This window comes from Pseudorca crassidens, chromosome 15, assembly GCF_039906515.1.
Source record: "Pseudorca crassidens isolate mPseCra1 chromosome 15, mPseCra1.hap1, whole genome shotgun sequence".
Lineage (NCBI taxonomy): Eukaryota > Metazoa > Chordata > Mammalia > Artiodactyla > Delphinidae > Pseudorca > Pseudorca crassidens.
The window spans coordinates 60,621,431-60,685,276 of record NC_090310.1 but is presented as its reverse complement, the minus strand read 5'-3'; the positions used below and the strand labels follow the sequence as shown (position 1 = coordinate 60,685,276).

At 44.0% G+C, this 63,846-nt stretch overlaps 1 long non-coding RNA gene across 2 annotated transcripts; it reads left to right on the top strand.

Annotated features, from left to right (window-relative positions):
- Positions 1-22,225: 22,225 nt before the first annotated feature.
- On the top strand, positions 22,226-62,759 carry LOC137207626 (uncharacterized). Of its 2 annotated transcripts, XR_010935186.1 has the most exons (4): positions 22,226-22,272; positions 26,410-26,498; positions 52,740-53,278; positions 53,930-62,759. It is a non-coding gene; the product is annotated as an uncharacterized lncRNA (long non-coding RNA). The 2 variants fall into 2 exon arrangements; XR_010935185.1 differs by lacking the exons at positions 52,740-53,278; positions 53,930-62,759 and adding an exon at positions 40,153-40,264.
- The last annotated feature ends 1,087 nt before the right edge of the window (positions 62,760-63,846 follow it).

Below are 63,846 nucleotides of genomic sequence, written 5' to 3'. Positions count from 1 at the left end.
ATATGTCAATCCCAATCTCCCAATTCATCACACCACCACACCCCCACCCAACCACTTTCCCCCTTTGGTGTCCATACGTTTGGTCTCTACATCTATGTCTATATTTCTGCCCTGCAAACCAGTTCATCTGTACCATTTTTCTAGGTTCCACATATATGCATTAATATATGATATTTGTTTTTCTCTTTCTGACTTAACTTACTTCGCTGTGTATGACAGTCTCTAGTTCCATCCACATCTCTACAAATGAACCAATTGTGTTCCCTTTTATGACTGATCAATATTCCATTGTATATATGTACCACATCTTCTTTATCCATTCGTTTGTGATGGGCATTTAGGTTGCTTCTATGACCTGACTATTGTAAATAGTGCTGCAATGAACATTGGGGTGCATGTGTCTTTTGGAATTACTGGGTATAGCCCAGTAGTGGGATTGCTGGGTCATATGGTAATTCTATTTTTAGTTTTTTAAGGAACCTCCATACTGTTCTCCATAGTGGCTGTATCAATTTACATTCCCACCAACAGTGCAAGAGGCTTCCCTTTTCTCCACACCCTCTCCAGCATTTGTTGTTTGTAGATTTTCTGATGATGCCCATTCTAACTGGTGTGAGGTGATACCTCATTGTAGATTTGATTTGCATTTCTCTAATACTTAGTGATGTTGAGCAGCTTTTCATGTGCCTCTTGGCCATCTGTATGTCTTCTTTGGAGAAAAGTCTATTTAGGTCTTCTGCCCATTTTTTGATTGGGTTGTTTGCTTTTATAATATTGAGCTGAATGAGCTGCTTATGTATTTTGGGGAATAATCCTTTGTCCGTTGCTGCATTTGCAAATATTTTCTCCCATTCTGAGGGTTGTCTTTTTGTCTTGTTTGTAGTTTCCTTTGCTTTGCAAAAGCTTTTACGTTTCATTAGGTCCCATTTGTTTATTTTTGTTTTTATTTCCATTACTCTAGGAGGTGGATCAAAAAGATCTTGCTGTGATTTATGTCAAAGAATGTTCTTCCTATGTTTTCCTCTAACAGTTTTATAGTGTTCAGTCTTAAATTTAGGTCTCTGATCCATTTTGAGCTTATTTTTGTGTATGGTGTTAGGGAGTGTTCTAATTTCATTCTTCTACATGTAGCTGTCCACTTTTCCCAGCACCACTTATTGAAGGGACTTTCTTTTCTCCATTGTATATCCTTGCCTCCTTTGGCAAGAATATACAACTAATTATAGTTGGATAGCAGAGCATAGGTGCGTGGGTTTATCTCTGAGCTTTCTATCCTGTTCCATTGATCTGTATGTCTGTTTTTGTCCCAGTACCATAATGTCTTGATTACTGTAGCTTCGTAGTATAGTCTGATGTCAGGGAGTCTGATTCCTCCAGCTCCATTTTATTCCCTCAAGACAGATTTGGCTATTTGGGGTCTTTTGTGTCTCCATACAAATTGTGAGAATTTTTGTTCTAGTTCTGTAAAAAAAAATGCCTTTGGTAATTAGATAGGGATTACATTGAATCTGTAGATTGCTTTTGGTAGTATAGTCATTTTCACAATATTGATTCTTCCAATCCAAGAACATGGTATATCTCTCCATCTGTTTTTATCATCTTTAATTTCTTTCATCAGTGTCTTATAGTTTTCTGTATACAGGTGTTTTGTCTCCCTAGGTAGGTTTATTCGTAGGTATTTTATTCTTTTTGTTACAATGGTGAATGGGATTGTTTCCTTAATTTCTATTTCTGATCTTTCCTTGTTAGTGTATAAGAATGCAAGAGATTTCTGTGCATTAATTTTGTATCCTGCAACTTTACCAAATTCATTGACTAACTCTAGTAGTTTTCTGGTAGCATATTTAGGATAATTTATGTATAGTATCATGTCATCTGCAAACAGTGACAATTTTACTTTTTCTTTTCCAATTTGTATTCCTTTTATTCTTTTTCTTCTCTGATTGCTGTGGCTAGGACTCCCAAAACTAAGTTGAATAATAGTGGTTAGAGTGGACATCCTTGTCTTGTTCCTGATCTTAGAGGAAATGCTTTCAGTTTTTCACCATTTAGAATGATGTTTGCTGTGGGTTTGTTGTATATGACCTTTATTATGTTGAGGGAGAGTTCCCCTATGATGACTTTCTGGAGAGTTTTTACCAGAAATCGGTGTTGAATTTTGTCAAAAGCTTTTTCTGCATCTATTGGATGATCATATGGTTATTATTCTTTAATTTGTTAATATGGTGTATCACATTGATTGATTTGCATATATTGAAGAATCCTTGCATCCCTGGGATAAATCCCAGTTGATCATGGTGTATTATCCTTTTAATGTTTTGCTGGATTCTGTTTGCTAGTATTTGGTTGAGGATTTTTTCATCTATATTCATCAGTGATACTGGTCTTTAATTTTCTTTTTTTGTAGCATCTTTGTCTGGTTTTGGTATCAGGGTGATGGTGGCCTCATAGAATGAGTTTGGGAGTGTTCCTCTCTCTGCAATTTTTTGGAAGAGTTTGAGAAGGATGGGTGTTAGCTCTTCTCTAAATGTTTGACAGAATTTACCTGTGAAGCATCTGGTCCTGGGCTTTTGTTTGTTGAAAGATTTTACATCACAATTTCACTTTCATTACTTGTGATTGGTCAGTTCATATTTTCTATTTCTTCCTGGTTCAGTCTTGGAAGGTTATACCTTTCTAAGAATTTACTCATTTCTTCCAGGTTGTTCATTTTATTGGCATAGAATTGCTTGTACTAGTCTCTTAGGATGCTTTGCATTTCTGCAGTGTCTGTTGTAACTTCTCCTTTTTGATTTCTAATTTTCTTGATCTGAGTCCTCTCCCTCTTTTTCTTGATGAGTCTGGCTAATGGTTTATCAACTTTGTTTATCTTCTCAAAGAACCAGTTTTTAGTTTTATTTATCTTTGTTATTGTTTTCTTTGTTTCTATTTCATTTATTTCTACTCTGATCTTTATGATTTCTTTCCTTCTACTAACTTCGGGTTTTGTTTGTTCTTTCTCCAGTTCCTTTTGGTGTAAGGTTAGATTGTTTATTTGAGATTTTTCTTGTTTCTTGAGGTAGGCTTGTATTGTTATAAACTTCCCTCTTAGAACTGCTTTTGCTGCAACCCATAAGTTTTGGATCGTTTTGTTTTCATTGTAGTTTGTCTCTAGGTATTTTTTGATTTCCTCTTGATTTCTTCAGTGATCTCTTGGTTATTTAGTAACGTATTGTTTAGCCTCCATGTGTTTGTATTTTTTACATTTTTTTCCCTGTAATTGATTTCTAATCTCATAGCTCTGTCGTCAGAAAAGATGCTTGATATGATTTCAATTTTCTTAAATTAACTGAGGCTTGATTTGTGACCCAAGATGTGATCTATCCTAGTGAATGTTCCATGTGCACTTGAAAAGAAAGTGTAATCTGCTGGTTTTGGATGGAATGTCCTGTGAATATCAATTAAATCTATCTGGTCTATTGTGTCATATAAAGCTTGTGTTTCCTTATTAATTTCCTGTTTGTATGATCTGTCCATTGGTGTAAGTGAGGTGTTAAAGTCCCCCACTATTATTTTGTTACTGTCGATTTCCTCTTTTATAGATGTTAGCAGTTGCCTTATGTATTGAGATGCTCCTATGTTGGGGGAATATATATTTATAATTGTTATATCTTCTTCTTGGTTTGATCTCTTGATCATTATGTAGTGTCCTTCCTTGTCTCTTGTAACATTCTTTATTTTAAAGTCTATTTTATCTGATATGAGTATTGCTACCTCAGCTTTCTTCTGATTTCCATTTGCATGAAATATATTTTCCCATTCCCTCACTTTCAGTCTGTATGTGTCCCAGGTTTGAAGTTGGTCTCTTGTAGACAGCATATATATGGGTCTTGTTTCTGTATCCATTCAGCAAGCCTGTGTCTTTTGGTTGGAACATTTAATCCATTCACATTTAAAGTAATTATCAATATGTATGTACTATTACCATTTTCCTAATTGTAATGTGTTTTTTTTTTTTATATAGTGCCTTTTCTTCTCTTGTGTTTCCCAGTTAGAGAAATTCCATTAGCATTTGTTGTAGAGCTGGTTTGGTGGTGCTGAATTCTCTTAGCTTTTACTTGTCTGTAAAGCTTTTGATTTCTCTGTCGAATCTGAATGAGATCCTTGCCACGTAGATTAATCTTGGTTGTATGTACTTCCCTTTCATCACTTTAAATATATCATGCTACTCCCTTCTGGTTTGCAGAGTTTCTGCTGAGAAATCAGCTCTTAACCTTATGGGAGTTCCCTTATATATTATTTGTCATCTTTTCCTTGTTGCTTTCAATAATTTTTCTTTGTCTTTAACTTTTGTCAATTTGATTACTATGTGTCTTGGCGTGTTTCTCCTTGGGTTTATCCTGCCTGGAACTCTCTGCGCTTCCTGGACTTGGGTGGCTGTTTCCTTTCACATGTTAGGGAAGTTTTCAACTATAATCTCTTCAAATATTTTCTCGAGTCCTTTCTCTCTTTCTTCTCTTTCTGGGATCCCTATAATGCAAACGTTTTTGCATTTTATGTTGTCCCAGAGGTCTCTTAGTCTGTCTTCATTTCTTTTCATTCTTTTATATTTATTCTGTTCTGTGGTAGTGAATTCCACCATTCTGTCTTCCAGGTCAATTATCCGTTCTTCTGCCTCAGTTATTCTGCTTGATTCCTTCTAGTGTAGTTTTCATATCAGTTATTGTATTGTTCTTCTCTGTTTGTTTGTTCTTTAATTCTTCTAGGTGGTGTTCTTTCATTCTTCTAGGTCATTTTTTTTTTTATGCGGTATGCAGGCCTCTCACTGTTGTGGCCTCTCCCTTTGTGGAGCACAGGCTCCGGACGCGCAGGCTCAGCAGCCATGGCTCATGGGCCCAGCTGCTCCGCAGCATGTGGGATCTTCCCGGGCCGGAGCACGAACCCATGTCCCCTCCAACGGCAGGTGGACTCTCAACCGCTGCACCACCAGGGAAGCCTATAGATCTGTTTAATTTTTATTTTATTTTATTGTTTTCTGGTTCTAGGTCTTTTCTAAACATGTCTTGCATCTTCTAGATCTTTGCCTCCATTCTTTTTCCAAGGTCCTGGATCATCTTCACTATCATTATTCTGAATTATTTTTTCTGGAAGGTTGCCCATCTCCACTTCATTTAGTTGTTTTTCTGGGGTTTTATCTTGTTCTGTCATCTGGTATATAGCCCTCTGCCTTTTCATCTTGTCTATCTTTCTGCGAATGTGGTTTTTGTTCCACAAGCTGCAGGATTGTAGCTCTTCTTGCTTCTGCTGTCTGCCCTCTGGTGGATGAGTCGATCTAGTATCTTGGTTTTTTTTGTTTTTGTTTTTTTTCTTTGCCGTACTTGGGCCTCTCACTCTTGTGGCCTCTCCCGTTGTGGAGCACAGGCTCCAGACGCGCAGACTCAGCGGCCATGGCTCACGGGCACAGCCGCTCCGCGGCATGTGGGATCTTCCCAGACCGGGGCACGAACCCGTGTCCCCTGCATCGGCAGGCGGACTCTCAACCACTGTGCCACTAGGGAAGCCCTTGTTTTTAAACAACACTTTTTTTTCCCTTCGATGATTTTGCTCAAAATCCAACAGCCAAATGAGGCAATTCCCAGAGAGCTTGGTTATCAAAATATTTAGCCACATAAAGTGCTTTCCACATTTTAAGAATTAGGAGCAAAAGTTTCACTTGAAGCAGCAAAATCCTCTTGGTAGATTTATCTACATATTTTTAATGATGATTGTATCCAATGTATTAAATAGTAAGATTAAGAGGAGTAGGCATGCACTTAGGGAAATTCACATTTTCCTTTGTAGTACACACCTTTAACTAATACTGGCATGGAGAATGCAACCAGCATACCTCATTAAGCTAGAAGTACTCAGAACTGATCTCTATCACCTATGTGAATTCCCAGATAGCTAAGTTTTACACATTACTGATGAAATCCATCTAAAATATATTATGTTTTCTTATCTTCTGAGACAACACCAAGCATATTTAGACTTTAAAAAAAATCATAACTGTTGCAAAGAATACCCATTTATGAAAGGAGCTATATAATGTGGAGAAGGCATATAGCTGTTGAGAGCTACTGGCCTATTCTCTCAGCAGCCCAACATTTTCATGCTCTTTTGTCCGGTTTTAAGAATGTCTCTTCCTTTGTTAGGCTCCCAGCCTTCACTCTAACTTCTGCCTGTGTGCCCTAACCTAGTCCTTTACTTCTTTAAGTATGGTCTCCTTTAGTTCTTTGAGCATATTTATTATAGCTGCTTTGAAGTCTTTGTCTGGACCCTCTCAAAGGCAATTTCTGTTTCCTGTTTCTCTTCTTGATTGGCCATACTTTTTGCTTCTTTGCATTTGTCATAATTCTTTTGAAAACTGGGCATTTTAGATAATATATTGCAGCAACTCTAGATATATTTCCCTCCCCTCTCCCAGAGTTGTTATCTTGTTTAATGACTTTGCTGGAATATTTCAATAAAATTTCAGCCAGTCTTATTTATCTTGGCTGCTAGGATGTCTTATAATGTAGGGGTTAGACAAGGTTTGAATTATGTTTCTGTCATTGTGCCTAACAACCTTGAATGTATGGTTTAACTTTTTGTGCTGCAGTTTTTCATCTGTTCAATGGGGACAATAATAATAACTTAAATTATAAATGCATATTGTGAGGTAGACACTGTTCTAAGCTGTTTATATGTTTTAGCTAATTTAATCCTCACAACAACCCTGTGAAGTAAGTACTTAATATTATCCCCATCTTACATATAACAAAACTGAGGCAGAGAGACTGAGTAATTTTCCCAAGCATATACAGGTAATGACTGGTAATTCTGGGATTTGAACCTAAGCGTCCAGCTCCACAGTTTTACCCACCACTTATTTTATATATATAACATTCTGAGTTCAATATATGTATTCAAATGGATTGCCAAAGAGATATTTTTTAAAATAAAAATCTGATTATGCCACCCATCTACCCACTCTGACCCAGTTTAAAACGCATCGGTGGTCCTACATCACTCTTAGCATCAAGGCAAAATCCTTAATCATGACCTCTAAGCCCCCACCCACCTCCCAGGCACTCTCAGGTCACCCTCTTCATCATTCTCTCTGCTCCAGTTACCCTGGCCTCCTCCTGTTCCCTCACACTCACCAGGCTCCCTCTCCTGCCACAGGACCTTTGCCCATGCTGCTCCCACTGTCTGGAATGTTCTCCCCCATCATCTTTCCTCCTCTCTACCTCCTAACTCCTGCTCATCCTACACTTCCTCAGGGAAACTCTCCCCATCAACCCAGATTAGATCAGGTCCTTCCATTAGAGAGATTTGGGGCACCAGGTACCTCTCCTTGGTGCACATTTATATTTCGTTTGTGTGATTATTTTGTAGTATTTGGACTGTAAGCTCTAGGGTGTCAAGGGCACTGCTTGCGTTTCGTAATCAGTATCGCTTGCACCTACTTTAGAGCCTTGTACTTAGTAGGGGTTTACTCAATATACATTTAGGAATATTAACAAACGAATGAATGATCAGTAGGTGTCTCTGACCTAGACTGTAGCCCCAGGCCTCATCCTTGGCTCAAGGCAAGAATCCCAAAGTTGTGTCTCTGCTGCCCAATGCAGCTGTTCACCTTGGCCAAGGATGTCACAAAGACCTCATACATTTTTCATTCAACAAAGATGTATTTAGTCCTTATGTACTTGGTATTGTTCTAGCAGCTAGGGTTTTTAGTGGTAAACAAAAATGTCTTTGCTTTCATGGAACTAACATCCTGGATGAGGTGGGTGTATATAATAAACAAATATGTCGAGTACTGTCCAGTGGAATAAAACCAAATAGGGTAAGTAGAATGGGGTGGGGATGGGTGACCACTTTTGCTTGAGTGGCCAAGGAGGCTCCTCTGATGAGGGGGCATTGGAACAGAGACTTGTAGAAAGTGATAGAGCCTGGAAAAAAACACTCTAGGCAGAGGGAAGGGCAGAGACCACGATTCTGAGTAAGAAGCAGCCTCCCCTCATCTGCAAACAGGCAGGAGGCCCACATGGCTGGAGCAGTAAGTTGGGGGACCAGGCAAAGAATGGAGCAGAGTGCTGGGGGTTACACTCCAGCTCTTAAGGGTGAGGAGGTTGACAGCTACGAACATTTGTCGCTGTACTTAACCTGTTTGAGGTATTGCCAGAAGCCCCCACTCGGAAACAGTGGAGCTGGAAATGAGTCTGCTTAAGAGACCACTTGTGCCCACTCTCCAGCACCCTTGGGTGGGTCAAGCAGGCCCCTGCTTCCATGCTCACTTAGGATGTCTCGCTGCGGAAGTGCTTCTGTCCTGGGAATCATTGTTTTCAAAACGGAAGCACTTTTTGAATCCAGCCTTCCTCCCCCTCCACTCCCCTGTGCCAACCTAGTGATTATGTGTGTGGAGTGACCTGGAGAAGTCAACCAGGAGACTAAGAAAAACCCCCAGAAACTGAGGCCACGAGGAAGACCTGTCTCGAGATGCTCTAGCTCAGAGGACCTCACACTCCAGCAAGCATCGGCATCACCCGGAGCACATGTTGAAGCGCAGGTGGCCGGGCCCAACCCCCAGACTTTGGGATCAGTAGGCTCCCCTCCAGCACCACCTGTGGCCACTCCCTTCTCCACAATCTCACACACGTCTTCACACTCCATGGACGGCAACCTCTGCCTGCCCAGGCCTCTGCCAGTTTTATTATCTCCGTCTGCAGTGCCCTCTCCTGACTTCTCCGTGGGCCAACTTCTGCACTTGGGAGTCCTAGCTCGTGTGTCTTCCCAGAGCTCTCCCTGACTGCCCTCTCCACAGCCAGCATCCCAGGAAGCACTGGTCACTCTCTCCTGGGCTCCTTTAGCACATGTTTCAAGAGGATGTTTAGCATGGAAATTCAGAGGCCTGGTCCCTAACCCTGTCCATCAAAAGTTCTGTGGCACTGACCTCAATTTCCTCATCTATAATATGTCAGAGAGGTCCTCCCCAACCTCAATTTCTATTGCTCCCTTTCCTCATTTACAATAGAATAAATATTATTTATTTATACTTATTTGTTATATTATTATAATATAATGTAATATAAGGTGGAGATAGAGATGGCTCCCTCTTCATGGGTTTGCTAGGGGCATTCGGTGAGTTAATCTGCCTTCAGAGCAGTGCCGGGTACTTAGTAAATATTGAGTTAATCTTAGCTCTAGTTATTCTGGGGCCATTCTGGTGAACGTTCCAACTGTTAAACCCTCCTTATTTGTACCCAAGGTGCACTGGACAGCTCTTAACAGAATCACCTGAATACTTGTTAAAGGAGGATTTCTTCTCTAGCCCGTAACTCTTGGATCATAATCTGAGGGGATGAGTGAGGCTCTGGATTCTGCATTTTTTACCAACATCTCTGGGTGACTTTTCTTTCCCCTGGGTAATTCTGATGCAGAGTATGGCTTGAGAACAAGAGCTTGAGTTGGCTAAGCCTGGGTTTGAATCCACTTGAGGCAACTGTTATGGAGTGGCCTTGAACAAGGCACTTCCCTGGGACCACGGGAGCCTCGTGTATTAAAGTGGTACAAAAGGTGCAGCCCCCAGGCTGTCGTGACCAGCACATGGAGCCCTCAGCCTGGGCCCGGCGTGGCAGGAGTGTTCCACGACTTGCTGGGGGCGGGGTCCTGGCTGCTTTAACTCCTCCAGAAGCCTGACCTCTGACCTAGCCGGCACCAGGCCAGGCCCCTTGTCAGCGCAGTCAGAACTGGGCTTGAACTGGGCTTGCTCCTCCCTGGGTTCCCATCTGTCAATGTGGCCCTGTTCTTTCTCTTCCTTCCTCAGCCCAGGGTCCCCACCTGGGTCCTCACACACAGGATGGGCGGGGACAGAGCTGATTTCATAGAGGAAACAGAACTACACAGAAATTTTACACCATGCAATCTACTTATTCTTTTTAAGTTGTTTGAGATTGTAAACCATTAATGCTGAGTGCTGGGTGTAAGAGAAATGACATGAATGAATGAAGTCATGGGTGACGACCTGATGGATGGATGGATGGATGGAAGTCCTCCACCTGAGACAGAAGGCAGTCTCGCAGAGAGTGGGTGGCAGCACTGCTGTGCACAGAAGCCACACTTGGAATTGGGGTGGAGAAGCGCTCTTCCTTCCGCCCTCAGGGACCCTTCATCTACATAACCGTCCACCAGCTCACAGGACTTTAAAAGGTGATACCCGAAATCTGCCTTTGGTAAACTCTCTTTTTTCTATGCTTTTGGAGGGTGTATGTTTCTGTAGTTTCCTAGCTGATGTTTTATTTGAAAAATTTCAACTTGGTCTCAGGCTGCTCTAAGAAAAGGAACCTTCCCCACATTTCAGTAAAGCAGTAATTCTCACTTAATATTGACGTATTCTCCCATGGTGCTTTAGAGAGTGCAAAACTGAGGCAGGAGATAGACGGTCCCTGGCTGAGCAGCTGGACAGACACTCCAAGATGAAGACAATAGCAGGAGGGAGGAGGAGCTGAGCTCTGCCCAGAGAAGAGATAAAGAGACCACATATTTCTCATTCTCAAGGTCAAGGAGACCTCCCCGACTACACATACGCAGAAAGGCTCCTCAGGGGCCAACAAGAGATGGGGCACCACCCCATAGTAGGTGATGTCCACCTCCCCGTAGACCTCTTCACTGGAGCCCATCTTGGCTAAGAGATGCACGCACACTGGGGAGGATCCTGAGATAAACCAAGTACGGATCAGAGCCAGGCAAAGCAAGATGATTAGCCAGCGGAAACGCAGAAGAAATGCCCCATATAAGTGATTCAAACTACCACAAGGGCACGACTCTCTCTCTCTGAGCCCACCTTTGTGAGTCTATTCATGCATAATCTTTTTCCTCCTAATAAAGACTTTACTTGCTTCACTACTTTCCTTCTCTTTGTGGAAATTCATTTCTACAAAGCCGACAGGCCTGGGCCTTGTCACTGGCCACTGGCCCTCATGGTCTAGTGGCTAGGATTCAGCGCTCTCACTGCCAGGGCCTGGCTTCAATCTCTGTCAGGGGAACTGAGATCCTGCTTCAAGCCACTGCAGGCTGAGGCCACCTGAGATCAAAACCTGCCTCTACTAACCCTACCACCCCCCCACCCATGCCCAGGTGTAAGACGCTGTGCTCCCCCAGGGCCCGGCACCAGTACTGACTCGCAGCCTGAGCTCCAGCAGTGGTACTGAATGGTCCGATTTGAGCCTGTAATGATGAGTCATCCTAGTTTTATCATTGGAAACTGAGGCTCAGAGGAATGAAATGGCCTGTCCATCCTGCCCAGCCAGACATTGGCACAGCCTAGACCAGAACTTAGGTATAGAAGTCACATCTCTGATGATCCAGCATGGTGAAGGGCCCGGGGGAGGGACCTGGCACTGGGAACACCAAGAGTGGGAATTTGCAGAGAATAAGAGGTTTTCACTTCAAGGGACTTGCTGAGTCCAGACTCTGGCTCCTGGCTAAGACTTGTGACCTCCAAGCCGCAGTTTCCATCGGTAAAATGGGAGGAGGGGGGTTATAACTGCTTAGCAAGGTCGCTGGGATTAGATAGGACCCCGTGTATAAAGCACTCAGTCCGCAGCAGGGACTAGGAAATGTTAGTGTCCCCTTGTCCCCTACCCCGAAATCAAGGATGGCCTCCTTCCTCGCCCTCCTCCATCTCTGCCCTCCACAGTCTCACTTGGGCTTTGGCAGCAAGATGAACACTCTCCTGTATTGAAGACTGACATGAATAAAAGGGCCCAGAACAGCTTTTTTGTTCCCAAAATTTTGCAAGAAAAAGACCTCTTAAGTTCTCAGTTACCGTCTCTCTGGCACATCCTGACTGGCTTCCTGAAGAATGAATGACAAAGCTGGTTGCTACTTCACAGAGAGGAGGCAGAAAAGGAAAACAGGACGCACATTTTAAGGCTTTTCATGTCAGTGACTTAGCAGGGGGAGCTGTGAGCTAGAATTCTGCTTCCCGAGCTTCTGGGCCTTCATTTTGCTCGTTTACTTTCTGCATTTCAGCCCACTCTGCCCCTATTGATTGGCTTCAGTCTGACTTTTCTAATCTGAGTAGCTCTAACTGGCCCAGGAGGACAACTGCATGGCAGATACTCTCCAGGGTTGGCACACTTTGGGGACTTTAACCAAGGATGGCACAGAAAGACCACAGCTTTGGAGACAGACAGGCAGGGGTCCTTCTCTGGATGACCTTGGGCAATACAGGGATACTCTGAGCTTCGGCTTCCCTGCCTATAAGTTGCAGAGGATGTCTGTGACTTCCTAAGATCATTGCAGGGGTAAACAAGATCAGATGTCATGGCACAAGGAAGCAGAGATTTTTGACAATAATCCACTCCATTCTCACAAAAATTTTATTACACCTAAGAAAATATATAAGCGCAGAAATACCAGGTAGCAACAATGGCTCTGTGAGCAACATGGCACAGGTGACATCTGTTGTCAAATTTCAGACACTTACTACTCTCTCCAGGTCATTACAAATCCAGCAATTGTTCCTGTGGCCTGTGGTCTAAACTGAGAAATAAAATATGAACACGATGTCTGGAAAATGACTTTGAATTTCGGCACTTAGATTAGAAGTCAGGTTCAATTCTCTGGCTTTAAATGTTGGTGTTTCTATCAGTTATAACAGGTAAATATGTGGAGGCAAGACTGATCTACTGTTTCATTGCTTTTAAGAAACGACGAGATGAACAACTTCCCTAAATCAATGTGTCACTGCATTTAATTTGATGATGTTGTTTAGAAACTCTATGTACTGTTTTCCAGTCCAAAAAATATGAACCATTCATGAGAAGAAAGACAAACGACCAATTCCCAGTAAAGAGGGAAATTACGGTGGTGGTTGATTGTAAGCACAGTCTCCGTTCCCAGGGGAAGGGCCGGGGCTCTTTCAGGATTAGAAAACAATACAAAGAAAGGCCGGTCATGCACAGGGGCTGAGCCTGGAACCAGAGACCTGGGACTGGAAACACCGTGCTGCCCAGGTTCCAAGGCCAGGGGCAGTTCACTCTCCTGCCTGCGGGGTCTACAGTCCCTCCTAGTCCCCTTACTCTTGGGTGGCCTGAGGCTCCACTGAGGGACGCCTGCCAGAATTGTCACTTTATTCCTCAGATGTCATTTAATCTTCACAAACCCCGTGAGGCCTGTGACCTGCCCAAGTTCTCAGAGCTAAGAAGAGAGGCCGGGATTAGAATGCTAGTCCACTTGCTGTCACTATGAACTGTAAGAAAACACAACAAGCGCTATTGTACATATCATGGCTGTCAGGAGGTTGCAGCCAATATAGAAAGACACTCATTCATTCATTAACAGATATTTATTGTATAGTATGAGCCAGACACGTTTCCAGGCATCAATATTATGGTGGCTTGTGGGCACAGCCAGGGAGATGGACAATAAGCAAGAAAATAAATTAATTTTGGATGGTGCTAATTGCTATGAAGACAGTAGAACATGGATTTTCAGTGATGGGAGGTGAAGGGTAGCAAATTTAAGCTGAGGTCGGGGAAGACATCTCTGAGGAAGTGACTTCTGAGCAGACATTATGGGGAGTGGGTCGTGGAGAGCTATCGGGAAGCCCAGGCATAGAGATCAGGAAGAGCAAAAGCCCAGGGAGGGACTGTCTTGGCCTGTTGGGGTTCAAGAGGACGCGGAGTGGTTAGAACTCGGTAAGGAAGTGCTGGAAGACGAGAGCAGAGATGGGGCAGGTCCTGTTATGAGGCTTTGCAGAGAGGGGTGAGGAGACTAGATTTTCTTTTCCTTTTTTTTAAATTTTATTTTATTAGGGTAGAGTTGCTTTACACTGCTGGGTCAGTTTCTGCTGTACAGCAAAGTGAATCAGCCATAAGTATACATATATCCACTCTTTTTCAGATTTCCTTCCCATTTAGGTCACCCCAGAGCATCGAGTAGAGTTCCCTGCGCCATACAGCAGGTTCTCATTAGTCGTCCATTTTATACACAGTAGTATGTATATGTCAATCCCAATCTCCCAATTCATCCCACCCTCCCTTCCCGCCTTGGTTTCCATACGTTTGTTCTCTACGTCAACGGAGACTAGATTTTCTAAGTGAGCTAATTATTTAATTCATGTAAACTTTTTAATTGATCTATTGTTGGACAGGTAATATGGTCATTCGATTCAAAATGCAGAATTACCAAAAGATAAGCTATCTCCTCCCAACCTGCCCAGATCATCTCCCTGGAAGCCATTTAGGAACTGGTTTCCTGTGTTTGTTTAATATCTCTGTAAGCTATCACACGCACGTACAACCAGACATGTGGGCGAGCACACACACACTGCCCCCCCTCCCAAATGGTGGCTTAATAGTCACACTTTGCTCTTTTCTCTTCACGTCCTGGAGATCATTTGTATCTGATAGTACTGACAGAGTGTTCTCGTTATCATTTTTGGGTAGGTCTGCACGTATTCCTTTCCACAGGTGTACCAGCATTTATTTAACAGTTTTCCTAGCGATAGTCATTAGGATATTTCACTTGAGTGCTTTAAGAGGAAGGAACATTCAGATTTATATTTTAAAGTTACTTTTTTAAAAAAATTTATTTATTTAATTAATTTATTTTTGGCTGCGTTGGGTCTTTGTTGCTGCACGCGGGCTTTCTCTAGCTGCGGCAAGCGGGGGCTACTCTTCGTTGCGGTGCGCGGGCTTCTCATTGAGGTGGCTTCTCTTGTTGTGGAGCACGGGCTCTAGGCGTGTGGGCCTCAGTAGTTGTGGCACGTGGGCTCAGTAGTTGTGGCACACGGGCTTAGTTGCTCCACAGCATGTGGGATCTTCCCGGACCAGGGTTCAAACCTGTGTCCCCTGCAATGGCAGGCAGATTCTTAACCACTGCACCACCAGGGAAGCACCCAGATTTATATTTTAGACAGAGCCCTGCTGCATGGAGGATGACTCATGGGAGAGAGACGGCGGAAGCTGCAGTCTAACTGCCCAGTTAGGGAGGGCTGCCACTGTTCAGGAAAGAGAATAGGGTGGTGGCAGTTAGGGCATGAGAAATGGGTGGATACGGGATGTTTAGAAAACAGAGCCATCAGTGCTAGCTGATGGCTTAAATATGAGAGGTAAATAAAATGGGATCAAAGACAACTTTGAGCTCTAGGAATTGTGGGGGGGATGGTGACTCCCTTATTCTCTCAATAGCATTTCATGTCTGACTTCTGCAAATGGGGCAGAAGGTAAAGGCGGGAGAACTGGCAGTAAAGGATGGATTCTCTGCATAACACTTAGCCTTTTCTTTATGTGGCCGAAAACAAACAAGAAAAAAGCACATATTATATACACTGAATGTTACATAACCCTTATTTGGAACTTTCCACCTTCCATGTCTGAATGGAATCCATCCCAAGGAGTTTCCTCTGGTCTCACCAGCTGCTCTTTCTCAGGCTCCTTTGCAGGTTTCCCTCTACCTGCTGCCTGAACATCCACTGGCGCTCCTCAGGGAGCAGCCCTGAGCCCCTCTCCTTCCCTGCCTACAGTTCTCTGTCTCCCTGGAGGATCTCATTCTGACCTGTGGTTTTTAATGCATCTCTATCCTGAGTCACAGATTCCTATCTTCGGCTCTTAGATACCCAACTGCTCACTTGACATTGTCACCTGGATGTTTAACAGACGCCTCATGCTTAACATGTTCTATACGGAACACTCCACTTATAAGCCCGTCTTCCCAGGTCTGCCACAGATCAGTAAATGGCCACCCCATCTACCACATGCACTAATTACAATCCTAGGAATCCTATTTGATCTCCTATCTTCTCTTCGGCAAACCTCATCAGTGCTAACTAGAAGCATCATCACTTCCCTTCATCTCACCATCCCCACCTCTCACCTCCATCATCTCTCACTGGATAATGCTACCCCATAGCCACTTATCTACTCTCTCTTTCTCCTTCTTCATCTTCCTGGAGCTATTCTCCACACACCAGGTAAGTCAGCTCATGCCAGTCCCCTGTTGAAAATTTCAGTGTGTTTTCATCACAGCTGAAATAATGTTAAAATTCTTTCCCATGGCTCCCGACCACCTCCCAACTCCACTGACACCTCTCTCCCTTCTCCTTCCTGAACCTGGGACCAGGGTGTTTGCACTCACTGTCACTCTGCCTGGAAGACTCTTCTCTTGGTTCCCCCCGTGGCTGGCTCCTTCACCTTCAGTAGTCCTAGCTTGAAAGTTCCCTTCCCAATTTGATCTAAAGCCCCCTAACCCCTACTTCATGCAGCCTGCATCAGTGGGAGTGGGACCACTTAACAGCTTACCGACTCTGAAATAATCCTGTGTGAAATTCATAAGTAACTGACACCATGTTTCCCATCTGTCCCCTTGATTTTTTTTAGATGAAATTTACATATTTATTATTATTATTTTTTTAATTTTATTTATGTTTAGCTGCATTGGGTCTTCATTGCTACAGGCGGGCTTTCTCTAGTTGCGGTGAGCAGGGGCTACTCTTTGTTGCGGTATGCGGGTTTCTCATTGCAGTGGCTTCTCTTGTGGAGCATGGGCTCTAGGCATATGGGCCTCAGTAGTTGTGGCTCACAGGCTCTAGAGTGCAGGCTAGCAGTTGTGGTGCATGGGCTTAGTTGCTCCGTAGCATGTGGGATCTTCCCGGACCAGGGCTCGAACCAATGTCCCCTGCATTGGCAGGCGGATTCTTAACCACTGCGCCACCAGGGAAGTCCTCCCCTTGATGTTTTAGTGCTGCTTATGGATTAGTGCTTTGGGCAGCTGTGCAGGTAACTCACCCTTTGATCTGGCTCAGCCTGCTACATAGTACAATAAATGTCATGATAAATGTCAGCCAGCATTACAGTGCTTCCTTCACCGACCCTAGCACAGAAGATTTCAAATAAAGATTGTTCTGTTGATTCATTAACTTTCCCTAGTTCACTGCCATTTTGATCATTTGTACACTTTTTGCTTAAAAGTTCTGTGAACTTCACTTTGGTAAACTAAATAGTTTCTCAAAAATCCACACAATGACTTTGGCCATGTGCAACCTTCATTTCTCCACTTGGTAACAGCACTTAGCATTTAGCTTAAGCTTCTTTCTGGAACCTCCGCCTCCAGCAGAAGTAGTTAAAAGTAGTTAAAAGTCAATATTTTGTTGTATTACAAGAGAATAGTTACTAAATTCTTTTATTAAATTCAAGTTTTATAAAACAGATCATCTTCATGAAGGAAGAACTACACATAATCACACTAAATGACTTTAAGTACCTTTATTTCAAGACTGCCACATCACTCAGTTGAATGGTCACCCTGGACACAATTTCCTTCAAGGAATTGTACTTCCTTCTGGTACAGCCACCTCAACTGCTTAATCAACGGCTTAGAGAAGGCCAGGAGTGTCGGAAAGCCTGAGAGATCGTCAAAGTCCATCTTCTTTCTTAATGAAGGAAATAAATACCCGGTAGTGTTGCTGCCTGCTTTCTGAGATCAGTTATGTTCACTGAATCATACACAGTGGATGTTTTATACACAAAATTGTGTTCTAATTGCATCGTCATGCTGTTCTAATGAATCACCATCCACTCCATTTGTAGAGTGCCCTATAGGTATAGTTAGAAAAACACTGGTCTTCTCTTAAGCAGGGTACATGGGCTGCACAGGGTGATCCAGTGGGGTGGGAAAAGAGAATATTAGGATTTGTATTTGTGTTTATTTTAAAATGAGGTGGACATTAAGCTTCGTTAGTATTTACTATGCGGTTTGACCCCAGAGGCCACCCTCAGTCATGTGTCATGGACAGTAAGCATGGGAATTCTAGCATGGGAGCCTGGGGCTCTCAGTCAGTTACCGGCCTTCAGCATGTTACCATGGACCGCAGTTTCCCTGCTACAGGAAATCACCACCAGCGTTCATCTGACAGAACTCAGATCTTTAAATGGTAGAATTTTTACAATACTTTAAAAGTTGGCTGCATAGGCTTCCAGATTTTTTCCCTAAGCATTCGCTAACAAACGGTTCTATTAAAAAACACAAAATAGGTTCATAATCTACATACATTTTCCACATCTTTTCATGTCAGTATAGCTTCAGCTGATTTTCTCCTACCCTATTCTTTTTTTTTTATATATACATTTATTTATTTTTGGCTGCGTTGTGTCTTTGTTGCTGTGCGTGGGCTTTTCTCTAGTTGTGGTGAGCGGGGGCTACTCTTCATTGCAGTGCACGGGCTTCTCATCGCCGTGGCTTCTCTTGTGGCGGAGCACGGGCTCTAGGCGCGCGGGCTTCAGTAGTTGTGGCGCACAGGCTTAGCTCCTCCGCGGCATGTGGGATCTTCCCGCACCAGGACTTGAACCCGTGTCCCCTGCATTGGCAGGTGGATTCTTAATTACTGCTCCACCAGGGAAGTCCCCCTACCTTATCCTTTTTAATATTTGCATAGAATAGTCCTCCCTCTCATTACAAGACTAATTGCTCCTAAAAAAGTTCAATAAATTTATTTAATTTGGTTAGGATGCCATTGCCCCCACCTCCCACAGAACCCTGGGTTTTCTTTGCAGCAGTTATCAGTCATTATAATCAAGAGTGTGATTGTTTAAAATGCATCTCTATCACTGAACTGAGAGCTCTGGGAGGGCAGGGACCCCATGGAACTCTTCATCTCTGCATCCCCAATGCCCAGCCCAGGTCCTGGCATAGAGTAGGCACTCAATAAATAGTTACTGAATGAATAAACACCTTGTATTTGGCTGTTCCCTCCACCTGGAAGGCCTTTTTTATTCTCATCCAACTGGCAAATTGAGGCCAGCCAGATCCTCTATCTCTCTGATTAGACTGTGAATTCCTTCACAGCAAGGTCCATGTTCCCAGTGCCCAGTAAGGGCATGGTGACACATGGTAAACCTGCCAATTGAAGCAAAACATGTTTACTTCTCTGCGTGTCCAAGTCCTACATCTTAGTCCTACTGATAGTTCTTGAGTCAAGAAGTAGATACCAGTTATCAATCTTCTGTCCAATTCACAATGACAATTACTGGTAGAAACAAATAATACAGAATAAAACTGGCAATGATTAAGATGCACCTGCTGCAATCATTTTTTTTTCCTTTCTTTTTTCTGCGGTACGCGGGCCTCTCACTGTTGTGGCCCTTCCCGTTGCAGAGCACAGGCTCCGGACGCGCAGGCTAAGCGGCCATGGCTCATGGGCGCAGCCACTCCGCAGCATGTGGGATCCTCCTGGACCAGGGGACGAACCCGTGTCCCCTGCATCGGCAGGCGGACTTGCAACCACTGCACCACCAGGGAAGCCCTGCAATCATTATTTTTAAAATACTCAGAGATGGATGGACAAAGAAGATGTGGTACATATATACAATGGAATATTACTCAGCCATAAAAAGGAATGAAATTGGGTCATTTGTAGAGATGTGGATGGACCTAGAGTCTGTCATACAGAGTGAAGTAAGTCAGAAACAAATATTGTATGTTAATGCATATATGTGGAATCTAGAAAAATGGTACAGATGAACCTATTTGCAGGGCAGGAATAGAGACACAGACGTAGAGAACGGACATGTGGACATGGCGGGGTGAAGGCGAGGGTGGGATGAATTGGGAGATTAGGTTTGACATAAATACACTACCATGTGTAAAATAGATAGCTAGTAGGAACCAGCTGTATAGCACAGGGAGCTCAGCTCAGTGCTCTGTAATGACCTAGATGGGGGAGATGGGGGTGGGGAGGGAGGGCCAAGACAGAGGGAATATATGTATACATATAGCTGATTCACTTCATTGTACAGCAGAAACTAACACAACATTGTAAAGCAATTATACTCCAATTAAAAAAAAAAACTCAGAAGATTCATATCCTGAGGGTAACATTGAAAATCGCAAAAGCTGGGAAAAATCAGATCTGGTTGAAATAATCAACCTAACTAAAATAGTCAGTCCATGTGAAATTTGTTCCTTATTAAACATTTATGGAGGACTGCCATTGACAAATTTTAGACCTGAAAAATTCTACCATAGAAAATTGAACTTGCTAGTGGCAATGCCTTCTAGCCAAAGACCCCCAGGAATGCAGCTGTAATTGACCAAGCTGGGTTTATTACTTGTTGCAGCCAGTGAGAACACACACCACAGGGGAACTACGGAGTATCTCAGAAAAAGGGTTAGAAAGAAACTATTATAGGATTTGAGCTCTGGTTGGTTGATTTGGGGAGGGTCTATGAAAGTGGGGTTTGCTTTACATTGGATGCTTTAAGAAAGCAGGTGCAATTCTGTGACTGGGTAACTTAATAAATCTAATCTCTAGGGAAGGTGAACTACAAGGAGGATAAAACTCTAATTGTTTTTTCCTTTAATTTTTATTGGGGTATAGTTGATTTACAATGTTGTGTTAGTTTCAGGTGTACAGCAAAGTCAATCTGTTATACATATATCCACGCTTTTTAGATTCTTTCCCCATATAGGCCATTACAGAGTATTGAGTAGAGTTCCCTATGCTATACAGTAGGTCCTTATTAGTTATCTATTTTATATACAGTTGTGTGTATATGTCAATCCCAATCTTCCAATTTATCCCTCCCCCACTTACCCCCAGTAATCATAAGTTTATTTTCTATATCTGTAACTCTATTTCTGTTTTGTAGATAAGTTCATTTGTACCCTTTTCTTAGCTTCCACCCATAAGCGATATCATACGATATTTGTCTTTCTCTGTCTGACTTACTTCACTCAGTAAAAACTATAATTGATAAAGAAGTCACAGTCACTCATTTTAGCCAAGAGAGGGGGATGTTTGGTATTTTGTGGGTGAGATAGTGACAATGTTTATGTCTGTGCTTAGACAAAATTTTGTGGTAGCCTAGCTCTGTCTCATTAAAGGATGCTACCAGAGTAAGCTTGTCTGAGATTGGTATTCTGTGATATTGTTTACGTTCAGTAGGAGAATAACATGGCCACACTACGTCAAGCCAGCTTCTGAATGTCAAAGGCTGGTTTTTCATTTTTGTTTTCAGTAAAATGATGCTGACGTAAGAAACTTCACGAGAGAAACTAAAGTAAAATTCTATATACAAATTACTAAATAAGTATAATGTTTATTGTGAAGTCTACATGTAGAAGAATCACTCAGAGAAGATAATTTCCATAAAATAAAATGGGATTGGATACTGTTTGGCTACATTGCATTAAAAATAACTGATCAAAGAATTAAGTTGGCTTAATGGCATTGGCTCTGGAAAAATTCTTTCGCAGTAGTTTATCACTATTGATATAATCCCAATTAAAAATTATTGGATTCCAGTTTTGTTGGGGGTGTTAATTTGCGTCTTTGGAGAGCAATTTGGCCGTATCCATGAAAATTGCATTTGGCTTTTGACACAGCAATTTTACTTTTGGAAATTTATTCTACAGAGAAAACTGCACATGTACACAGAGGTATAGTCAAAGGTATTACTACAGCATTGTTTGCAGTAATAAAAGATTGGAATAAAAATGTCTTCCAGTAGGGGACTGGTTAATACTTTCATGGCACATTCATGCCACTGAAAACTAGGCGGTCTCTAAAAGGTCAGGCTGTCCCGCAGCGACAGGCATCATCAGTTCACCCTCTTGCACCCTCACCCCGCGATGAGAAGCCAAGAGGCCCCGAGAAGGGTGTCCATTCCCCAAAGTAGCTCTCCACCTCACAGCCCTGAGAGTCTTGCTGCGCCTGTGGTCGCTGTCTACTACCCATAGCAGGGAAGTGGGGGAAGCGGGGAGCGGACCTCGAGTCACTTGTGACCCGAAGCGCCTTTGCTGCCCGCATCACCATGGCAACCGGGGGCTACCCAGAACTGATGGAGGGAAAAGCAGGACCGGAGCTGAGAGGCTTCTTCCCAACCACCCCTGCAATCCGGAGAGCCAGGGAGTCTCTGCGTCCCTCAGCTCCCACTCTTCTTGCAGAGCAGTGACTGCAGCCCGGCGGCGGGAGCCACAAGGAGCTCCCCCGACTACCGGGAGACGAGAGCTCCTATACCGGGGTGGAGGAATCCGGACCTCCGCCGCCAGATCCCGGGTGCTCGCAGGCCCCCATCGAACCCAGCCCCTTGCGACTCGTCTCCCTGGCTCCGCATCACCATGGCAACCCGGGGGCGCTCGGCCAACTTTCGGGTCCTGGGCGCGCGCCTACGGCCCTGGGACCCCGCCTCTTCCGGCTCTTCTTGGCTGCGCCGCACCACCGTGGCAACTCGGGGTAGAACGCTGCGGGCTTGCGCGGAGTCCAGTGTAGGCAGCTGGGCAGTGGCCTGGCGTCCCAGGGAAAGGGACGGAGAGTGGCAGAGAGGAGATGTGGGAAGGGAAGTGAGGGCGAAGAGAAGAGTGCAGAAACTTCAGGGAAGTCGAGGTCCTTTTTCTCTGGGTATGGGGAGCGGCGGGGGGCGGGAATGGCAATCCGGGTGTGGTGGTCCCGGCTGCAAGGGGGACGGGACCGGGGTCGGGCAGCGGTGTGCTCTCTGCTTCAGGCCGGGTTCTCCTGGAAGGACCTAGATGGGCGGGGCCTGGGCTTCGGGTCGGGCTGGCGGCAGGGGGCAATAGCGGCTCTCAGTGCGCCGAACATCCCGGCGCAGAAATCTCCGGGTTGAGGCGCGGAGATTTGGAGAGGCCGAGGGTCCTCCTCACACTCAGATCTGACCCCGGCGCGGACCAGGTTGAAGATTCCATAGTGACGCTCCGTGTCCTGGAGCGAACAGGTCTCCGCCCAGCGCTCGGTGCCCCTCGCGCCCAGGCTGTATCAGCTCTCCCGCTCTGCACGCTGCGGCTTACCTACGTGGTTAAAAGCACGCGCTCTGAGCTGAGACTGCTAGGACTGGTTACCGTCCCCAGCCCCACGATCTTCATCTGCAAGTGGTGGTAATGATAGTAATTATCTTAGGATTGCTTTGAGTGTTAAACGAGATAATGGGACTTGTACAATTTCTGGACTCGGTTTCTGGCACACGGCAAGTGCTCGGTAAATGCTACTTATTCGGTGACCTTGGGTAAGTTACTCTCCGTACTTAACCTTACCTCGTTGAAAAAATGCAGACAGTAATAGTACCCACCTAACACAGTTGTGAGGATTATAAGAGTGAATATTTGTCAAGTCCCTAGAATAGTTCCAGGCGCATAGTACGTGCCATATAAATACTCTCCGTTATTACCATGATTATAGTATTGTTATCACTATAATCATCTGTTCACCCGTGGTTGCTTATAAATAGGAATCTGTCCTGCTACCAAAATGATTTTTAGCTTCTGGCTAGATTACAGATATATTTGCCCACATGTCTCCTTTTTCCCTCTCAAAGTTTTTCAGCCTTTCCCATGGTGAAAAGAGGCAGTGTGATGTCCTTAAAAGATCACTGGGCTGTGAACCAGCTGGATTTTGGTGTTTGTTATGCTGCTGTTTCTTTGTGCGACCTTGGGCAGATCATTGACAGTTTCCACATCTATCTTTGGGGCTGTTTCAACACGGGCACCTGGTATTATACATGTTTAGCCTTTCCTAGTAATATATTCAGTAAAAATTAATTAGCACTGTGTGTCAGCGAGTCTCTAGAACAGTAGAATAGAAAGTAGCAAGTGCTGTGAGGAAGTTACAGATGAGATACTGTGGCCATTGCGAGGGAGGGGAGTAAATTTCTATCCCTCCACCCAATAAAAAGTCTAGGGCATGAGACCCCCATCCCCCATCTCTGTTGGGAGCTGTGCAGCTAAATGCTTCCTGCCCACCACTCTAATCTGGCCACTGCTACGGATTCCCAGCCTTGGACTCCTGGGCTGACCTCCTCTGCCAGCTGCAGCAGGAGCATCTGGTAATAGTATTTTTCTTCTTTTGTTTTCAGAAATCCTCCCTTAACTCACCTTAAATGTTAACCCACTAGGTCAAATGGTAAATAAGCAATGTTTCATGGAGGTCACAGAGAATTGGCTTTGAAAGTCAGAGGGGATTTGAGCCCCATGTGACCTTGGATAAGTCTCTGAGCCTCAATTTCCTCATCTTTGAAACAAGGATAGTGATACCCATATGAGATACTGCACTTAAAGGGTCCAGCAGTACCTGGTACAGAGCAAATCCTCAAAACATGTTAGCTGCTCTTTTCATCACCGCCATCATTGTTATTATATTGTTAGCTTACAAAAGGCAGGACAATCTTTTATAGCCTTTTTTCCTCTCCTTATTGCCTAGCACGTCGTAGGGGCCTAGCAAATGTTTGTGGAATGAATGAGCGAATCCACGCAGGAAACTTTAGTAACAGTCGGTTTCACATTGCTCTGACTACTAGCAATTAACATTTGTTGAACATGTGTTCCAGGAACTGTATTACGTCCCATTACCTCGTTTAATAGTCAAGTTCAATGACCTTGTCTAGCCTTCTAGTTTGATTCCTGAAGCGTTGGTGTCATTGATTCACAGTCCAGAAGCTGACAGTGACATCTGCTGCAGATTTCTGTATTATTTTCATAATGAGGTTGACAAGAGCATTATTTCTGTGACGTAGGCTCTGCTAAGAGTCTGGTGTCATGCTGACGTCAGGCCCTGTGTTCTCATCTCCCCAAGGGTGAGCTGGCTTCCTTGATGCAATTTCCTCATCCCTTAGTGGATTGCTTGACATTACACTCCTGAGACAGCGGGGCTCAATGAGAGTTTATCGCCGCAGCCCTTCAGCTGCACGGGCCCCCGTTCACCAGGACAACCTCACACAGCATCAGGTTCCTCCCTCTACCTCTGTGGCCGCTTTCAGAGCAGGGCAGCAGCCCCAGGGAAGGTCTTTCTGCTCCTGATCCTCTCACGGTATTTGACTTTTGGGTTAGAGAATCCTTTAGGAATCACCTAATCTAGTGCTTTTAATACTGCTCTGTGGGGGTTTTGGGGTTCAAAGGGCCCCTTCCCCCCACCAGGAGCTGCTATTTTGGGGAGAAGAGCTACCCAAACAGGCAGCGTTTGGAGCATCCTACCTCTGATTCAACCCGAGTGAGCTCTGTGACATCTTTGGAATATTGAGGAACAAGTCTCTTTTCATCTTGCAGTAGAACCTTTAGTAGCAAGTCAGCCCAGTCATCAGACAGAGGCTTTGAGCAAGATATTTATTCATTTAGCTCTTCATTCACCTCATTCCCAGACTCTCTATGAGGGTGTTGGGGACCCAGCAGTGAACAGAAGAAGCTCCCGCCATCAAGTAGCTTATATTCTAGTGGGAGGAGACAGACAATAAATTTATGTGCCATGGAGAGCCTCTCCGAGGAGAGGAATTGTGAGCAGAGACCTGAAGGAAGTGAAGACTGATAAATGGTGAAAGACTGTTCTGAGCAGAGGGGTAGCTGTGCGAAGTCGCTGAGGTGGGAGACCAGAGTGGCTGGCGAGGAGGAAATGATGGAGCCAGTGGAGGGAGCAGGGAGGGGTGGGGTCTGCTCTAGGACCCTAGAGAGAGTGGAAAGGACTTCAGATTTTCATTCTAAGGGAGACAGGAAGACATTGAAGGAGTGAGAGCAGTGGGGTGACATCGCCTGACGGATAGGAACATTCCGGTGACTGGGGAGTGAATAGATTTTCGGGAGGAGACCAGTTAGGAGGCTTTTCCAAGAGCCCAGGTGTGAGGTGACGATAGCTTGGACTGGGGCGGTGGAGAGAAAATGTGAGAGGTACTAGATTTGGGAAGGTAGAGCTTCAAAGTTCTGCTAATAGTTCCATGTCTGGTGGGAGAGAACGAGGAATCCCGAATGACTCCAGGGCTTGGGCCTGAGCACCTGGGTGAAAGGTGCCATTTACTGAAGAGGAGAGGCAACAACAGACATGGGTCACAGTTTGCCTGTGCAGCTGCTCTCATGGTGGCAGAGGAGTGATGTTAGAATGTCTGAGACCTGAAGTGGGTGCTAACTGAGGTTTTTTCCCGTAATCGTGATTTTCCTGAGGGCACACAAGCTGGATCTAGAAGCTGGGTCAACTGATCCCCAGTGCTGAGGCCTCCTGGTGGCTGTTGAGTGTCGACACACTGTCACTTCTGTTGGCTGCACTTCAGGTCCAGCGGCTGGACCAGAGGCAGCAGGCCACCTGCGGTGCATTCTGATGCTCGGATGGCTGGTGCTGTGAAGAGCTCAGGTGTACAGATTAGCACGTGGGCTTTTCTTTTCTCCCAGTGGCATACTTGAAGGAGAATCAGGCAAACCACAGTACTTTCAGGAGAGGATGTTCAGAACGGCCAGGGCACTGAACACCGCACCCTGACCGGGGACAGCCCAGAGAACCGGGATGTTTGCCTGGAGACGAGTCAGTGGGGCTTGAGTGTTTCCTCTGAGAGTGTGCTTCCTGCTACTGTGTTTGCTGGTTCCAAATATATGTAGTTTATGGTTTTCATTATTTAAAGTATTATTCATTAATTACAGGATAATCCTTCTGCTCTTGTTGGTTTGACCGCTGAAGGGTTTGACAGGGGTAGGGCAGCGCTGCCAAATGAAACTTGAACTCGAGCCAGGTATGTAATTTTAAATGATCCAGTAGCACACTACTGGATCATTAAGCACCAGCTGAAATTGTATCCTAAAATCAGCATTGTGTTGGTCAGCTCTTAAATATCTTTGCTAATCTTCTGTCTAGTAGTTCTGTTAGTTGCCGAGAAGGGGTGTTAAAGTTCTCAACCGTAACTGTGGATTTTTCTGTTTCTTCTTTCAGCTCTCTCAGTTTTTGCTTCTTGTATCTTGATGCCCTGTTGCTTGGTGCATAGACATTTAGGGTTGTTATGTCTTGGTGGATTCATTCTTTTATCAGTATGTAATGTCTCTCTTTTTCTCTAGTGATGTTCTTTGCTCAAAAGTCTATCTTATCAGATATTAATATAGGAACTCCTGCTTTTTTTTTTTTTTTTGTGGTATGCAGGCCTCTCACTGCTGTGGCCTCTACTGTTGTGGAGCACACGCTCCGGACGCACAGGCTCAGCGGCCATGGCTCACGGGCCTAGCCACTCCGCGGCATGTGGGATCCTCCCGGACCGGGGCACGAACCCGTGTCCCCTGCATCGGCAGGCAGACTCTCAACCACTGCGCCACCAGGGAAGCCCATTTTTATCATTTTTTTTAAAAAATCCGTTGTGCTGACTTCTGTCTTTTGATTGATGTGTTTAGACCATTTATGTGTAAGATAATTATCGGTATGTTAGAGCTTTGGTCTGCCAAAGCTTTTATTATTCATTTTCTGTTTGATTCCTCTGATTATCATTTCTCTGTTTCTCTTTTCTTGACTTCCTGTGAGTTTCTTGAACATTTTTTAGAATTCCATCTTGATTTATTTATAATGTTTTTGAGTGTATCTCTTGGTATAGTTTTCTTAGTGCTTGCTGTCGGTGTTACATTATGCATATGTGACTTTACCACTTCAAGTAAAGTGTGGAAACCTTACTTTCATTTAGGTCCCTTTACTTTCTCTGTTTTTAAATACTGTGTACATGGGTATCAGATAGTGTCTTATATTTGTTTCAATCATCAAATATCCTTATAAACGTCATGAAGAGCATATTCTATTGTATGTAACCATATATCTGTTTTATCCACTCTTCCTTCTTCTTTCCTGATGCTCCAAGATTCCTTCTTTTATCATTTCATTTCTACTTGAAGAGCATTCTATAGCAGTCTTTAAGGGTAGGTCTGCCAGTGTCAAATTCTTTTAGCTTTTCTTTGACTGAGGATGACTTTATTTCCCCTTTATTCATGAAGGAAAATTTTGCTGGACATAGAATTCACTGTTGACAACTTCTGTTTCAGCACTTGAAAAAATGTGGTGCAATTTTCAGCTGGCGTCCGTGGATTCCGATGAGAAATTTGTCGTTCAAATTGGTGTTCCCCTATAGGTACTGTGTTGTTCCTCCCTGGCTGCATTCAAAATTTTGTGTTTGTCTTTAGTTCTTAAAAGTTTAATTATCATGTGTCTTAGCGTAGATTTCTTTAGATTTATCCTCTGGATTCACTCAGCTTCTTGAATCTGTAGGTTGTGTCTATAAAATTTGGAGAATTTTTGTTTTCAGCTATTATTTTTTTGGATACTCTTTTAACTCCTCTCTTTCTGGGACTCCAGTGATTAATGTTGGCTTTTTTGTTATTATCCAACCAGAGCCTGAGGCTCTGTTAATTTTTTTTTCCTGTTTTTTCTCTGTTCAACTGCTTAAATTCTTTTGGTCTGTCCTCAAGTTCACTGATTCTATCTTATCTTGTCATCTCCTCTCTAATATTGAGGCTAGCCAGCAAGATTTTTATTTTTGTTATAGCATTTTTCAGTTGGTTTTTGCATTTTCATTGGTTCTTTTTTTTTTTTTTTTTTTTTTTTTTGCGGTACGCAGGCCTCTCACTGTTGTGGCCTCTCCCGTTGCGGAGCACAGGCTCCGGACGCGCAGGTTCAGCGGCCATGGCTCACAGGCCTAGCTGCTCCGTGGCATGTGGGTTCTTCCCGGACCGGGGCACGAACCCGTGTCCTCTGCATCAGCAGGCGGACTCTCAACCACTGCGCCACCAGGGAAGCCCAATTGGTTCTTTTTCATGATTTCTCTTTTTGCTGAGAATTTCTATTTTTTCATTTGTTTCAAGAGGATTTGTAATTAGTTGTTGAAGGATTTTTATGACAACTGCTTTAAAATCCTTGTCAGGTAATTCCAACATTAATTTATCTTGATTGGTATCAGTTGATTTCTCATGCAAGTTGTGATTTTCTTGGTCCTTGGTGTAATGGATTTTTAAAACATTGTTTCCTGGACATATTGTCTATTATGTTAGGATACTTGAGTAGCATACTTGAGGTCCTATTTAAATTTTTTTATTTTAGCAGGCATTCACTGTGCTTAGGTTTAGCACACAGGTCCTGGTCTACTTTGGTGGGCTGTGGTTTCAATGGCAGTTTAATTTTCAGAGCCTTTGCAGTGTTATCTGGGTCTGCTTGGTTTATCTGATGCTGTTCCCATAGGCCTCTGCTGGAGCTGCCTATGGGGGAGGAAGGGGTTTCCCCAGACTGGGGCCACTGAGTGTCTCTCAGTTGGAGAGGGGACAAGGTCCATGGGGACAAAGAGGCTTCTTAGGCCAGGCACTTGCTATGGCAGAATCCCTCATGTCAATATCACCTGGCTACCCCCATCTTTGGGTGGGAGAATGGAGTTTCAAGCCCATGGGGACAAAGATGCTTCCTGGGCCAGGCTGCCTGTGGTGTTAGAGTCCCTCCTGCCAGTACCACCCACCACCACAGTATCCCCTTGATGGGCTTGGAAGGAGTCTGAGGCCCAGTGGAGAAGTGGAGCATTTCCTCCAGCTGCACTTTTTGTTCAGCAGGGCTCCCAATCTGTTACACTTGCTAGTACTGCTGGGCTCCCCTAGTGCTGATGGAGAGATTCTTGCTAGATCGGAGGAAGGAGTGAGCTTACCTGGGCTGCCTTCTGTGGCTCAGTTGGGGGTTAGAAATGCTGTGCCTAGGGCACCTTCCATTTGGTGGGGGGACATAAAACAAGGACTCTTCAGTTACTTCTTGTACGAGCACCCTGGCCTCCTCCCCGCTTTCCTTCTTCCCTTGCTCCTTGTGCACTAACTGCTTGTGGAGTGACCCTCACAGGTGACCTGGTATTGTGCCTGGCACTCTACCTGGCTCGGAAGTGCTCTGAAATTGTACCCTTGTATGATGACTTTGAGAGTAAAGCCCCACTAGCCTTTTCGGAACACATGGCTAATGGTTGTATCATGTTCAATTACAAGCCTGTGTTTGATGGCTGGACAGGTCCCTTTTAGCAGGTGCCGAGAAGGGGGTGGGGGGGAAGGAATGGAAAGTTCTTCCTCATTGTTCCATAGGTTCACAAAGGTTCTGGGCTGCCCTCTAAGTAGAATTTCTTTTTCCTCCCTAATGTGACTATTTCATAAGAGCCAGGAGGTTTAACATACTTTGAGATCTTATGGACACAATTATATCAGACATCTTGCAAATTTCCTGCCATCATTTTTGGCATATTTTTTATCTCCAATAAAAGGTCTAGTTGTCCATTATTAACACAGAGCTTCCTTCCTTTAAAATATTTATTCGCAAGATTTATTTACTTCGTATTTTGGGTTTGATTTTGTTAAAGGGCTGTGACAGAATAGGTGTCCTCCACCCAGCGTGGCCTTATCTGCTGGTGTGAATCCTACCTTCCTTCACGCCCAGCTTGCTGATTACTCCACCTGTGAAGCCTTCCTCACTCTCCTGCCCAGTGTCCTTACCTTCCTCACCGCGACATCTGAACCGGGAAGTTATATACTGTTTTGCTCTCTCTCCTGCAAGGGCATTTTACTCTCGCTTAGTATTTTGTTTAAACCCATTTAGAATAAAATCCAAAATCTTTTCATGCTCTAAAGGGCCTACAGGATGCCGCTACCCTGTAATCCCCTCCCCCCCACCCCCCCACCCCCCCACCCCCGCTCCTTCCTCCTCCCTCCTTCCCTCTGCCTCAGCCACGCTGCCCTTCCTGATCCTCGAGATGTCAACACACACACTGTTGAATCCCAGCTTCTAGAAGCATGCCTGGTGCAAGAGGCACTCAGTGAGGATCTACTGAGTGCATTAATTAATGGATTTAAATAAAGTTTACTATTTTGCCATCAGAAATGTAGTGTGTTTATTTTAGAACTTTAGGAAATACAGAATAGTGGGAAAACCCTTACCTAATTTCACATTTGAGAGGAAAAACATAATTTACACTCTTTTTTAAGAATATTTCTTCCCAGTTCTTTTACTGTTTATAGTATTCTGGTTGGTTTGTTTTATATGGTTATATTCATAATATATTTTGTGTAGAACTTGATCTTTTTATGTGTGTATGCCTTGCTTTTTCTGTTATATTTATTTATACTGCTTCTCATTTCAAAAATGATTTGAGGCCCTATGAGGTATGTAAGTACAGTATTTCGTTCTATTGCCCTCAGCTTGCAAGCCTGTGCTTTACCCCTGCTATGTGCTTGGGAAACTCGCTTTCCAGTGGAGAGCAGATGCACACTGTATCTGACTCCAGGAAGCAGCCAGGACCTCCCAGCTGTGCCGTCCACATAGTGCCTTTGAAAATGAGTTTGTCTCTGGTCCTTTGTATCCATCTGAATTTGTCTCTCCTTTCTGGAGAAGGAGTGGCCTCCCTCTAGACCAGATTAGACTCATTCCCTCCTGCAGATGTGTATCCCCAAAGGTGCTGTTTGCATGTGAAGCATGCTAAGCCCCAGCCCAGCAACTGGAAGTATCTGGGCCTCCTTCCCTCCCAAGCCCTAGAGGCAAACACTCCAGACCCGGACAAAACTGCCATCACCCTGCACCCTACCAAGCGCCAGCATTCTGTGGCTGGGAGATTGCAAACAGGACGACATGTGTAGGTTTCCCAGAAGCCAGGGCCCTAAAATAGTGCTTATAGTTACTGGTGTAAGTGTTTACACCACACTCCCTCTGCCACAGGATGATTACACAGGTTGTTCTCTGCACACACACACACACACACACACACACACACACACACACACACACACACACACACACACACACACACCCCTACCTGCCCCAACCTACTCCCCCGTCAGATCTCAGCTTTGATGTGATTTCCTCAGGGTAGCCTTCCCCGCACCCTGGGTTCATCATGTGACCTATTCAATGGCCTCCTAGCAAAACACTGTATATCCGTCTTTCTTGCACTCATTATACTTTATAGTTAGGCATGCTTTTGTATGTCTTTGTCCCCCCACTAGACTGAAAGCTCAATGAGGGTAGGAACCATGTTTACTCTTGTTCGCTGTCTCCAGTGCTTAGCACGGTAGTGCTCAATAAAGATTTCCCAATGAACGAATGAGTGAATGAGTCATGAACGTTTGCGTTGAGGCAGTGAAGAGTACTGCTTAAGAGAGTGAGCTTTGGAGCCAGATATCTAAGTCAAACCAGCTATGTGACCACATTTCGGTGCCACCGTTTCCCAGTCTGTAAAATGGAACTGATAACAGCACTTCTCTGGTGGGGTGCAGTGCAGGTCAGATGAGGGCCTCAGTGTAAAGACTTCAAGCAAAGCCAGACTCACAGTGAGTCCTCAATATCTATTACCTATTATGACTACTATTTACTACTCTTTTGGCCAATACAAGCATTGCTGTAATGAATATTCTTTAACATATGTCTTGATATACTTTTTTTTTTTGCGGTACACGGGCCTCTCACTGTTGTGGCCTCTCCCGTTGTGGAGCACAGTCTCTGGACTCGCAGGCTCAGCGGCCATGGCTCACGGGCCCAGCCGCTCCGCGGCATGTGGGATCTTCCCGGACCGGGGCACGAACCCATGTCCCCTGCATTGGCAGGTGGACTCTCAACCACTGCCCCACCGGGGAAGCCCGTCTTGATATACTTTTTATGAGCACTGCAATAGTTGAGATTCCTAGAAGTTGAATTGTTGCATCAGAAGGTTAATTTATTTGAATTAATTTTGGTGAACAGATTAAGGGAGAGATCAATTTTGCACTTTTCCAAGTGGAGACTTGTGAGAGGCCAAGGCCCCCGTTAGTTGCTGGGTCCGCGGAAATTAGACATTCAGACGTGGAGTCAGTGAGGGCAAGCGATTACTTAACTCAGGTGAAGGGTACCTTGATGGAAAGCTTTCACAGTTCCTCACGACCCACCTTCTCTCTCTGAGGCTCACATAGGGTGGCAGAGGTTAGGATTAGGGGAATCTTTTGTATCTCCTCTGCTCGAGTTTTTATTCCCAATATAGTAGGAAGTCATGTTATTAATACAATAGCTCCCAACCCTACAGCAGTGTAACTACTCTGTACCTGCCAATCTAGACTCCAATTCTAGATGTCCTGATGTCTGGGTTCTTGTTCTCACATTAGCTGTGTCACAGACCTAGGACTTTTCAGTTTGACACGAGGGCTTTCCCTGCAGCGGAGAAGCTTTCCGGCCTAGAGCCGCCCAAGCAGCAGGCCAGCCGTGGCCTCTCACACTGGCCAGCTGTCCCAACATCATTTACAAATTTCTTATAAATATAAGGGTCTATTTCTGAACTCTCTTCTGCTCCTCTAATTCTATAGATGTTGCTTTACTCCACCCTCATTGTTCCTATTTTTAAAAAACTCTTGGCTATAGTCTCATCCAAGAAAACCTGAGAATCAAGTTGTCCAAATTGTGCCCCTACCCCCTGCAAAAGTACTTGTTTACACGCACTACACACATGCCCACTAACGCATACACGTACACATTCTCACACACACTTGCTTCCACTAGAAATTTCACTGGAATTTTATTGAACCTATGGAATAATTTGAAGGGGATTGATTTCTTTTCAATACCAAGTCTTCCCATCCTGGTACATGGAATATTGTTCCTTTTATTCATGTCTTTTTTGTTCTTCAGTAGAATTTTATAGTTCCTGTATATTGATATCACACATTTTGTGTTCCTTGTTGCCATTGTCAGCAGGGCCTTATTTATTATATTTATATTATATTATGAAATGAATATATTTATTTTTATATCTTATATAATTACTATACTTTAGGTTATTACTGGATATAGGAACAACATCTTTTACGTTTGCTACTCATGGTAAGAGGTGAGCTGAGACTCTGAGGCAGATGGCAAAGCTGACTTGGTTGGCATGTAACAGGCAGAGCGCTAAATCAGACATGGCAAACAACTCCCAGGCAGGGCCTAGAATAACCTGGGAGTTGTTCGATGGCGTGGAGTACACAATGGCCAATAACATCTTTACTTGGTTTGGTTGCCACGTAGAATTGCATATAGGTTTAGCTTTTACCTCATAATTACTATCCTGAGCAATCTGGATATAATTTAAAGTAGCCAAGGGAAGGTGACATTAAAGTATCTTTTTAGATGATCCACTTTTATCTGGTTTTGAAGGTTTGGTTTTCCTTACAGCATGTAGCACCCATTTTGCACTGATGATTAGGTTCGCCTAGGGGATTATAGTTACTCAGACTATCTTTTGACCTTCAGTCTTTAGTCTTTGTTATCAAGATTCTGTCCTGCTTGTTTATTTATTTATCTATCTATTTATAGTATAACCATTTTATTGGGATGTAATTGACATACCATACAGTATACCCAGTTAAAGTGTACAGTTCAGTGTTTTTTCAGCATTTCACCAAGTTGAGCAACCATCACCACAATCAATTTTAGAACATTTTCATCACGCTCTAGGGAAATCCTGTACTATGAGCAGTCACTCCCATTTCCCTCCAACCTTCCTCAGCCCTAGGCAACTACTAATCTACTTTCTGGCGCTATAGATTTGCCTATTCTGCACATTTCATTAAAATGAATCATACAATATGTGATCTTTGATGACTGGCTTCTTTCACGTAGCGTATCATTTTCAAGGTTCATTTTTGTGTGGACATATGTTTTCATTTCTCTTGGATATATAACTAGGAGTGAAATTGCTGGATCATATATATGATAAATCTATGTTTAACCTTTTAAGAAACTGCCAAACTGCTTTCCACAGCAACTCCACCATGTTATGTTCCCACCAGCAGTGTTTGAGGCTTCCAAATTCTCCACCCTTGTCAACACTTGTTACTATCTGTCTTTTATTTTTTTGTGTGTGTGTCAAGATTTTATTTTATGTTACTTTTTTTAACATCTTTATTGGAGTATAATTGCTTTACACTGATGTGTTAGTTTCTGCTTTATAACAAACTGAATGAGTTATACATATACATATGTTCCCATATCTCTTCCCTCTTGCGTCTCCCTCCCTCCCACCCTCCCTATCCCACCCCTCTAGGTGGTCACAAAGCACCGAGCTGATCTCCCTGTGCTATGCGGCTGCTTCCCACTAGCTATCTATTTTACGTTTGGTACTCTATATATGTGCATGCCACTCTCTCACTTTGTCACAGCTTACCCTTCCCCCTCCCCATATCCTCAAGTCCATTCTCTAGTAGGTCTGTGTCTTTATTCCCGTCTTACCCCTAGGTTCTTCATGACATTTTTTTTTTAGATTCCATATATATGTGGTAGCATATGGTGTTTGTCTTTCTCTTTCTTACTTACTTCACTCTGTATGACAGACTCTAGGTCCATCCACATCACTACAAATAACTCAATTTCATTTCTTCGTATGGCTGAGTAGTATTCCATTGTATATATGTGCCACATCTTCTTTATCCATTCATCCGATGATGGACACGTAAGTTGCTTCCATCTCCTGGCTATTGTAAATAGAGCTGCAATGAACATTTTGGTACATGACTCTTTTTGAATTATGGTTTTCTCAGGGTATATGCCCAGTAGTGGGATTGCTGGGTCGTATGGTAGTTCTATTTGTAGTTTTTTAAGGAAACCCCATACTGTTCTCCATAGTGGCTGTATCAATTTACATTCCCACCAGCAGTGCAAGAATGTTCCCTTTTCTCCACACCCTCTCCAGCATTTATTGTTTCTAGACTTTTTGATGATGGCCATTCTGTCTGGTGTGAGATGATATCTCATTGTAGTTTTGATTTGCATTTCTCTAATGATCAATGATGTTGAGCATTCATTCTTTCTTGTTTGTTGGCAATCTGTATATCTTCTTTGGAGAAATGTCTGTTTAGGTCTTCTGCCCATTTTTGGATTGGGCTTTTTTTGTTCTTGTTGTTATTGAGCTGCCTGAGCTGCTTGTAAATTTTGGAGATTAATCCTTTGTCAGTTGCTTCATTTGCAAATACTTTCTCCCATTTTGAAGGTTGTCTTTTGGTCTTGTTTATGGTTTCCTTTGCTGTGCAAAAGCTTTGAAGTTTCATTAGGTCCCATTTGTTTATTTTTGTTTTTATTTCCATTTCTCTAGGAGGTGGATCAAAAAGGATCTTGCTGTGATTTATGTCATAGAGTGTTCTGCCTATATTTTCCTCCAAGAGTTTGAAAGTTTCTGGTGTTACAATTAGGTCTTTAATCCATTTTGAGCTTATTTTTGTGTATGGTGTTAGGGAGTGTTGTAATCTCATACTTTTACATGTACCTGTCCAGTTTTCCCAGCACCACTTATTGAAGAGGCTGTCTTTTCTCCACTGTATATTCTTGCCTCCTTTATCAAAGATAAGGTGACCAAATGTGCGTGGGTTTACCTCTGGGCTTTCTATCCTGTTCCACTGATCTATATTTCTGTTTTTGTGCCGGTACCTTACTTTTTTTTTTTTTTTTTTTTTTTTTGGCGGTACACAGGCCTCTCACTCTTGTGGCCTCTCCTGTTGCACAGCACAGTCTCCCGACGTGCAGGCTCAGCAGCCATGGCTCACGTGCCCAGCTGCTCCTAGGCATGTGGGATCTTCCCAGACTGGGGCACAAGCCTGTGTCCCCTGCATCGGCAGGCAGACGCTCAACCACTCCGCCACCAGGGAAGCCCGCTCTTGTGTTTCTTGCCTAGAGAAGTTCCTTTTGCATTTGTTGTAAAGCTGGTTTGGTGGTGCTGAACTCTCTCAGCTTTTGCTTGTCTGTAAAGGTTTTAATTTCTCCACCAAATCTGAATGAGATCCTTGCTGGGTAGAGTAATCTTGGTTGTAGGTTTTTCTCCTTCATCACTTTAAATATGTCCTGCCAGTCCCTTCTGGCTTGCAGGGTTTCTTCTGAAAGATCAGCTGTTAACGTTATGGGGATTCCCTTGTGTGTTATTTGTTGTTTTTCCCTTGCTGCTTTTAATATGTTTCCTTTGTATTTAATTTTTGATAGTTTGATTAATATGTGTCTTGGCGTGTTTCTCCTTGGATTTATTCTGTATGGGACTCTCTGTGCTTCCTGGACTTGATTAACTATGCCCTTTTCCATATTAGGGAAGTTTTCAACTCTAATCTCTTCAAATATTTTCTCAGTCCCTTTCTTTTTCTCTTCTACTTCTGGGACCCCTATAATTCGAATGTTCGTGCATTTAATGTTGTCCCAGAGGTCTCTGAGACTGTCTTCAGTTCTTTTCATTCTTTTTTCTTTATTCTGCTCTGAAGTAGTTACTTCCACTATTTTATCTTCCAGGTCACGTATCCGTTCTTCTGCCTCAGTTATTCTGCTATTGATCCCACCTAGAGTATTTTTAATTTCACTTATTGTGTTGTTCATTGTTGCTTGTTTCCTCTTTAGTTCTTCTAGGTCCTTGTTAAATGTTTCTTGCATTTTCTCTATTCTATTTCCAAGATTTTGGATCATCTTTACTATCATTATTCTGAATTCTTTTTCAGGTAGACTGCCTATTTCCTCTTCATTTGTTTGGTCTGGTGGGTTTTTATCTTGCCCCTTCATCTGCTGTGTGTTTTTCTGTCTTATTTTGCTTATCTTACTGTGTTTGGGGTCTCCTTTTTGCAGGCTGCAGGTTCGTTGTTCCCGTTGTTTTTGGTGTCTGTCCCCAGTGGCTAAGGCTGGTTCAGTGGGTTGTGTAGGCTTCCTGGTGGAGGGGACTAGTGCCTGTGTTGTGGTGGATGAGGCTGGATCTTGTCTTTCTGGTGGGCAGGTCCACGTCTGGTGGTGTGTTTTGGGGTGTCTGTGGCCTTATTATGATTTTGGGCAGCCTCTCTGCTAATGGGTGGGGTTGTGTTCCTGTCTTGCTAGTTGTTTGGCCTAGGGTGTCCATCACTGTAGCTTGCTGGTCGTTGAGTGAAGCTGGGTCTTGGCATTGAGATGGAGATCTCTGGGAGATTTTCGCCGTTTCATATTACGTGGAGCTGGGAGGCCTCTTGTGAACAAGTGTCCTGAACTTGGCTCTCCCACCTCAGAGGCACAGCACTGACTCCTGGCTGGAGCACCAAGAGCCTTTCATCCACACGGCTCAGAATAAAAGGGAGAAAAAGTAGAAGGAAAGAAAGAAATAGGATAAAATAAAATAAGATAAAAAATAAAGTTTTTAAAATAAAGAATAATTATTAAGAAAAAAAAATTTTTAAAGTAAAAAAAAAAATGGATGGACAGAACCCGAGGACAAATGGTGAAAGCAAAGCTATACAGACAAAATCTCACATAGAAGCATACACATACACACTCACAAAACGAGGAAAATGGGAAAAAATAATATATCTTGTTCTCAAAGTCCATCTCCTCAATTTGGGATGATTCGTTGTCTATTCAGGTATTCCACAGATGCAGGGTACATCAAGTTGATTGTGGAGCTTTAATCCGCTGCTCCTGAGGCTGCTGGGAGAGATTTCCCTTCCTCTTCTTTGTTCTCACAGCTCCTGGGGTTCAGCTTTGGATTTGGCCCTGCCTCTGCGTGTAGGTCGCCTGAGGGCGTCTGTTCTTCGCTCAGACAGGACGGGGTTAAAGGAGCCGCTGATTCGGGGGCTCTGGCTCACTCAGGCTTGGGGGGAGGGAGGGGCATGGACTGTGGGATGAGCCTGCGGTGGCAGAGGCCAGCGGGACGTTGTACCAGCCTGAGGCGCACCATGCGTTCTCCTGGGGAAGTTGTCCCTGGATCCCGGGACCCTGGCAGTGGCGGGCTGCGCAGGCTCCCAGGAGGGGAGTTGTGGAGAGTGACCTGTACTCGCACACAGGCTTCTTGGTGGCGGCAGCAGCAGCCTTAGAGTCCCATGCCCGTCTCCGGGGTCCGCGCTTTTAGCCGCGGCTCGCGCCCGTCTCTGGAGCTCCTTTAAGCAGCGCTCTTAATCCCCTCTCCTCAGGCACCAGGAAACAAAGAGGGAAGAAAAAGTCTCTTGCCTCTTCGGCAGGTCCAGACTTTTCCCCGGACTCCCTCCCGGCTAGCCGTGGCGCACTAACCCCCTGCAGGCTGTGTTCATGCTGCCAACCCCAGTCCTCTCCCTGCGCTCCGACCGAAGCCCGAGCCTCAGCTCCCAGCCCCGCCCGCCCTGTCGGGTGAGCAGACAAGCCTCTCGGGCTGGTGAGTGCCGGTCGGCACCGATCCTCTGTGTGGGAATCTCCCCGCTTTGCCCTCCTCACCCCTGTTGCTATGCTCTCCTCCGCGGTCCGAAGCTCCCCCCTCCGCCACCCGCAGTCTCCGCCCGCAAAGGGGCTTCCTAGTGTGTGGAAACCTTTCCCCCTTCACAGCTCCCTCCCACTGGTGCAGGCCCCGTCCCTATTCTTTTGTCTCTGTTTATTCTTTTTTCTTTTACCCTACCCAGGTATGTGGGGAGTTTCTTGCCTTTTGGGAGGTCTGAGGTCTTCTGTCAGCCTTCAGTAGGTGTTCTGTAGGAGTTGTTCCAGGTGTAGATGTATTTCTGATGTATCTGTGGGGAGGAAGGTGATCTCTGCATCTTACTCTTCCGCCATCTTCCTCCTCCCCCCATGTGATCTATCTGTCTTTTAGATTATAGCCATCCTACAATGGTAGGTGTGATGGTATCTCATTATGGTTTTGATTGGCATTTCCCTGATGTCTAAACCTATACTGTGTCTTGAATCTGATATTTAAATGCCCTCTTTTGCCTCTCCTTGGAGCTACTCTGGCTGGATAAATGATGGGATTTCATACTTACTCCCCCCCACCCCCGCCGATCCCAGAAACCCACACAACTGGACAATGTGCTGTATGGCCATTGTTATTCCAGCAGAAAGGGTGGGACTTTATTAGACCCTCAGGAGGAAAGAAGCATCTAGAATGCATGTGGCTCATAAAAGAAGAAAAGTGGTTATTTAGCTATCTCAATCAACCATAAAATCTTTGTTACAGGTAATACAAAACTCAGAGCTAAATCAGGAAACTTTTTTCTAGTAGCTCTTATTCATTATTAACTCTTAGTGTCTCAACTGAAGAAAAAATTAATGTGTCCTATCTGCTGTGTCCTATCTGCCTGTAGCCTGGAAAGTGCTCTATAAACACCTGCTAATTGACTAAGAGAGTCGTGAGGAGGAAGCACCAAGAGTGGATTTGAGATAAAGATTGCTGAACCGGGGGTCAGAGGGCGCCCGGGACTCAGATGTCAGAGAATAATCCGTAAGGGAAAAGAAGAGAGAAGACAAATAGGGAGTTAATAAAAGATGAGGGAGAAATGGAAAAAAAGTCCATACTTTTGTCTGCATGGGGGCCTCTAAAACCTGAGTTTAAGGAGACTTGGAGAAAGTCTTTGCTGTGGCAAGTGATATAATAACAGCCACCTTTTATTCCAGGTTTGCTATGTGAAGGGCACACAGCTAAACCTGTCACATGGGTTATTATATTTGCTCCTGTTTTACAGGTGAGAAAAACGAGGCCCAGCGAGATTATGGAACCTGTCCAAAGTCCACTGGTGGCATTTGAAACCAAGCCCTTTTAGATCTTAACTCAGAACTCTGGTTGTTTCTGCAAGGTAATGGACCACAAAAGGAATAGTCTAGTTTGGGGGTAATAGAATTTGGGTGAAACTAAGAAGAAAATAGAGATTTCTTAGTAAACTGCCAAAAGGAAAACCCAGATTAGGCAAGGCTAGCCCCAGGTGACTATATCAAAGAATGAAGACTTAAGGATTCTCTAAAAAAAAAGACTACATCTTACAAAGACTCAGATGGTCTTCACGGTTGTATAGGAAAATCAGGTACCTACCTCCACATACAGGTATGGAATTGTGTGAGCAGCACTCTGTACCCTTTGCAACCCCATAAACTCTCCCATCTGTAGTTGAATACGTTGTTACTTTCAATACTGTAGATATTCTGTTTTCCTGGGAGGAGTGAGGAGTATGTCTGGAAAGAATGAAAAGAAAAAGTCTATACTGCCAACGTTAGAGCTCTAGGAAGAAAGGCAGTCCCCTGGATGATGGGGAATTGACAGTGAAGGGCTTGCCCGGCCTCATATTTTTTACCCCAGCTCATATCTTATAAGGTGTGGCAGCAACAAAAATTATGACTTGTAGCACAAAAAGGCCATCAACCCTCCCCCACCCAGCTCTCCACCCCCAGCTCCCCACCCCCATTTCTCAGAGAACCCTGGCTTAGTACTTGGGGACCATGGCAGTTTGCAGAGCGGAGCCAGTGTGAGGAACCAGTGTTTGGTCTGACAGCTCCTCCCTCAGACACACCTTTATGACTGAGACCCCTGGAGCCAGGGCCTGGCTGGGAGAACGTGCAAATTCCTGAACTTGGGGACAGTGAAGATCAGAGGTCCGGGGTGCATCACCCTTCACTCATCACATGTTAATTGGGGCTACTTTGGATTCTGGCATGGCATGGAAGATTCGCCCTGCACCTCCTTTTACAAGCTTCGTGACCATCAGCCTTTGTTTCCTCCTTTGGGAATTGTCTCAGGAGAATCCCAGACCATTCCAGTATGGAGCAATCACAGAGTCACAGGCTGCTGGAGTGAATAGGCACCCAGAAAGCACGCGGTCGGCCCACATATGTTGCTAAGGCTCCTGGCGACAAGCAGCTGGGCCTGGGTGTTACCTGCCTGGTGCTCCGGATGCAGTCATGGGATAGGTGGGGCTGGAGGAGCACACCTGACCTGCACCCCACATTTTCCTGAGAAGCTCTAGGCTTATTTTAGATAAACATCTGATGTTCTATCTTCCTTTGGAACTGAGGCAGAGAGAGATGGGAGGATGGCCAGGAGCATAGGGAGGCCATGCAGGTTTAGATGCTGACTATACTTCCCAGCCCACATCCACCTGAGGGGAGACATGTCAGGGGTCCCCGCGACCACCCCTAGATTTGGTAATTTGCTAGGAGGACTCACGCGACTCAGCATATAGTTGTACTTGTGGCTGAGGTTTATTTCAGGGAAAGGATACAAAGCAGAATCAGCAAAGAGAAAAGCTGCATGGGGTGAAGGCCAGAGGAAACAAGGCCTAAGCTCTCAAGAGTCCTCTCCCACTGGAGTCATGCAGGATGTGCTTAATTCCTCAGCAGCACACAGTAACAACACATGTCAAATACTGTCAACAGGGGAAACTCATTAGAGAACTAGCCCCCAAGGTTGCTTCCAGGGGCTGGTCACATAGACACCCTCTGCCTAGCATTTACCAAAATTCCAGACTTCCAGGAGAAAAATGGTATTCAGCATAAACCATATTGTTTGCACAAACAGTCTAGGCACCTAGCTATGTGATCTTGGGCAAGTTGCTTAACCTCTCTGGGCTTCACTGACCTCATTTGTAGAATACAGGTACTAAAGGTACCTGATAAGATTGTTGTGAGGTTTAAGTGGGTTAATATATGTAAAGTGCTTACAATAGTACTTGGCAATGTGGCGAGCACTATATAAAGGTATTGTTATTAATGTTATTATTATTTTTATTATTCAAGGTCCAGTTTCCGTGATTCTCCCAGGTCTTTCTTCCTAGGTACTTGCACATTATTCTGTCCTTACTATCTCTTCCCTTTAGGCAGTGCTCTTATGGAGAAAGGGCTACCTTATTTCTCTTTATATCCCCTGTATTTAACACCAAATAGATAATCTGCTGATGTTGAGTAGATGTTCACTGAAGGATGAGACAATAATTGTAGTAATAATTCTGAATTCTTATATCTGTCCTCATTTCCTTGTCCTGTCCATTTGTTTATGCAGCAACCGATGATTTTTTTGTCCTGGGGGTCTTTTCACATGCTCAGTAGGATTTGTAAGTGAAAACTGCATTGTAGAAACCATTCACATTAAACCAGCGTTTCTCCAACCATGGTCATGCTCATAGGTATTCTCCAAAAACAGGTTGCATGGATAAATAAGTTTGAGAAATTCTAGGTTACACAGGATTTATTTGTTGTTGTCTTTTTTATGTTTTTTTGACAGCGCCACATGGCTTGCAGGATCTTAGTTCCCCTACCAGGGATCAAACCCCGGGCCCCCTGCAGTAGGAGTGCAGATTCCTAACTGCTGGACCACCAGGGAAGTCCGCAGGTTACACAAGATTAACCAAATATCTTTCCTATAGGACTTCTCAGGCCTTTACTAGGGTAATTAATGCCCAGGGAGTTGGGTAGGATGCCAGGTAAAGTTAGCACATTTCTTAACTTTTTTTGACCAGAGGACCTTTTTCTCAGAACGTTATCAGCGTCTAGTGGGACTGGTTCTATGGAGTGTAGTTGGTGAAAAACTGCACTAAGCCTCATTCTCTCCTAGAGCCGACTGGCCTAGGGCTTGGGTGTGCAGATGGGTGCCATTTAATTGCCATCTGTGGTCCCAGGCCTGTAGAGTGTCTGTACCTCTCCTAAAGCCTTTACCAAAGAATTACTGTGCAGCTCATGTATCCACTCAGTAAAGATTTATTGAGTTTCTGCTATGTGCACTGACTGTGGAGAAAACAGGATTCTTGCCAATCAAGGAACTGAGGACTCAGAACAGGGCCTGGTGAGTTGGATGTGGAGAGAGCAGGGCCCTCTGCTGGCTGCCCTGGGAGCTTGAAGGGTGAAGCTTTTGATTTTCCATCCAGACCTCTCAGTGTATAGGTGGGTATATGGGGAGATTGAAGTCAAGGAAGTGATAATTTTTAAAATTTAAAAATTTTCAAAAATTAAAAGAAGTTTTTAGTCCAAACATCTATTTGGAGGCAGACTGGAAGCAGTACTTCTCCACTGTATCACACTGACTCTGAGCCTAAGTGTCTGAATCAGAGAAACACATAGACAAGTCCAACCCGGGAAGAATTTATTCTGTGTTGCTGCCTGGTGGTCTTGAGCCTGTTCAGGACCATCATAGGTTGGATATCTTTCCCACTTCCATTTTCCCGTCAGTGACCCCAGATCAGGTTTATTTTTGCATATGTCTGTCTTCTCATTGCTTCCCTCTTTGAGCATCCTTGGTGAGGATGCCTGTGGCCTGACATGGACTGCAGTCAGAGAAGGGCACACTTTAGGAGCCAGAGGGCTCTGGCTGTGCTTTGCCAGCCAGGCAAGCGCTGGTGGGAAGAAAGTGATGAGAGTAATGCCTTCAGATGGGAGGGCGTTTGTGGTACTGCGGTTCCTGAGGTTCTGTGTACACACTAAGCAAACAGGAATGTAATGTGTGTGCTACAGATTAGAAGGAAACAGGCCACCCACTCTTGCTCCAGCCTGCTCACCGAGGCACCTGGTGTCTGATGCCAAGGAACTAACATCAGCTCCCCAAGGAAGTGCTGCTCCCTTCTCAGCAATCCCTCTCTGCTTTCTGAACGAAGTCCACAGGCTTCCAGGTTCTGTCCCCGGCACCAGACTGCATCTCTCAACTTCTCCTCTGATCTCCCTCTGTACTCGTTCCTGCTTCCTGAGAATGTGCCCCATACATTCCCCATCCTGGAGTGCTTGCTTTTACACCCTCCTTGCCCTCCACCTCTGCTTGTTTGAAATCCCATGACTTTTCCAAGGCCTGTGAAGCAGCCAGTTTGGATTCAGCTGCATATAAGAGAAGTTCTGCTGCAGGGGCCGAACCAATAGGGATCAATGTATCTCATGTAACAGGAAGCCCAGGAGCAGGCAGTCTAGGGCTGGTGTGGCAGCTTCATCCTGAATTCCTTCCAGAACCAGACTCTTTCTATCTACAGACAGCTGCTGTACTCTAAGCATAACCCAAGTTCCTGGAAGAACGAGGCAGAAGTGGTAGAAGCTGTCCTAGAAGGAACCTGCTTATGTCTCATTGGCCAGAAAGGAGTCTCCTCACCACCCCAACTGCAAGGGAGTCAGGGATGGTCTCTGGCTTTCTAGCCTCTAAGGGCCAGCTAGAAGGGAGCTGAATGGGTGGTGAATGATTTAACCTGTTTGAATTATTGCCTCTTCCCCGAAGCCTTTATCAAAGCATCTTAAACTTCCTTCATTCTTATCTAACAAGGGTAAACCTTTTTAGAGCCCTTATATATTGCCGTGGGTTATGTACTTGTCTTGCTTTTTCTTCTTCTTCTTTTAATAGATCTTTACTGGAGTATAATTACTTCCCAATACTGTGTTAGTTTCTGTTGCACAGCAAAGCCAATCAGCCACATGCATACACATGCCCCATATCCCCTCCCTCTTGAGCCTCCCTCCCATCCTCCCTATCCCACCCCTGTAGGTCATTGTAAAGCACTGAGAAGATCACCCTGTGCTATTGCCTTTTCTTCTTGATCATAAGCCTCTTAAAGATGATGAATACATCCTTGTCCCCCTCACAGCTTCTTTTGGATCGATTTGTGATTTCTGCTCCTTTCTCATATGTCCTTCCTCCTCAAAGTTTTCTTCCAGCTGTAAGACCTCAAGGACTCTTCTGACTGGGATTGATTAGCTGCCCTGGGACACTGCAAGGAGGTAAACCCCATCCAGGCCCAGAGAGAGTCAATGAAAGAGGGAGTGGAGACATCCAGGACCTCTCACTCACTGCACAGTGCAAGGGCCAGGCTGAGCCCAGAGGGACAGGAAGGTGAGAGCAGAAGGTAAAGAGAGACTGAGCCAGAATGGCATGGATAAAAGCGGGGGGTAAGACACTAGTTCTGGTGGCAGCAGGCAAGAGAAATCTGGGGAGGTCATGTTTCAGGAAGTGAGAACTCTCTGATCCCCAAATCTTGAAGCCCTTCTGAACCTCACCTTCTGATGACAAGAGGAGGGCTCTCACGAAGACCTCCTTTAGTTTTGGGGCAGGTAGAGGCCCATGTCTGGTATTATACATCAATTGGAACCAGTGCGTCTATCAATTTTATCAATTTATCCTCATGTGGGTTAGGGAAGCAAGACTTATGGGTTGAAGACTCAGGTCTGCCCTTGAGTTTTTCTGAACAAGTTAATTGCCCTCTCTGGGCTTTAGATTCCTAACTATAAAAGATAGGCCTGGCGTATATCACTAATTTTTAGATCTCTACCACTGGAACAAAAACAGATTAAAAGCTTGAAAAGATTCCTCAAGCAGCAACACATCTTCTTGGCAAGAGACACTTAACGATTTGTAGTATCTGGAGCACCTCTGAAGACTCCTGTGGCTGCAGGGAATACCATTAGGTGATCTTGTAGCTCCGTCCCTGCTCGCTGACCTTGGCCTTTTCTGATTATGGTTACAGCTTTTTTTTCCCCTCATATTTTCTGTCTACTGCAGTTTTTGCATTTTTAAAGAGATAACTAAGGTACCATCATGACGTGATTTCAAGTTGGCATGTCTCAACTCTGTACATTGCTTGTTTCTGGTCATTCCTCAGTTTCTTCATTGGAGTTTTTAATTGCCCTTCCCCACCCTAAGAGTTTCCTTTGTCCTTGCCCAGACACCCATTCATGAGATGCGAAGACAAAGTCAGCCATTCCACATTGAGTGAGTCACAGGCAGTCAGTGAGGCTGATGCTGAAAAGAAGCCTCACACCTGGATGAGATGCTTGGTTCTACTTGGTGCCTCATCCAGGGGTGGAAGCTGCTGACTTTAACATTTTACTCATGTGGTCTCTTAGGTGCAGACCTTTTGTGGTTGGTTTCACAAGTGACCTGCTAGACCAGTTTCACTAGGTTCTGCAAGCCAAAAAGGTGATCTTCTTCCTCCTGTTTCAACTTATTAACAGCAAAAAAAAAAAATAACAGTGATACTCAACTAGCATTGATAGAGAGCCTGTTAGGTGCCAGGCCTAATCTCATTTCATCCTCCGACAGCCCTTCAGCTGACAACAGATCAATGACTTGTTGATTCAACACCTACTGTGTGCCAGGTTATTCTTGGATCTGGGTGGAACACAGAGATGATAGATTGCGTGTTAGGTGCCAGGCCTAATCTCATGTCATCTTCCAACAGCCCTTCAGGTGACAACAATGAATTGTTGATTCAACACCTACTGCGTGCCAGGTTATTCTTGGATCTGGGTGGGACACAGAAATGACTAAAATAAGGATTACATGAGATTTTTATTTTGTTTTAGTTTCATTATTTTCCCACAATGAATTTATCATGCGAAAAGATTATCCTCTCCCCCATCCCAAAAAAAGATAAGAAAAAAAAGTCAGAGCAGGCCCCATGAAGGAAATCACAGTCTAGTAGAAGAGACAGAAATGCACGGTGAACCAGCACATGTGGTAGGTCATGGTGAGTTTTATCAAAGTGGTACAAACAGCTGGGACAATTAATTGTGACTCTAGAAGCAGGAGGCCTTTACATGCTCTGTGAATTAGGAGCAATAATCATCCCTGTCCAGTCTGCCTCACAGAGTGGTTGCAAAAGCTCAACCAAATGGACACAAAGTCTCAAATCCTGTGCATCTGTACATCCTAAAAGGATTACTGCCCCGTCTGCTCATGTTTCCAGTAGAGTTGGGGGTGTTGGTCATTCTGTTCCCTCTGGCAGTTGTGCTGTGCAGGGGTCATCTGAGGACTGTCCTCTGGACAATCCTGTGAGCCCTTGAGTTCACATTGTGGGTGGCAGCCCCAGGGGCCACAAGTTCAGTCCTGCTGCTATATTGATTCTTGCCTCGTTTCCTGTCTTTGTCCCTTTTCCCATCTTCTTGTATTGAGCTTTCTTCATCCTTCCTACAAATCTCTTAATCCTTCTTGTCCTTTTTCCATAGTGTGTAGGTATCCCCAAGACCACTCCCAGGTTCTGTGATCTGTTAGGAGGACTCACAGCTGTGATTTATTACAGTGAAAGGACACAAGGTGAGATCAGTGAAGGGAAGAGGTACACGGGGCAGTCTAGAGGGCACCAGGCTCAGGCTTTCTGGAGTGTTAATAGATTCCCAGTAGATGTACCTTAATTCCTCCAGCAACAAATTGTGACAACACATGTGATATGTCATCTATCAGGGGCGCTCACTTGAGCCTAGGGGCCCGGGGTTTTATCGGGGGTCAGTCACATAGGTAGCCTCTGCCTGGCAGGCACCCAAACTCCAGGCTTCCAGAAGGAAAGCAGATATTCAGCATGAATCACATGGTTTGTACAAATAGCTCAGCACAGCGAGCCATTCATCATCTCAGGACTGGAGAGAGCCCTCCTGAAACCCATGTTGCCCAGTGCTAGCCAAGGGCCGGTCTTTCTGAAGTGCAGCCTCGGGCCTGCTATACTGGCTCTTTTCTGCACTGTCCACCCCCTCCATTCTTGGCCAAGGCATCTTTGCAGCAAAATTATTCTCATTAGGAGCGCATGCAGCAGGATGAGACCAGCCTGCAGCACTGACCTCAGTCATGCCCTTTAGAAGTTCGGGACTCTGCCAGTTAAACAAAGCCCAATAACCATAAAGGGCTGTTTTAGCAATCCAGGTGGCTTTCTTGTCAAGTTTTTACTGGTCCGAGGCATCAGATGAGGTTCAGCACAGCTCTGCACGGAATGTGAAAGCTGACCCGAAGGCTTCCAAGGACGGAGGTGGTGCTAGAAAGTGCAACACACAAGAAGAGTACCCCAGAGGGTGCACGTGGAACCCCTGGAAACCAAGGGCTGATGATCTTTGGGGCACCCCATGCAGGACAGCCACTGGGCAGGCAGTACGGGTTCACAGGGCCCCCACTGTGGGTCCCCATCATGGGGCTCCCTCCGAAGGCCTCCAGTTCCATCCAGTTAGTTCAATTCAGTCCTCGGATTCGGAGGGACTGCCCAAGGCTGGCAGTTACGAACGGTGGGCTTGTCTGTGACAGAAGTTCATCCACCCGCAAGTGGACAGCATCTGCAGGTGTTCTCCACGTGAAGTGCGGGGAACTGGGCTGCCCCTGCTGTCCCATGCTCAGAGCTGTCAGGTGTGATAAAGGCTCAGTGTGAGTTAAAAGCTTCCAGCCGCTTGGAAAGGTGCTCAGGGAGTTTTCCTTCAGGAAGAGGGGCAGCTTCCAGGGACAGTTTTGAAAAACAGGGCATTAGAGCTGCCCTGAGCCTCCCTAGGTGCTGGGATTTGGTTTTTCCTCTGTTGTTTCAAACTCAGTGTGTCCCATTCAGCAATCATAACCTTACATGTTAAAATCATCCCTTACTGTCATCCAAACCCTTCACCAGAAGGGTTGTATGCAAGAGGATCAAAAGCATTCTTACAGGGACTTCCCTGGTGGCACAGTGGTTGAGAGTCCGCCTGCCGATGCAGGGGACACGGATTTGTGCCCCGGTCCGGGAAGATCCCACATGCCGCGGAGCGGCTGGGCCCGTGAGCCATGGCCGCTGAGCCTGCGCGTCCGGAGCCTGTGCTCCGCAATGGGAGAGGCCACAGCAGTGGGAGACCCGCGTACCGGAAAAAAAAAAAAAAAAAAAAAAGCATTCTTACAGAAAAACATTTTTATACAACTGAACCAGAAAGATAATCCTGTTCAAGAATTGGTTGGGATGAAATTCAGCATCTTCAACGCCTTTCAGAATGGACTTACATAACTTCCCATCCTTTTCATCCTGATCTTTTATCCTGTGAGCATCGATTTCTAGAGCAGGCTGCGTTTGATTATCAAACTGCCTCCTAAGGTATGGGCCCAGGAGAGAGGGGAGGGGAAGGGCAAGGGAGCTGGGCCATCGATGCGTCTGCTGAGCTGAACTGACCTGGGAACAGCAGGGAGGCATCCCTGAGAGGGGCTTGAGAGCCCCATCTGTCAGGAGGGGACTGAGGGGTTACAGGCCCTGAGGTGTGCCCTCCCCACCTGGCAGCCGCCATCAGAATACCATCAGTCTCTGTAACAGAAGCGCAGAGCCTATCAGGAGCTCCTTTTCAGAGGGTCCCATCTTGAACCTAAGCCCTTTCCTGTGGACCCTTGTATGCGACCCAGACAGTGCAGCCAGAATCCATGACATTCTCATTGTTTAGGGCCCTTTATCTACATAGGTCCCAGAGTTCCCAGAGCTCGGGTCCAGCTTTTCGTTCAGCCCAGCTCCAGCTGAGGCTACAAAGACCCAGAGCAGAGAGTATCAGATTTCAAGTTAGGCTCAGGCCCTTAGAGTCAGTGAATTCAGGACTCCAAAAAGGCCAATAGCATTTCTTTGGCAGCAGAAAAGTCTGACACTGGTGGACCAAAGGGCTGGGTTCCAAGCCCAGTGATAAGCCAGTCTTCCCTAAGCACCTTCTGTCTTATTCTTAGAGTCCAAGTTGATACACTCAGAATTTGCACAGCAGACAAGAAAATCATCAGCCTGTTAGGGTCAGCGTTTACAACATCTGATATGATTACAGGTGGGCATTAGCTACTAAAGACTGCTTTTTAAATCTCCAAAGTGTGTTTTCTACTGGTGAGTGCTTCTCTTTTCATATCAATTGCCTTTTCCCAGTGAAACCAAGGGCAACCATCAATTAGATCCCTTAAATTATAACTTGCGTAGTAAATAATATCCTGTAACCTGCCTTCATTGATTAAGCTCACCTTAATTGTTCTCTCAAATCATCTCCTCCAAGCTTCATGAAACTTAGACAATATATCACGAGACTCCTTTAACCAACCCCTATAGATAACACCTTTGATGTGTGGGTCGCTATAGAATTGGTTGCTTAAGTTGTTTTCCAGGAACATGGAGCTAGTCTTGTCCAGTTCAAACCAGTAGAGACCACTTAACTGGGCCTGTGCGAGTGTCCAGTGGATGACCTTTTGACATCAGAGGCCAAAATCTCCACCCTCAGATCATGCTAGCCACCATTTTCTGAACACACATCTGATGAAGGAGCACACAAGCCAGATACACCTGCACAGAACACCGCTTACTTCACCTTTTCTTGCCTCCAGTCGTCTGTCCCCACACCTCAGACCACCCTGCTTCTTTATCCCATGAATATCCCAGCCCCTCGGATTTGAGACTTGTTCTCCCATGTCGTTGCTTGGCCGCCTGGTGAATAAACCCTTCCTCCACTGCAAACCTTGGCGTCTCAGCGTTTGGCTTGCACTGGGCATTGGGCAAACGGACCCAGTTTTGGCACGCCAGAGTCTCCAATAGGCAAAACTCATAGTGAAAATCATCAGTATGGAGACTTATTCTGCTTAATATCCAAAGAGTTTAAATTCTAATTTACTCATCAGTGGCAAAAAAGCAAGGAAGTTGTGTTTAATACTTTTTATTTTTTTGCAGTTCCCCTGCTTGGGATGATCCCTCTAGCATTTGTGAAATTACAAGGATAACACTTTTCTTCAATTTTTGCCATACATCCAAATGCCCTAGCCACAAAATAAAAGCCATTTAAAAAATTTCCCCTCCCCTTTTGTTTCATTTTTCAAATTTACTCAAATCCCACGCAGTAAATTCAGCATTTACATGGTTAACATTACAGCTGCCAGGAAATCTTGGCTGGAGTGCCAGGGGTACATGGGCCTGAAGAATTGGCTGCATTGCCTCCTCCTTTATTTTTTCTCTAGTTGGTCTAAAGCTTTGCTCCTGGGAACCAATTTGCCCTCCCCCTTAGAGGAAAGAACATTACAAATGTCAACCTCTGTAGCCCACGCGAGCTCCTCTTTTGCAAGAGTTGGGCTCTGGAGGAGAGAACGAAAGCAAAGGCAACTCTCAGGCTGGATTTCCCCTCTCACTCTAGCCAGCAAGTAGCCAGGGCAGCTGCAAGCCTGTTTTTCTGGAGTTGAGCTCTCATTTTCAAAGGCTATGGGTCACTTTTCCCTCTCAGAAGAGGCAGCAGCCGAACTGCTGTTTTATGCCAGCCCTATCTCCAGAGTCATCCTGACACCAAGTGTTCAGCATCTCCTGCCCCTTCGTCCTTCATTTTCCCAAACAGTCCTTTCACTGTATTTCAGAGTCAGGGTCCTTCTGGGGAAGCCCACTTCTGACTCTGCATTGGGGTCCCCCAGAACACCCACAGGTTCATTGATTCCTTATCAGGACTCACAGGACTCAGCATATAGTTGTACTCACAGCTAAGGTTTATTACAGTGGAAGGACACAAAGCAAAATCAGCAAAGGGAAGAGGTGCATGGGGTGAAGCCCAGAGGAAACCAGGCCCAAGCTCCCAAGAGTCCTCTCCCAGTGGACACATTTAATTCTTCCAACAATGAATTGTGATAGCAGGTATGTAATCTTGCCTACCAGAGAAGCCTGCCTGACCTCAGGGGCCCAGGACTTTTAGTAGAGGTAGGTCACATAGGCACCCTCTGCCTAGCATGCACCAGAATTCCATACTCCCAGAAGGAAAGCAAAACCACATGGTTCCTACCAACAGTTTAGCACAGCAAGCCACTCTTTTCATTTAAGGAATGATAGAAACCTTCCCAAAATCTAGGTTCCCAGACTTATTGTCATATAATAATGTGAATAAAATAATTTTCACAGAGTGAACACATTTGTGTAACCACCACGTAAATCAAGAAAAAAAAATACCAGAATCCCCAAAGCCTCATTCGTGTCCTCTTCTGGTCATAAATCCATCTCCCCAAGGGTAACCACTATTGTGACTTCTAACACCATAATTTGTTCTATCTGTCCTTGAACTTCATATGAATGGAATCATGTAGCATGTATGCTTTTGTGTCTCGCTTTTTTTCTTATCATGACGTGAAATTCTCCCATGGTGTTGTGCATAGGTTGCTCATTTTAATTGTTGTGTAGTATTCTTTTTGTGTAAATAAACAACAATTTGTTTATCCATTCTAATGTTGATGGAAATTTGGGTTGTTTGCAGTCTTTGCTATGAACATGCTAGTGCATATCTTTGGTGAACATACGAATACAATTGTGTTGGGTACACATCTGGGAGTGGAATTGCTGAGTCATGGGGTATGAATATGTTCATTTTACTCAATGCCCCCACACATTATTCCAAAGTAGTTCTGTTTTACACACCCATGAGCAAACCCATGAGAGATTTAGTTGTTACCCATCCTTGTTAACATTTGCTATTATCTGTCCTTTTCATTTTAGCCATTCTGGTGGGTGAGGCTGGTATTATTACATTGTGGTTTTAATTTGTATTTCCTGATGACTAATGAAATTGAGCACTTTTGTTATGCTTATTTGCCACTTGGCTATCGTCTTTTTTTTTTTTTTTTTCCGGTACGCAGGCCTCTCACTGTTGTGGCTTCTCCCGTTGCGGACCACAGGCTCCAGACTCACAGGCTCAGCAGCCATGGCTCATGGGCCTAGCCACTCCACTGCATGTGGGATCTTCCCGGACCGGGGCACGAACCCATGCCCCCTGCATCGGCAGGCGGACTCTCAACCACTGCGCCACCAGGGAAGCCCAGATATCGTCTTTTATGAAGGACTGGTTCAAGTCTTTTTCTCCCCTCTCTGTTGGGTTGTTTCCCTTCCAGTTTTTACCATTTTAAAAGCAGATCAAAAAGGCAGACAAAGGAAACAGGGATGGGGAAAAACTGATTAAAGGTCGCTGCTGCATATCAGACACTGTGTAGACTTATGTCATTTACTCTGTGTGACAATCCTGCTAAATCAATATCATATCATTTTACAGATCCATTCACATTTCAAAAGAAATGAAGTGCCTACCATATTGCCCAGCACAATCCTTGGCGCTGGAGATACAATGAAGATCAAAATCAAGATGGTCCCTCCTATGGCACTTGCTGTGGGGGATAGTCAGGTAAAAGGCAGTTACAGTGCATCCTGTGGTTATAATAGAAGAAGCTCAGAGTTCTGTACGAGCACTTAGATGGGTTCTAACTCAGAAATGGGGAAGACAGGACTCCCTGAAGCAACTAAAAGGACCTGGGTGACCAGGCACAGGATAAGGGGATGGAGGTGGTGGGTCGGGAAGATGAGAAACAAGGACGGAGTGGTAGGTAGACAGCAGACCCTAGGGAGCCTGGTAAGAATTTTGGACTTATCCTGAGTTTGGTAGGAAGGTTTTCATTGGTGGGATGACAGCACGAGATGTCCCAGTTCTGAAGACTTAGCTAGAAGTGAGGTCACCTATGACCATGATCCAGAGCAGCAGGAACAGCAGCCTGAATGGGAAAGTATTGGGGGAAAGAAAGAAATGGAAGAGTTAAAGAAATTAGTGTAGGAATCAGCAGGACTCGGTGATTGATGTGCTGTTAGAAAAATCCAGCATGGCTCTCAGGATTTGTCTTGGGCAGCACTTATGTTACATTGCCACCATCGACTCAGTTGCCCACAGGAGAGAACTGAAGTTCACAGAAGCAACTTGTCCAAAGTCAATCAGCTCATAAATAGTACAGCTGGGACTCAAACCCATCCCTGTTTGACAACTTCCTAATTCTATTGATTTCAGAATTTTCCTATTCAAGATTGTCTGGAACAGGAGTGCACATGCTCAGAGGAAAGGCCATGTGAGGATTCAGCAAGAAGATGGCCATCAGCAAGCCAAGGAGAGAGGCCTCAGACAGAAGCAAAGCACTCTCTGTGATCTAGGACTGTGAGAAAGAACCAAGATGGCGCAGTAGAAGGACGAGCTCCCACTCCCTCTCGCAAGAACACCAGAATCGCAACTAGCTGCTGGACAATTATCGACAGGAAGACACTGGAACTCACCAAAAAAGACACCCCACATCCAAAGACAAAGGAGAAGCCACAATGAGACGGTAGGAGGGACTCAATCACAATAAAATCAATTCCCATAACTGCTGGGTGGGTGACTCACAAACTGGAGAACACTTGTACCACAGAAGTCCACACACTGGAGTGAAGGTTCTGAGCCCCACATCAGGTTCCCAACCTGGGCGTCCGGAAATGGGAGGAGGAATTCCTAGAGAATCAGACTTTGAAGGCTAGTGGGATTTGACTGCAGGACTTCAACAGGACTGGGGGAAACAGAGACTCCACTCTTAGAGGGCACACATGAAGTAGTGTGCACATTGGGACCCAGGGGAAGAAGCAGTGACCTCAGGGGAGACGGAACCAGACGTACCTGCTAGTGTTGGAGGGTCTCCTGCAGAGGGAGGGGGTGGCTGTGGCTCACTGTGGGAACAAGGACACTGGCAGCAGAAGTTCTGGGAAGTACTCCTCCCAGAGTCCGCCATTGGCCCCAACAAAGAGCCCAGGTAGGCTCCAGTGTTGGGTTGCCTCAGGCCAAACAACCAACAGGGAGGTAACCCAGCCCCACCCATCAACATTAAAGTGGATTAAAGTTTTACTGAGCTCTACCCACCAGAGCAACAGTCAGCTCTACCCACCACCAGTCCCTCCCATCAGGAAACTTCCACAAGCCCCTTACATAGCCTCATCCACCAGAGGGCAGACAGCAGAAGAAAGAAGAACTACAGTCCTGAAGCCTGTGGAACAAAAACCACATACACAGAAACATAGACAAGATGAAAAGGCAGAGGGCTATGCACCAGATAAAGGAACAAGATAAAACCCCAGAAAAACAACTAAATGAAAAGGAGATAGGCAATCTTCCAGAAAGAGAATTCAGAATAATGACAGTGAAGATGATCCACGTCCTTGGAAAAAGAATAGAAGCAAAGATCGAGAAGATGCAAGAAATGTTGAACTAAGATATAGAAGAATTAAAGAACAAACAAACAGAGATGAACAATACAATAACTGAAATGAAAAATACACTAGAAGGAATCAATAGCAGAATAACTGAGGCAGAAGAACGGATAAGTGACCTGGAAGACAGAATAGTGGAATTCACTGCTGTGGAACAGACTAAAGAAAAAAGAATGAAAAGAAATGAAGACAGCCTAAGAGACCTCTGGGACAACATTAAACACAACACTTTAGCATTATAGGGGTCCCAGAAGGAGAAGAGAGAGAGAAAGGAACCAAGAAAATATTTGAAGAGATTATAGTCAAAAATTCCCTCACATGGGAAAGGAAATAGCCACCCAAGTCCAGGAAGCACAGAGAGTCCCATACATGATAAACCCAAGGAGAAATACACCGAGAAACATAGTAATTAAATTGGCAAAAATTAGAGACAAAGAAAAATTATTGAAAGCAGCAAGGGAAAAATGACAAATAACATACAAGGGAACTCCCATAAGGTTAACAGCTGATTTCTCAGCAGGAACTCTACAAGCCAGAAGGGAGTGGCATGATATACTTCAAGTGATGAAAGGGAAGAACCTACAACCAAGATTACTCCACTGGGCAAGGATCTCATTCAGATTCCATGGAGAAATCAAAAGCTTTACAGACAAGCAAAAGCTAAGAGAATTCAGCACCACCAAACCAACTCTACAACAAATGCTAAAGGAACTTCTCTAAGTGGGAAACACAAGAGGAGAAAAGGACCTACAAAAGCAAACCCAAAACTGTTAAGAAAATGGTCATAGGAACATACATATTGATAATTACCTTAAACGTGAATGGATTAAATGCTCCAATCAAAAGACACAGGCTTGCTGAATAGATACAAAAACAAGACGCATATATATGCTGTCTACAAGAGACCCACTTCAGACCTAGGGACACATATAGACTGAAAGTAAGAGAATGGAAAAAGATATTCCATGCAAATGGAAATCAAAAGAAAGGTGGAGTAGCAATACTCATATCAGATAAAATAGACTTTAAAATAAGAATGAGACAAGGAAGGACACTACATAATGATCAAGGGATCAATCCAAGAAGAAGATACAACAATTATAAATATATATGCACCCAACATAGGAGCACCTCAGTACATAAGGCAACTGCTAAGAGGTGTAAAAGAAGAAATTGACAGTAACACAATAATAGTGGGGAACTTTAACACCCAACTTACACCAATGGACAGATCATCCAAAATGAAAATAAATAAGGAAACAGAAGCTTTAAATGATACAATAGACCAGATAGATTTAATTGATATTTATGGGACATTCCATCCAAAACCAGCAGAGTACACTTTCTTCTCAGGTGTGCATGGAACATTCTCCAGGATAGATCACGTCTTGGGTCACAAATCAGCCACAGAAAATTTAAGAAAATTGAAATCATAGCACACATCTTTTCTGACTACAACGCTATGAGATTAGAAATGAACTACAGGGAAGAAAACGTAAAAAACACAAACACATGGAGGCTAAACAATACATTACTAAATAACCAAGAAATCAAAAAGGAAATCAAAACGTACCTAGAGACAAACTACAGTGAATACACGACGATCCAAAACCTATGGGATGCAGCAAAAGCAGTTCTAAGAGGGAAGTTTATAGCTATACAAGCCTACCTCAAGAAACAAGAAAAACCTCAAATAAACAATCTAAACTTACACCTAAAGGAACTAGAGAAAGAAGAACAAACAAAACCCAAAGTTAGCAGAAGGAAAGCAATCATAAAGATCAGAGCAGAAATAAATGACATAGAAACAAAGAAAACAATAGCAAATATCAATAAAACTAAAAGCTGGTTCTTTGAGAAGATAAGCAAAATTGATAAACCATTAGCCAGACTCATCAAGAAAAAGAGGGAGAGGACTCAAATCAATAAAATTAGAAATGAAAAAGGAAAGTGAGAGAGTGGCATGGACATATATACAATACTAAATGTAAAATAGATAGCTAGTGGGAAGCAGCTGCATAGCACAGGGAGATCAGCTTGGTGCTTTGTGACCACCTAGAGGGGTGGATAGAGCAGGTGGAGGGAGGGAGATACAAGAGGGAAGAGATATGGGGACATAGGTATATGTATAACTGATTAACATTGTTATAAAGCAGAAACTAACACACCATTGTAAAGCAATTATACTCTAATAAAGATGTTAAAAAAAAAAAGAAAAAGGAGAAGTTACAACAGACACCACAGAAATACAAAGCATCCTAAGACTACTACAAGCAACTCTATGCCAATAAAATGGACAACCTGGAAGAAATGGACAAATTCTTAGAAAGGTATAACCTTCCAAGACTGAAAAAGGAAGAAATAAAAAATATGAACAGACCAATCACAAGTAATGAAATTGAAACTATGATTAAAAATCTTCCAACAGGGGCTTCCCTGGTGGCGCAATGTTGAGAGTCCGCCTGCCGATGCAGGGGACACGGGTTCATGTCCCGGTCCGGGAAGATCCCACATGCCACGGAGTGGCTAGGCCCGTGAGCCATGGCCACTGAGCCTGCGTGTCCAGAGCCTGTGCTCCACAACGGGAGAAGCCACAACAGTGAGAGACCCGCGTACCGCAAAAAAAAAAAAAAAAAAGTCTTCCAACAGGGCTTCCCTGGTGGCGCAGTGGTTGAGAGTCCGCCTGCCGATGCAGGGGCCACGGGTTCGTGCCCTGGTATGGGAAGATGCCACATGTCGTGGAGCACCTGGGCCTGTAAGACATGGCCGTTGAGCCTGCACATCCAGAGCCTGTGCTCCGCAATGGGAGAGACCACAGCAGTGAGAGGCCCGCGTACCGCAAAGAAAAAAAAAATCTTCCAACAAAAAAAAGTCCAGGACCAGATGGCTTCACAGGCGAATTCTATCAAACATTTCGAGAAGAGCTAACACCCATCCTTCTCAAACTCTTCCAAAAAATTGCGGAGGAAGGAACACTCCCAAACGCATTCTATGAGGCCACTATCACCCTGATACCAAAACCAGACAAAGATACTACAAAAAAAGAAAATTACAGACCAATATCACTGATGAATATAGATGCAAAAATCCCCAACAAAATACTAGCAAAGAGAATCCAACAACACATTAAAAGGATCATACACCATTATCAAGTGGGATTTATCCCAGGCATACAAGGATTCTTTTATATATGTAAATCTATTACTGTGATAAACTATATTAAAAAATAGAATAATAAAAACCATATGATCATCTCAATAGATGCAGAAAGAGCTTTTGACAAAATTCAGCACCCATTTATGATAAAAACTCTCCAGAAAGTGGGCATAGAGGGAAACTACCTCAACATAATGAAGGCCATATATGACAAACCCACAGCAAACATCATTCTCAATGGTGAAAAACTGAAAGCATTTCCTCTAAGATGAGGAACAAGACAAGGATATCCACTCTCACCACTATTATTCAACATAGTTTTGGAAGTCCTAGGCATGGCAATCAGAGAAGAAAAAAGAAATACAAATTGGAAAAGAAGAAGTAAAACTGTCACTGTTTGCAGATGACTTGATACTATACATGGAGAATCCTAGAGATGCCACCAGAAAACTACTAGAGCTAATCAATGAATTTGGTAAAGTTTTAGAATACAAAATTAATGCACAGAAATCTCTTGCATTCCTGTACACTAATGATGAACTATCTGAAAGAGAAACTAAGGAAACACTCCCATTTACCATTGCAACAAAAAGAATAAAATATCTAGGAGTAAACCTACCTAGGGAGACAAAAGACCTGTATGCAGAAAACTATAAGACACTGATGAAAGAAATTAAAGATGATACCAACAGATGGAGAGATATACCATGTTCTTGGATTGGAAGAATCAATATTGTGAAAATGACTATACTACCCAAAGCAATCTACATATTCATTGCAATCCCTATCAAATTACCAATGCCGTTTTTTACAGAACTAGAACAATAAATCTTAAAATTTGTATGGAAACACAAAAGACCCCGAATAGCCAAAGCAATCTTGAGGGAAAAAAACGGAGCTGGAGGAATAAGACTCCCTGACTTCGGACTATACTACAAAGCTACAGTAATCAAGACAATATGGTACTGGCACAAAAACAGAAACATAGATCAATGGAACAAGATAGAAATTCCAAAGATATACCCACGCACCTATGGTCAACTAATCTGCGACAAAGGAGGCAAGGATATACAATGGAGAAAAGACAGCCTCTTCAATAAGTGGTGCTGGGAACACTGGACAGCTACATGTAAAAGAATAAAATTAGAACCCTCCCAACACCATACACAAAAATAAACTCAAAATGGATTAGAGACCTAAATGTAAGACCAGACACTATAAAACTCTTAGAGGAAAACATAGGAAGAACACTCTTTGACATAAATCACAGCAAGATCTTTTTTGATCCACCTCCTAGAGTAATGGAAATAAAAACAAAAATAAACAAATGGGACCAAATGAAACTTCAAAGCTTTTGCACAGCAAAGGAAACCATAAACAAGATGAATAGACAACCCTCAGAATGGGAGAAAATATTTGCAAATGAATCAACGGACAAAGGTTTAATCTCCAAAATATATAAACAGCTCATGCAACTCAATATTAAAAAAACCAAACAACCCAATCCAAAAATGGGCAGAAGACCTAAATAGACTTTTCTCCAAAGAAGACATACAGATGGCCAAGAGGCACGTGAAAAGCTGCTCAACATCACTAAGTATTAGTGAAATGCAAATCAAAACTACAATGAGGTATCGCCTCACACCAGTTAGAATTGGCATCATCAGAAAATCTACAAACAACAAATGCTGGAGAGGATGTGGTGAAAAGGGAACCCTCTTGCACTGTTGGTGGGAATGTAAATTGATACAGCCACTATGGAGAACAGTATGGAGGTTCCTTAAAAAACTAAAATTAGAATTACCATGTGATCCAGCAATCCCACTACTGGGCATATACCCAGAGAAAACCATAATTTCAAGAGACACATGCACCCCAATGTTCATTGCAGCACTATTTACAATAGCCATGTCATGGAAGCAACCTAAATGCCCATCAACAGATGAATGGATAAAGAAGATGTGGTACATATATACAATGGAATATTACTCAGCCATAAAAAGGAATGAAATTGGGTCATTTGTAGAGATGTGGATGGATCTAGAGACTGTCATACAGAGTGAAGTAAGTCAGAAAGAGAAAAACAAATATCGTATATTAACACATATATGTGGAACCTAGAAAAAATGGTACAGATAAACTGGTTTGCAGGGTAGAAATTGAGACAGATGTAGAGAACAAACATATGGACACTAAGAGGGGAAAGCGGCGGGGGTGCGTGATGAACTGGGCGATTGGGATTGACATGTATACACTGATGTGTATAAAATTGATGACTAATAAGGACCTGCTGTATAAATAAATAAATAAAATAAAAATTTTTTTTAAAAAACGTTGTCTGGACAACAGCCATGAACAGCTTTGGCCAAAGCACACAGTTCCTTTGAAAGAAATATTAAGAACCTCTCCCACCCAATCCCCTGTTGCAGAGAACTAGTCACTATCCCAAAATTCAGCCTGGGTCATGAAAGTATCAGTAACCTGGGTTGCGAAACCTGAGTTCAAGTTCTGGTCCTGCCACATTCCCTACCTTCTCTGGGCCACAATTTCCTAATCTAAGAATTAATGGGCTGGGCCTGTTGACCTCTAACAGCCATCTCAGTATCGTCTTCTAAGATTCTACATGTCTGGGGAGCAGACAATGTGCTTAAACATGTAGGGTTATAGGCTAGAGGCATTCTGGAGACCATTTAGTTTGACTTTCTAAATGACATGTTATCCTCCTCTAATGGTGTCCCAGCTGTGACCCATGTAAGCTGGGGCGTGCACAGACACATGTCACATTGATCAAGCCAGAATTTGTGACTGGAGCTGCAGAGAGGAATCTTTGAACACTCTCTAGGAATCAGTGTGTAATGAGGAATGAGAGCTGCTGTTCTAGAAGATGCTGGGAAATCACCAAGGTGTGTGTCACCCACAGGAAGCCAGTGGGAAGGTCGAGGGCCTCCACAGAAAAGAAACCAGCCCTGTGAAGTGTCAGGCATTCAAGATCAGGGAGGGAAGTGAATGTATGGCTGAGAGTTAATCCTGACTCAGCTCTAAAATGTGTTTCTGGTGCCACAGAAAAAGAATACATAGGGAAAATGAAGCAAGGGTTCAAGCCCTTGAAGACTTAAATATATGACATGACACTGTAAAACTCCTAGAAGAGAATATAGGTAAAACATTCTCTGACATAATTCATACCAATGTCTTCTTAGATGAGTCTCCCAAGGCAACAGAAATAAAAGCAAAACTAAACAAATGAAACCTAATAAAGCTTACAAGATTTTGTACAGTGAAGGAAACCATAAACAAAAGGAAAAGACAACATACGGACTGGGAGAAAATATTTGCAAATGATACAACCAACAAGGGCTTAATTTCCAAAATATACAAACCGCTCATACAACTCAACAACAAAAAACAAACAACCCAATCAAAAAATGAGAAGACCTAAATAGACATTTCTCTGAAGAAGAAGGCATTCAGATGGCCAACACACTCATGAAAAGATGCTCAACATCTCTAATTATTAGAGAAATGCAAATCAACACTAAAATGAGGTACCACCTTATACCAGTCAGAATGGCCATTATTAAAAAATCTACAAATAACAAATGCTGGAGAGGGTGTGGAGAAAAGGGAACCCTCCTACACTGTTGGTGGGAATGTAAATTGGTGCAGCCACAATGGAGAACAGTATGGAGGTTCCTCAAAAAACTAAAAATAGAGTTGCCATATGACCCAGCAATCCCACTACTGGGCATATATCCGGACAAAACCATAATTCAAAAAGAGTCATGTACCAAAATGTTCATTGCAGCTCTATTTACAATAGCCAGGACATAGAAACAACTTAAGTGTCCATCAACAGATGAATGGATAAAGAAGATGTGGCACAGGGCTTCCCTTGTGGTGCAGTGGTTGTGAGTCCACCTGCCGATGCGGGGGATGTGGGTTCGTGCCCTGGTCCGGGAGGATCCCACATGCCACGGAGCAGCTGGGCCCATGAGCCATGGCCGCTGAACCTGTGCATCCGGAGCCTGTGCTCTGCAGCAGGAGAGGCCACAACAGTGAGAGGCCCACGTACTGCAAAAAAAAAAAAGAGGATGTAGCACATATATACAATGGAATATTACTCAGCCATATAAAGGAACGAAACAGTTATTTGTAGTGAGGTGGATGGACCTAGAGTCTGTCATACAGAGTGAAGTAAGTCAGAAAGAGAAAAACAAATACCGTATGCTAACACATGTATATGGAATCTAAAAAAAAAAAAAAAAGATGGTCAGAGGAGCCTGGGGGCAAGACGGGAATAAAGATGCAGACCTACTAGAGAATGGACTTGAGGATACGGGGAGGGGGAAGGGTAAGCTGGGACAAAGTGAGAGAGTGGCATGGACATATATACACTACCAAACGTAAAATAGATAGCTAGTGGGAAGCAGCCGCATAGCACAGGGAGATCAGCTCGGTGATTTGTGACAACCTAGAGGGGTGGGATAGGGAGGGTGGGAGGGAGACGCAAGAGGAGGGGATATGGGGACATACGTATATGTATCACTGACTCACTTTGTTATAAAGCAGAAACTAACACACCATTGTAAAACAATTATACTCTTAATAAAGTATAAATACTTTATTTATTTAAGTATTTATAATACTTAAGAGTATAAGTATTATACTCTTAATAAAGTATTAATAAAAAACCCCAAAACCCCCCAAAAACCCCAAAACGATACATGCATCCCTATGTTCATAACGGCACTGTTCACAATAGCCAGGACATGGAAACAACTTAATGTCCATCAATAGATGAATGGATAAAGATGTGGTACATATATACAATGGAATACTACTCAGCCATAAAAAAAGAATGAAATAATGCCATTTGCAGCCACATGGATGCAACTAGAGATTATCATACTAAGTGAAGTCAGAAAGACAAATACCATATGATATCACTTATATGTGGAATCTAAAATGTGACACAAATGAACCTATCTACAAAACAGAAACAGACTCACAGACGTAGAGAACAGACTTGTGGTTGCCAAGAGGGAGGGAGGGGGAGGGTTGCATTGGGAGTTTGGGGTTAGCAGATGCAAACTATTATATATGGGATGGATAAGCAACAAGGTCCTGCTGTATAGCACAGGGAACTATATTCAATATCCTGTGATAAACAATAATGGAAAAGAATATAAAAAGAATGTATATATGTATATAACTGAATCACTTTGCTGCACAGTAGAAATTAACACAACATTGTGAATCCACTATACTTCAATAAAATAAATTTTTTTAAAAAAGAATTCAAGCCTTTTGCCCAGTTGCTCCTCTCCCTCAATCCCTTCAGAGCACCTTCCCAGCTCTCTGCTCCCGCAGCATCAGCGTGAGTATTGTTGCTTTCATCAGGCTCAGAGGGTGAAGGGACTTGCTACAATCCCACAAGAGAAGACAGAAAATGCCCTGAGTTGTTCAGAGTAAAGCAAGATTATGTCTGGTCAAGAGATGGGGGGAGACTTTGTGAAAGCAGCACCTTAAATTTCATCA